The sequence below is a fragment of the Peromyscus maniculatus genome, chromosome 6 (assembly GCF_049852395.1).
Source record: "Peromyscus maniculatus bairdii isolate BWxNUB_F1_BW_parent chromosome 6, HU_Pman_BW_mat_3.1, whole genome shotgun sequence".
Classification (NCBI taxonomy): domain Eukaryota; kingdom Metazoa; phylum Chordata; class Mammalia; order Rodentia; family Cricetidae; genus Peromyscus; species Peromyscus maniculatus.
This window is the reverse complement of record NC_134857.1, coordinates 41,144,689-41,216,607: the sequence shown is the minus strand read 5'-3', so window position 1 is coordinate 41,216,607 and position 71,919 is coordinate 41,144,689. Positions and strand designations below refer to the sequence as shown.

The following is a 71,919-nucleotide window of genomic DNA, read 5'->3' as shown; positions in this document are numbered from 1 at the left end:
AATAAACATAAATACGTAAACCTTAGGATGTCTGCATTGGCGCTCTAGCCAGGATTGGCATCCATCCCTGCCCCTCTTCTCTCCAGTGACACTCCCGCCTTTATCAGGACCTGGCCTGACCCCTAGTGGCAGAACCGCCTTCGGTGGCACAGGATGAGTTTCTTTGCTCTATTGGCTTGTCAAGACACTGGGTGACTGAGGTGCATCGTACACTCTCACAGCAAAGAATGTGCCTCCACTTCCAGGGCAGCTGCAAAAGGATCAGCTTCAGGGAAAGGAACAGAAGAAAGTAAACACAGAGGACACAAGCAAGCCTTTGTCACATGACAGGGCACCAAGGCTTTTTGCCCAAATCGGTTTTCCCCTGTGATGGTAAACTCAGGTTCCAAAGCCTTGAGCTCTGCCTAAAAAGGGAGCCAAGGATTGGAGAGATGGCTTAGCAGTTAAGAGAGATTCCTTCTCTTCCAGGGGACTAGGGGTCAGTTCCCAGCATCCACATTGAGTGGCTTAAAACTGCCTCTTAACTACAGCTCCAGGGGATCCAACACCCTGTTCCAACCTCCTCCTCAGGTTCACACACACGCACACACACACTATGTACACAGAGAGACATACAAGCATACACATAAATAAAAGAGGAGTCAGACATCACTGCCAATGTAGGGTTGCTACAATCAAGGAACTGTCTACATGCTCACAACCCAAAGCCCTCCCTATTCCAGTTCTCATAAAATGGGATCAATCTTGAAACCAGAATGTGTTCACAAAGAACATGAGCCAGTGGCTGGTGCCATCTAAATGAACCCGGCAATTAGAAAACACAGCTCTCGATATTTTGGTCCCCACTTTATTTCATGAAGCATTAGGCAAGAGATGGAAAGGTGTTGAAAGTGAGACAAATGGTTCAGACTGAGTCACACCTCAGTCTACTCGGTCTGCCTCCTGACCCCACCCTGCCCCAGTCAGAGGTGACTCAGGAACTGGGTGGACAGAGCTCCCCAGGGAAGGACTCCTAAAAGGAGTCGGCACTGGGTGTTCCAGGTTCCCCATTCCATACACATACACCCAAAACTGACCTGAAGTCCCAGATTTATCTCAAAAGCAGGGTGACTCCTGGTTTTCAAAGGGGGACAATACAGAGGAAACATGCAGAGGGCAATTACCCATTGTCGAGAGTGGGCTCTGTCAGACATGCAGTTGTAAGGTTCAGAATGGCTGAAAAGGGTTAACAAGACTGCAGCAGAATTCCAGAGCATCCTAGTGGGTAAGCAGAAACTGGATAGAATTTCAAAGGTCATCTCTGCAGGAGCTGGATAATGAACCCGTTGGAGGTCTGCTGCAGGCCCAGTGCAGAACCAGAGTTGAGCAGAGCCACAGGGTTGAGTCAGCTGTAGACGTGAAATACCACGCTATGAAGGCTGTCGATGTGAAGGGCAAGATCAGGTCTGCAGATGGTTGGTAGGTAAATGGGCAGCAATTCAAGTTGGCCACATCAAGAGTGGAGACGACGCCAACCCAAAACCCTTGGGATAGTTGGGAGCTCTCTGTCTGCTGGTACATTGATGCATACACTGGGTCAAGAGATGCATAGAGATCATCAGCACTCAGTATTAGGTGTCCTCCTCTTAAGGAATCCAGGTGGACCTGTGGTACCCTTTCCTCAGTCTGGTGTAGTCACTAAGTCCAAGGGCTTTGTTTTCCTGATATGATTTTAAAACACTGGTAAATGTCACAGTGTTCACTTTAGGTGTATAGGACGGCATCTTTTCTACCTTTAAGAATAAATCTTTTCAGTCTATGCTGTGTGGGAGGTGCTGAGCAGATGACATTGTTTGTGTGTCCAACAATGGAACGGACAGAGTCATCAGACCTCTGTGTTTGCACTCAAAACAGTCAAAAGCTGTTTGTACAATGGAGTCTCTCAGGTCAAGTCACAGCCTGAAAAACCACTCTTTCATACTGTGTGTGTGTGTCTGTCTGTCTGTGTGTCTGTCTGTGTGTCTGTGTGTCTGTGTGTTGTGTGTGTTGTGCATTTATGTGTGTGTGTTGTGCATGTGCGTTGTGTGTGTGTTGTGTGTATATGAAAAGATCTTATACATAATTTGTCACAGGGAATTGTGGCACAAGAAAATAATAAAGCAGACTTTGACTACAATAAATCAGTAAGCATCTGTGAGTCCACATGGATATAAATAAATAATTGAATAAATAACTCAGAGTTAAGAGGAGCTGTCTCCATGTGACCCAGTTTAGGAGAAAAATGGTGTAAGAAGGAATAGACTCTATTCCAAAGAGAGAAAGGGTGTAGGCTTTGAAAATTCACAAAGCTAGTGAGAGAACACCTGAAAAATACCAAGAAAACTCTGGAAACATGTTGTAAGCTGAGCACAGCTCAGCCTTGCATCTCCTGATGGCAGGTGAGCAAAGCCTCATCTAAAAATGCAAGGCAGGTGGCCCTGCTGAAACAGTCTGGCAATCCTATCCTGGGCCAGAGCCAGGGCCCTCCCAAGCCTCAGAGCCAGGTGCAGGTTTAGATAACACAGGGAATCTTCTGATGGATGGGTCAACAGTGGAGAGAGATTCCATGCGTCGCTCCATATGACTGGAGGGCATGGGCTGGCACCATCTTGAGAGAAGCTATAATTTAAACCTGAGCTGCCCTGGGTCTTGAGAATAGCAAGCATGACTCTGGGAGCTTGGACTTAGCCTGCTGTAGCCCCAGGTTGAGAGATATCTCTGGGCAGCAGTTATAGAGAGCAGGGAGGCTGGATGCAAGTTACAAGGAGGCTCTGTTTCATCAGCAAAACGCACAGAAAAGATGGCCCCACCCTTGGTGTCCAGGAGCAGATGCATCGGCTGAGAATAATTCTGGGATCTGATATGCCTTGACAGGAGGCCAGTGTGTGAATCAACCGCTGAAGCCATCCATCCAACTACCTTTCACTGCTGAGGAGTCTGAGAACTGTGAAGCTGTACTGGCCGTCCACCGCTACTTCCCTCCAGCAGAGTGATTAATCCCTAGAGGGTCTAAAAGGACAAGGACAGCTTTCCAGAAGTCAGCCCTGCCACTGCATCCGGTCCCAACACAACTGTCCCAGAGAGAGCACATATTCTGGAGAGTTCCGTCCAGCCCACAGACAGCAATGCTGAGTGTGACCATCAGGGGCCCCTGTTCCACAGGTGAACGCTTCTAAAGTGGCCACAGCTCAGGTAGAATGGGACAAGGGATCTGAAGCAATGGAAGCCCCAGCTTTAACAACTGGAAAGACCAGATCACAGGCTCAGCTGACCCTCCCCCACCCCTGGTAGTCTCTAGTTCTCAACATCCCAGAAGGAAACTGCTCCAAAACTTCATCTTTTTTCTTGCTTCCTCCCCCCCCCCCATTTTACTCTTTTCTCATTTTACCATCTTTTTAGTAATTCGTTTGTCATCATGTTCTAAAATCACCTACCTATTTCTATTTTTTAATTAATTCCCATTCATACGCTCATCTAATTTTGCTAACATATTTTCGGTATTTCCCATGATAAAAGCCCTGAGGTTCGACAAACCATGAGTCATTCATAGAAGTGCGATTATGGAAGCTTTGATGGCTCCTTGGCCAGTAAGGCATCACACAGTTTTAGCAATGACTCACCCACATTCATAAAACAAGTCAGGTGTATCGTTTGAGACCTATGGGAAACGCAGACACTATATGACCAGACCTGACATGGGGGTGATTCAGCCAGACAACTACTCAGGACACTCATCTGTGAAGCTAAACTATCACAGAGGCACTAAAACTTATAAGGAAGCATAGCAGAGAAAAAAAAAAAACTGACTTTCTATAACTGCCCTAGGAGGTTGCTGTAAAGTTTCTGGGTAGACAGCAAATGCTACTCACCTCTGAATATTCCTGAAACACAGAAAAGCACACCTCAGATGAAGTCTAGTGGTGGCTTTCCAATGAGTGTCTGGTTGGATGTTGTTTGAATCTTGAAATTGAATTGAAACCATCTGTCTTTTAATTTAAAAACAGAGGCAGATAGCAGGGTGAAAGCTGAAAGGTCAGAGAAGCAGAACAGCCAGCCCCCAGTTCTTACTCCCTGAAATCCTCAGCCTAAAGAGAGTGAGTTCCTCTTTCCTCACACCTTATATACCTTTCTCTGCCCTGCCATATTACTTCCTGGGATTAAAGGTGTGTGTGTTTCCCAAGCAAAGGCATGAGATCTCAAGTGCTAGGATTAAAGGTCTGTGCCACACTGCCTGACCTTTTTGTCTAATCTAGTGACTGGCTCTGTCCTCTGATCCTCAGGCAAGTTTATTAGGTTACACAATATATCACCACTATGAGATTTATACATAAGTGGTTTTGAAGCTTCCTTTTAAACAAGGAAGCTTTGGAGATACCCCACCCTCTCCACCCACAGACTGGGGATTGCAGAGGTAATCATGCACCTGCTTCTCCAGAGGGAGGGGCCGTGAGCCTCAGGCTCTGGTTCTGTTTTGATGACTGCAGATTTTTTTTTCTCTTTCCCCTCCATACAGAGCTCAATCCCTTCTCCAAACAAACCAAAAATAAAATTTTCAAATCTATAGGTCCAAAGGATGGACAAATTATTAGCCTGCTTAAGGCATCTACTAGCTCAATCCGATCCAGGTCCAGAAGGGCATCGTGTTGGGGTGAAAGGGTTAACACTTGTAGTATTCTAGACTGAAATCTGGCCTGGGGCACTTTTAAGTTTTATAGCTTTGTGCTGAATCTTGACTGCTTCACAGTCCCTAGATTCCTCTGCTGTATAAACAAGACCATTTTAATCATCAGATTTTCAGTTGTACAAGGGTGCGGCTCGTGACAGGGTCTGCATTCCTCCCACAGAAATGCAGTGCTTAGGGAGACAGACTGCACTCTTTAAATCTGCGGTAGGACATCCCTCCCATAGATCCACTTAATAGGAAGAAAAGGAGATACTAGAGTATTCTCTATCTACTCTTCTCCAAGATGCCTCCTCATGCTGTCTGTCATGAGTGTGTTGTGTCAGAAACATAGACAACATGTGTATATCTTCCTACAGCATTAGAATTTATTGAATAACAATAAATTCACAAGGTACAGGGGTTTCACTAGTAGCAGTCATAGCTCTGACAAAGGCAAACTCTGTTCCTTTTATTCCAATCTTAATTACTAATACCACCAACTCAGTCTCCCAGAGAAGCTGCTGTTGCAAGTCAGCTGCAGGTCAGAGTTGGGCTGCAGGAGCAAGGTCTGGTGAAGGCCACAGAAGCCAGGGGCAGGCTACATAGTAACTTAATACAGAGCCCAGGCTGATCCCAACACACATTAAAAAGGGAAAACCCTGAGGGGGCTCCTGGCTCTACCATCCCAGTGCCCACACCCCTCAATGAGGACCTGGTCTCAGCTCAGTCTCCTCTTGAACTAGGACCATTTATGACCAGTGCAGATGGCATTTCCTAGTGCTGGGGACATACCCTTCTGAAATTTTCAAGCCTAAACTCCACAATTGTTCCCTCACTTGAACGGTCAATCTGTTCCTAATCTAGAATGGATTTGAGGCTTGCTTGAGGGTCTCAGTTTTTAGGATGGATGGATAGATAGATAGATAGATAGATAGATAGATAGATAGATAGATAGATAGATAGACAGACAGATGATAGATAGGTAGATAGATAGATAGATAGATAGATAGATAGATAGATAGATAGATTGATAGATAGATAGATAGACCGACAGATAGATTCCCCCTTCTGCCTCACTGTGAGCTCTCATCACTGAACCACAGCTACCCCAGCAGTACTGGCTTCTCCCATCCCATTTTTCCACCTACCAGTTGGTTCCCGTCCCACACCACCTCTAAGAGTGTGCTCCAAGGTAACGGGCTGCCTTAGTCAGCTCAGGATGCTGCAGGAGAAGACCACAGATGGGTTGGCTTCAGCAACAGCTGCTGATTCACTATGCAGAAAGCCACTGCCTGAGATTGGGACAGGGGCCTGCGTAGTATGAAGAGAGGCCTTATATGAGGAGTGCAGACTGTTTACACATGGGAGAGAACTCTCTCACATATCTTTTTCTTCATGTACTGCTGTTGGATGGTCTATATGTCAAATTGCTCTGATTGGTCAATAAATAAAACACTGATTGGCCAGTGGCCAGGCAGGAAGTAGGTGGGACAAGGAGACAGGAGAATTCTGGGAAGCAGAAGGCTGAGGCAGAGAGACACTGCAGCCACCGCCAGGACAAGCAGCATGTAAAGATGCCAGTAAGCCACCAGCCATGTGGCAAGGTATAGATTTATAAAAAAAATGGGTTAATTTAAGACACGGCCATACAGTTTGTAAGTAATATAAGTCTCTGTGTTTACTTGGTTGGGTCTGAGCGGCTGTGGGACTGGCGGGTGACAAAGATTTGTCCTGACTGTGGGCAAGGCAGGAAAACTCTAGCTACAATGTACAGATACCACACCCATCATGATGACTCCAGCCTCATGTTACCTCCCATATTCCCTGTCTCCACCTCATGCTGGGAGTTAAGTCTTCAACATGTGATTGGATAAGAGAAGGCATAGCATGGCCTAACTTTTCCTGGACACTCAGCTTCTGACTCCACGATTGTTCCCTTCTTTAGGGTCCCCTGATACAGAATTTAACCTCTCTGACTCTCCCCACCACCCTCTGTCCCCCCCCCCGCGCCCCGCCCCAGGCACTGCAAGTAACCTCAACCTCTTAGAGATTCAGTTCTATCTATACAATAAGAGTTTCCTCTCTGTAGACCCGAGTCTATGTGACTGAATAGCTCCCATACATCAGAATTAGTTAGGCAGGGTCTGAATGTGTTAAAAGGATATGAAAGGTGTATTTAGACTCTGTGTAGACTTTTAGAGAGGCACCTTTGAAGAAATAAAAAGCTCTGGTAAGGGCAATTAGCTCTGCCTATTGATTGGGGGTATAAGGAGGAGGGGCTACCTCAATGACAGCGTCGTCAGGGATGACAGCATAACCAGCAGTGTGATGGCCTTGTGAAAGGAAAGAGCTGCCATCTGCATGAGAGGTCTGGGGCAGGTAGCAGGCCTTCTTGTATATGTGATGGGTGTGCGAAGAGTTCCTTGAGGGTCTCAGTGCAGGACTGGCAGGGACTGGAGGGGAGCTGTGGGAAAGGGAGGAGGGTGGCAACATTGCAGAATATTATGCAACTGTGTAAAGGTGGGTTGCATTTGTTTCTGCTGCATTTGTTTAACTATGTAAAGGTGGGTTGCATTTGTTTCTGCTGCATTTGTTTAACTATGTAAAGGTGTGTTACATTTGTTTATGCTGCATTTGTTTAACTATGTAAAGGTATGTTGCATTTGTTTCTGCTGCATTTGTTTAACTATGTAAACATGTGTTGCTTTGCCTGCCTAAGGCACCTGATCAGCCTAATAAAAAGCTGAACAGCCAATAGCTAGGAAGTAGAGGGATAGGCAGGGCTGGTGGGCAGAGATAATAAGCAGGAGGGAGAAGAGAATGAAGGAGAAAAAGAGGGAGACACTCGGAGCCAGCCAGCCAGGCAGCCACCAGCCAGCCAGACACAGAGGAAGCAGGAAAGTAGGACATACAGAATGAAAGAAAGGTAAAAAGGCCCAAGGCTAAATGTAGATGAAGAGAAACAGGTTGAATTAATTTATAAGAGCTAGTTGGACAGGCATAAGGTAAGGCCAAGGACTCACAACTAATAATGAGTCTCCATGTCATCGTGTGGGGGCTGGCGGTCAAAGATAACCTACTACATGGCAAGGTTTGGGAGGAAGTAGGTTTAAAAAAAGAGAAGCATTCAATGTGGGAAGTTTGAAGGGACAGATGCCCCTGTGGGAGGGGCAGACAATGGAATCCTTTATAGGTTAGGAGTTGTGAATGGAGGTGATGAGCTGTGAGCTCCTAAGGTTAGTTTATTGGATTCGGTGATGATAGGGAAGCAGCAGCCAGGATACAAAGATGTGAGACCAATCATTGGTGGTGTTGTCCATGGATTTGGAAAAATAGGCAACTGCAGTGAAGGGGGGTCCCCCAAAATGGCCCAGAATACTGAGAGCAAAGTCCTGGCTTTCTGTAATATAGAGAGAAAAGGGCCTAAGGAGATCGGGGAGGTGCAGAGCAGGGGCAGAAAGGAGACCCTGTTTAAGTTCTTTAAAGGGGTTTTGGATAAGGAGAAGAGGCTCACTAGGGCATCTGAGGAGTCTTGATAAAGAGGGTATGCAAGAAAGGAATAATATCCCAGAATCCAGGAATGAGAAAATTGCCTAGCCCCAAGATGGAGAAAAGTTCCAACTTGGTGGAGGGCAAGGGGATGGAGCAGAGATGAGAGAGATGATCCATGGTGAGGCATTTGTGAGGAGGAAGTCAGACAGGACCCCAGAGAGATAACTCGGGTACAGGAAAGTTGAACCTTCAAGATGGAGATGGGGGATCCTCGGCAGCCTGGGAAATTGAGGAGTATCACTGTGTCGTCTATTGGAGAGGGAGGGCCTGCAGAGGAGGTCATCCGTGTACTGGAGGAGGTCAGTGGAGAGTGCCTGGTTGAACAGATGAGGGCTGTCCCTGAAGCCCTAGGGGAGGACAGTCCAGGTGAGTTGTTGGAACTGTTGGGTGTCTGGATCTGTTCATGTGAAGGCAGGAGGTCTTGAGAGTCGGGGTCTACCAAGATGGAAAAAAGAAGGCATCCTCAAGGTCCAGGATGCAGAAGTACGTAGTGGTTCTAGGGATGGTAGAGAGGACTGTATAAGAGTTAGGAACAATGGGGTACAGAGGGACAATGGTAGAATTAATAAGGCATAGGTCTTAGACCAGGTAGGCAGAATAATTGGGTCTTTTACACCAAGGATGGGGGTGTTGAAGGAGGAGGAAGTGGGTCTGAGAAGGCCCTCTGAGAGGCAGGTCTTGATGGGTTTGGGGCCATGGAGGCTGGATAGGGGTCGGGGGTATTGTGGTCTGAAAATGTAGACAGACAGGCTTTGGAGTTTGGTGGTAATTGGCTTGTGGTGGGAAGCAGTGTGCCATACCTTGGTCCTGATGGCAGGGAGATAAGGGAAAAGGGGAAATTGAGGGTAAGGAAGAACGGGAACAAACGGAAGCAGCATAGTGGATGGGGGGGGAGAGGGGGAGGGACACAGAGGTGTGTGACGATGGCAAAGTCCCTAGGATAAAAGGCAAAAGTCACGCCTACCTTGGAGAGTATGCCGTGGTCCAAGGAGGGGAACTGCCCACGAGGAGATAACAAGGAAAGAACGGGAGAAGGTGAGGCCTTTAAAAGAACAGCTTAAGGGGCGGGTCTAGAGAGGTTTGGAGGATGGGCCATGGACCCCCCAATCACACAGGAGAGGGATGGAAGGGAAGGACCTCAATACTCCAGCAGGACTGAAAAAGTGGCTCCTATTCCAGAAGGAAGGATCTGAGGTGACCTGACACCAAAAGTGAGACCCTAGGCTCTAGGCTGGTTATCAGTGTAGGCGTGGTCAGGTCAGGAGAGGAGCCTGGGGCCCATCCATCCTCAGCCACAAAGCCCAGCAGATCCAGGGAGGGGCTAGAAGTGGGATCGGATGAGCTCAGAGAGGAATGCCCAGGGGCAGTCTGAAGCCCAGGGGTCCTCCTGACTGCATCTGGAGCAGGGCAGACTAGGTGAAGGTTTGGGCAAGCATAGGCGCAGTGAGATCCTCTTTACCACACTGAAAGCAGGGGCCTGGCAGCCCTCCTTTTTGCCGGTGTGACCCCAACACCCTTTTGTGGGTGCGCCCCAACACCAGAAGGTACTTGTGTCTTGGTTGTGCTCATCCCAACTCTGGAATGCCTTAAAGGCCAGGGCCAAGACGTCATCCTGAGGCGCGCTCCATCCAGGCATTTGAGCTTGGCTCTTAAGTCTGGATAGGACTGGGCAAAAAAGTAAGTCATGAGGAGTTGCCGGCCCTCAGGGATGTCAGGGTCAAGATTTGTGTATTGTAATGGGGGTCTGAGTGAGGCGCTGGAGACATTGGGAAGGATTTTCCGACTTAGCCTGGATTTTTTGAAAATTAATGGCCTTAAGGGTGGCCTCCCTGAGTCCAGAAAGAAGACAAGTGATAAAGCGACCCTTAGCCTTGTGTGTTGGTCCTTATCCTTGTAGTCCCATTCAGGGTCTGTGTCAGGGGCTGCTGCAGCCTCAGTAGGGTAGAGGTGTTATCAGCCTGGCGTGGATCTGGTCTGCACAGTCATGGACCTTATCCCAGACAAGTTCTCTGCACTCCTTAGGCGGGTGTGGGTGTGACCATTTCCATGGGAAAAGAGAGCGGAGGCGAGAAGGGGGAGGAGTAAAAACCAGGCAGTGGGACCTTATACCCAGGTGCACTTTGGGGAAAGGTGGGGAAGCAGACTCATGACGGTGGAAAGCGTCATGCAGGTTCATTCTAGGATGGATGAAAGAGTACTCAGGTGCATTCTGGGAAAGAGGAAACGTCTGCTGCCACTTTAGTGGCCTGTCACTAAAGGGCAGGGGAGGGCGGGGCCAGGACCAAGGCTGGGTTTCTGGCTTTGAACTGCACTATTGCTTGAATGGCCTGCCTTCCACTACGTATCCTAAGAACAGGCTTTGTGACTGTGTTGTTCTTCCTCAAGTGCCCTGCTATGTGTCTAATAAGTCCTGGCAGGGTTAAGGGAGGATACAACCGTAAAACACCGCACAGTGATGCACTCTTGTGAGCTCTCATCCCTGCCTCTATATCACAGTCTCTAGGCCAAGACAGAAATCAGATGGAGCTAGAATCCCATCTCTCAATTCTATACCACTATAACTTTTCATCTGTGAGCCCAGGGAGACGATCTTCGGCTTGCACGTCGAAGGGAGAGCCCTCCTGCTATTGATTCAGACAGAATGCCAATAGCTTGATGGAGATGGAAGGGGCCCAGGAAAGGCCATTAGAAGACAAATAATAAAAGATCACTGGCCGACACTAAAAGTCTTCTAAATCAAGATGATTATATAAATCGTTCTTGGCAGAACTCAAGAGGAAGCCAAGACTGAATGAATGCCATGACTCTTAGCCTCCCTCTCCACTTCTTCCTCTTTCTCCCTCTGTTGCCTCTCTACCCACACTGAGAGATCCGTAATTCTTTTTGGGAAATGAAAACCTGTGTCTTCGTGTGAGTTCTTTGACGTCAGTTTACCTCTGTGTGTGTTTATGTGGTGTGCCTCCCCCATTCCACTGCAGGATTTGTGTAAGCTCGTCCACGTGAAAGGACTTCACACTTTAACACTCATAAGGCATCCTCGAGTGAAACAAAAAACCACAAATACAATAGCAGCCATTTGTTTTCTGTCACCTGATGCCATCACTAGACTCGCAAGCTGAAATCACCCCTCCCTTCTGGTAGAATTTGTTAGCATCGTTACTGTAACATGAACGCTGTATCACTGGCATACAGAGACTCAAGGTGTAACTAACGGTGGTTGCTTAGCACACACGAGACTCTGAGTTCCATACTCGGTGCTACACAAATAAGACTATAAACAACAACAACAAAACAAAATAAAAATTGCAAAATAAATAAAACAAAAGCTGTGTTTATCCCAAAATTTAAAAAGTGATCCCAGATGCACCTGCCACTCTGTAGACCTTGGCCCTAAAAAGGGAGGCTGTGACGGAATCATCTCCCAGGTCCCTTCATGCCCAGCACACACTGCGCATGGCATGGATGGTTGCTAAATCCAGCGGAATTGCATTATTTAACAGCAAATAAACCTGGTGTGTTCAGCATGTTACACACAATGTGTTCCTGTCACCAGGAGTTTCACTTACGCCAAAGACAAGCTTTATTTTCACAGATAATAAGATGCATATTCCCAAAACAGGAACAGTGCCCCAGACACAAAGAGATACTATGATGTGTACAAAGGATCAAAGCCCAAACAAAAGGCCACTGTTCCTGACTCCCAAGCTATTCAATGCAACTCTTTTACTTTGGGGCTGATGCTGGCGCCCTTATGGTAAACCCAGAGGGCTGGACAAGATTAGCCTGAGATAACAGTGCACTTTAATGTAATGTATATATACTTTTATTTTTCTTGAGCTGTTATGGAGACATAAAGCAATGAGCTGGGCCAGGCTTCCAACATACACAATCAACCAACATTGAGATGGATGGGGGAGACAATACCCACAACTACTCCCCACTATTTTATTTATCCCTTTCCTAATCAGTACACTGGTTCAGATGTGTAAGTGGCTCAGAAAGAACTAACCTTGAGGTGATGAAAACAGTTTCGGTAGAGTCTCATTTGGCATTTATAAACTTCGGCCAGGAAAATGAATTTGGAATGAAATGGCCACTTTTGACTGCCTGCCAGCAGTAGACCCTCTCAGGCCTCATTGTAGTCTCACAACTGTTCAGCCCCAAATAATAGAAAAACTGCTAAAGTGGGCAAAAAAATAAATTAACTGGAAGCTGCTAGGACTCATTCTAGGACTCTTTTGACCGTCTTTTTGTCTACCTTTTAGTCACAAGATGGGAGTTCTAGCTTCAGATATCACAGCCATGTGTAACGGAAGAACGGTGGTAGGAAAGATGCCACCGGGTCTTTCCCATCACCTCCTCTTTTAACTGGACAGCCCACAGAGAGTGAGAGACTTTGGAGAGCTCAGCCCTGAGTGGGCTGTCTTTGTCCAGCTCCTCCTCTCGGGGCTCAGGAATCTGTGTGGAAGGGAAGGCAAACAGAGTTTAAAACCAGAGGTGGTGGACGACTCCAAGAGAACAGCATCTTCCAGACACAACAGGACAGAGGACGAGCTTATGAACCGGAAGACCACAGCAACACGTTGCACAAGACCTGCCCAGCTCTGAGTCCCAGCACTGAGAGGGGAAGTAGATTCCCATCCCTAACCAGGAAGCTATTTGCAATTCATGCCTGCTAGGAAAGGGGAAATCAGTTTTCTCCAAAGATGGGCATGGGAACCACGAGGGCTGATCCCACGTCCAGGAGACCCATGTCCAAGGACTGACTCTGTGGGTTTACGTGTGCTTTTGGTTTCATTTTGGTACTATTTGTCATTAATTTTCTTTCTCTTCTTTTTGTTTTGTTTGTTTTTTATTTTTTGTCTGGGGGTGGGCTCTCTTTTTTTTGGAGACAGAAAACAAACATGAAGTTGAGTGGGCAGGGAGGTGGGAAGGAGCTGGAGAGGGAAAAGAATATGGTCAAAATATCAAATATAATAAAAAAGAATATGATCAAAATATATTGTATGAAAATTTTTTAATTAAAAACTTTTATAAGTGTTTTATGTGTTTGCTTGGAAGTACATGTGTCTAAGCATGCAGTGGCCAAAAGATGGCGTCAGATCCCCTAAAACTGGAGTTGTGAGCTACCATGCTGGTCCTGGGGACAAAATCTGGGCCCTCTACAAGAGCAGCAAGTGCCCTTAACCACTGAGCCTGTTTTTTGTTGTTGTTATTGTTATTGTTGTTTTGTTTTGTTTTTGAGACAGAGTCTTGCTATGTAGCACAGGCTAGCCTCAAACTGGAGATCTTCCTACCCCGACCTCCTAAATGTTGGACTTATAAGGCTGTGCCTCCACATCTACCTTCTCACTTCCCTGTGTTCAAAAAAAAGGGGAAGGTGTTTCTCAGAAGGGAGACTCCTGTGCAAGTGATGTGTCGAAGGCTGGCAAACACACAGGATCTGCTGAAATCTCCCCTCAGCTTGACCCGTAAGGCCAATTTCTACTGTGGCCAGCAGATTTGCCAGTCAGCCATTGGCTGTAGGGGATCCTGGGAATGGAATCGCTGATCAGTCATTTCAAAGAAGGGAAGCTCCCTTTGGCTTATGTCAAGTCACAGAGGCTGGGAGATGAGTTAGTTAACCCTATACTGGACAGGTGGGCTGGCCACCAAAAATGTCACATGGCTTCCTCCTACAGACATGTCCAGAATGAAAACATTTGCTTTTTCAACCTCCCCGGTAGGTGTGGCTGTCTCCCGCTGTCACTCAGTGTTATCTTCCAGAACAGATCCTAAGATAAGCTTGTTTGTTATATATAGAGAGAAATCTATTTTCCTCATCTGCCAATTTTCTCTTTATATTAAAGAATTTTTCTAGACAGCAATTGTCAAACGTTTTGGTGGCAGGACACCTTTAAACTATTAAAAAATATATTGAGGCTCCTGTTGGGCAGGGTGAGACATTCTTGGAATACATGGTGAAACATACAGTACTCAGGAAGCTGGAGCAGGAGGACTGCAAGGTTGAAACTAACCAGGGATACATGGTGAGTTTGAGACCAGCCTGGGTTGTATCATGAGACCCTGTCTCAACAATAAACAAACAACCTGAAGGATCAAAGGTGAGTATTCATCAGAGACCAATTCATTTCCTGATACTTATGTACTGATATACTTAAAAATAACAATAAATCATTAAGTATTAACATAATGGTATATAGCTATCAAAATGTAAATGATAGTCTCCAAATTTTGAAAGGGTATGGTTGTTTTATATTTTTATATACTTACTGTCTGATTTAATCAGTTTATTTGATGGCATGTTGTTATTTTGGTTGAAGTGGATAAAAGAAACCCAGCCCATGACAAACACAAACTGGAACGGAGTATAGTATTTCAATATTGACAGATAACTGTAGATATTTTACTAACAAAATGCACCCAAACTCAAACTACTGGTAGTTTCTTAAATGCTACTTTCACTATATTGGTGGATTTTTAACTCGGGAGGCAAAGCCAGGTGGATCTCTGTGAGTTCGAGGCCAGCTTGGTCTACAGAGCAAGATCCAGGGACAGGCACCAAAACTATACAGAGAAACCCTGTCTTGAAACCACCACCCCGCAAATTTTTAGGTTTGTGTTTAAAGCAAACCAACTTAAGCAGACCTTCCAAATATTAACACACTTCATTATGCAGTTACCCTACAAATGCATTCTTCAATAGCACCATCAATATGGTCAGAAAAGTATGTATTGGAAAGCTGTCTAGACTGTGAGATGAACATATGCTTTCCAAAATTCTGAATTTTGCTTATGAGCGTGAATTTTGTTATTAGCAACAAATGTCAGTTGGTTCCCCTGATGTGGCAATTACTTCCTTAAATAAAACATCTACGGAATGCTCACATCTCAATAACCATAGTTTGCCAGTCATTATGTCAAATAAAATGGTGTTCTGAAGAGATAACAGACTGCTAAAAAGAGAGTCCCCTGGAGTAAGAGGGGACACACACCTGCCCAATCTTAAGAGTCCCTGGAGTAAGAGGGGACACACACCTGCCCAATCTTAAGAGTCCCCTGGAGTAAGAGGGGACACAGCCCTGCCCAATCTTAAGAGTCCCTGGAGTAAGAGGGGACACACACGCCCAATCTTAAGCACACACTTTTCCCTAGCAATCTGACACCTCTGGTTGAGTCCTATTACTAAGGGTATTAACACTTCTGGAGTAGTAGGAAAGCCTGCCTGCCCCAAAGCAGATGTCTTCATGGCTAGGTCCTCCATCTTTTGAAACATGCATCAGAATTTACTCTGGACTCCCATGGCAGGCAGTCATAGAAAACTGTAACTCAAAATGAACTTCCCTCCTTAGAATTCAAAAGACAACTTGAATGTTCTACTGTAAGATTACACAAGCTGCCTCTAACTCTCCAGATAACAGTCTCCCAGGCTTGCAGGTATTAAGGTCCACCAAGTACCCATTATATTTCTGTGGAACCCATGATCTGGAATTTGTGCACGGCCTCATAGCTATTTAATCCATTTCTACACTGCCTACCAACAGGCCACAGTAAGAAGTCTTCCCACAGCTATTTCTTGATGAAATATTCTTTAGCCACAAGACACAGCTTTTTCATTGTTATGTGATACAGGGAACATTGTTTGCTGGATTTTTTGCATCACAATTTTAGCACAGGGTACAATGGGAAAGCGAGAATTTATAAACCCGTGAAACAGAAGCCTGGGGACAAGCAAGCCCAGAAGGTTATTTAAGTAGTGAGCAAAGCACCAGCCAGAGATGCACGAGGCACAGTGTCCTGCTGTCTGACTGCATCCCTGGATATAAACCTATGTATTCATGGACTCTCCAGACTCAGCATTGTCGAGCTCTCCTCACAGAACAGAGTCCGATACATAAAGACTGGAAAGACCTGGGGTCAGCTGAATTGACTGTATCCTGCCCTCATAAATGTAGATGGCTCAGGAGTCAGGCAGAAAGTGAGACGGAAAATAGCAGATAGGTAGGACAGGGACAAGATGAGCAACTCAGGCCACAGCTCTCAAGGGTGAATGCTGACACTCTACACAATTACAGGCTGACCCCTAAAAAGGAGGGTGATTGTGGGCTGGATTTGACCTGTGGAGATCCAGTTTATCGCCAGTGGTTAGAAGGCTGTCTGGAAAGAATACACATAAAGATTGCACTTATTTAATTAAATGCCAAGTGTATTTGCACACCTTGAAAAAATACTTTTTTTTTCTCACTTGATACAATACTCCTATGGAATGGATGAAAATATCCTCATTTATAAGGGAAATAATGTCCAAAAATCTTAAATACCTATGTCATCTTGTACACCTGCAAGTGGTTTTGCTTGGAGCTAAGTGAAGGAAGAACAGTGAACTCCTTTCTTAATGATGCTTCAAGGTGTCCTTTCCTTTAGATTCAGGTAAACTTTCTGGGGCAAAGATAACCATGTCCATCAAATATTCTTGCTTCCACATTTCTAACTCAAACAAAACATGAACAGAAGTGTTTCTGTTCATCATTTTAACCTTTTAAACTTGTGCTGTGTTGTGTGTGACTTTGCCTGAGGAGACATGACCAAAAACATATTCACACCAGACAGGGCAATGACAACAGACCAGTGAAATAATCCCACTGAAGTCTAGCTTAGTGAACCAGCGAATATTAAAGCTACTTACACACGTATGGGTGAGGGGTTACTTAGGAACAGGGGTGACTCAGGCAGCTGCATCATCAAAACCTACTCCTCCAGCATGGGGGATGACTCACCAAAGTTCCATCCCGGGAACCACCTGCACGCCTTGCAGGCAGCTCCACCAGTCAGAGAGTCTCTTCTCCCAAGTGGTCATTGCTGATTACAAAACACTGGGGAGGAGCCTTGTGACTGTTGTTTCAGCTTCCTGAGTCTTGTACATTTTGTTTACTTCCTAAGTCTTACAAGTATTCCTTCGTTGTGGACTATTTAACTATGTAAAGGTATGTTACATTTGTTTCCGCTTCCATCCTTACTGATGTAAAAGTGTGTTACATTTGTTTTGCTGCATCTGTTTAATTTTGTAAAGATGTGCTGTATTTGTTTCCCCTTGCTTGCCTAAGGCATCTGACTGATCTAATAAAAAGCTGAATGACCGATTGCTAGGCGGTAGAGGGATAGTTGGGGCTGGTGGGCAGAATAAGTAGGAGGAGAAATCTAGGCTCAAGAGAAGAAGGAGGAGGAGAACAAAGGAGAAAGAGAGGGACAGGCCTGGGGCCAGAAGCCAGGCAGCTGCCAGACAGACAGACAGACAGACAGACAGACAGGAGAAGCAGTGAAAGTAAGATATACAGAAGGAAAGAAAGGCAAAAAGCCTTGAGGCAAAACATAGATGAAGAGAAACAGTTTAAATTAAGCTATATGAGCTAATGGGACAAATATAAGATAAGGCCAAGCATTCATAACTAATAAGAAGTCTCCGTGTCATGATTTGGGAGCTGGTCAGAGGCCCAAAAGAAAGCCTGTTACATTCCTTTTTCTAGGAGGAAATATTTCCATCTGCAGGAAATCATGACATACAACATGCTCTATGACCTTGAACTAATCATCTCTAGAAATGTGTCCGCCATCTTTCTTTTTAAAACTATTCACATGACCTTACTGAGCATGCTCTGTAATGTACACCTTAAACTGAGCATACTTGGGAACATGCCTAGGCCCAAAGTACTTTCCAATATGAATTTGTATAGCCTTCTCAGATAAAATCCCTGGCTTGCTTTTTTTGGTGGTGGTGGAGTGGGGGGGGGGTTACTAGTTTTAGAATGACTTCAAGAGATTCCTTACATTCTGTGTTTGTGGTGGGTGCTAGTTTTAGAATAACTTCAGGGAACTCCTTACATGCTATGGGAAATAAACCTTCCTCCACTCACTCATCTTCTGGTTGTACCTAATGATACTGTACTCACTAGAACCCTCTGTGTTTGCTTACAGTTGTCCTGGCTTTCATTCTCAGATGTGCATAATGTCCTTGTTTTTAATAATAATAATTAATACATAATAATAATGTGGTCAAAATGCACACACTGAACAGATTGATTTGCTCATTCTATAATCAAGTTCTAATTAATCACATATATTCATTATGAATTGATACATAATCCCGGATGTCCAGCTTTAGAAGAAAACAATTAGATTCAGTGAATGCCTGCTGTTGGCACAGGAGACAGGGACGGGCTGATGTTTCTAATGGCTCCAGGCTTTCCTGCTCATGTCTGGTGGACTCATATCAATGGCTTCACTGGCTGACCTCACTTGCTTAGCACTTAGTGACATTTCAGTTGTTTCCACTACCTCTTCTTTCCAGCATACCCTGTCATTCCAGACAAAAGAAAGTGATTACATTCTTTTCTATCAGAAATGACATTCTTTTCTATCAGAAACTATTGCAAAGCATATACCATCAAATGAAGTACAGAAAGTTTGCCTCGAACTCATCTGAATAGTATATTAGGCAGTGTTTAGGATTTGAATGCTACTTCAAAGTGTCTTAATTTTATCTTTATACTGCTTGACAAAGGCAACTTAAAGGATAATGTTGCAGGATATTTGATCACACTGTGAACCCCAAGATTGCATTATTTACTGGAAAAAAACCTTCTAGCTGTGGTGTGGCTCAGCCCTAGCATACACCTCTAATCTAAGAGTTTTCTGCTTGAATATTGTCATCAGGGTTAAATAAAATCAACTTTAGGTCAAAAGGTAGAGCAAGTAGCCAGTTGATAGGAAAAAGAAAACAGAGAAAGAAGAAATGAGGAGGGTGGAGAGAGAGAGACGCACAGGAAGTAGAAGTGAGGAACATCTAACTGGAGGAGTTTTTGATTTAAGACAGTGTAGGAGAAAGCTCTCTTTCTAGGACATGGGCAGAAGAGGAAAGTCAGCTGGGTGCTTTTTCTGCCTCTCTGTGCTAGCAGGTTTTCACTCCAGCATCTGGCTTCCAAGTCTTTATTGGTAAAATAGAATGATAGAGACTGATAAAAACAACATTTGGTGCCCAATGTGGGGCATGATCACATGGAGAGAGAAATCACACCAGCAGCGGACAAACTGAGAAGTCTTCAGCTTTGATAAGACACCTGGGAAGTCTTTAAAGAGAGAGTTCACCGATATTAAAAAGAAAAATCTTTCCCACATTAAGGATGGGAAATAGCATAATGCAGGGTGTTAGGACCCTTTATAGTGCTACTTTAGTTGGCTTGAAAATAGAAGCAGAAAATAAAAAGATAAATGACTTAACCAGATTGGCATAATACCAATTGTAGTTACTATCAGTTTGGTAATTCATATTTTATCCTTAGTAGACAGTGGGGTTTTTTTTGTGCCAAATATGAAAAGTGGACTGATAAGATACAAGCCTTAGAAAGACTTATAAATAAAAATAAGAGAAATACTCAGACACAGACTGAGGAATTTAGACAAGAACCTATAGCACTACTGCATGAGGAAACTGAAGAAGGGCAGCCCAAGGTGGTTAAAAAACAATCTTAGTTTATCTAGTTACTAAACAAGGGTTTGTGTTAGCTTACAGTTCCAGGAGGACAGAGACCATTGTGGTAAGAAAGATATGGGAGAATGCAGGAGAGGCATGAAGACAAGAGCAAAAGACTGGCTGGTCACATTGCATCTGCACTCAGGAAGCTGAGTACAAACGGAAAGTGGGAGTGACCTATTAAGTCTCAAAGCCCACCCCCAGTGTCCTCTTCCTGAAGCAATGCTCCACCTCCTAATGGTTCCACAATCTTCCCAAACAGCACCACCAGCTGGGGAACAAGTGTTCAAATGCATGAGCCCCTGGGGACCTTTCACATCCAAACCACCACACACACCATTGGAAGCATGTGTTCTTCTCTTTGCCTCTAAATGTAACTGAGTGTGCTGCCTTTATTCAGAGTTTACTGTGGGGAAAGAGCCATTTAAAAAAAAAAAAATTTCCTCTGGAAAAAGAGACAAGGCTAAACTAGTAGGACACTTGAACTTGAAGCCAACACATAGATCTACATTGTAACACTTGTCAACTTCAAGCAAGCAAAACCAACATTCCACCTCCTTGCCAGTCATAAATTCTAAAAGACGATAAAATCACCCAAAACCAAGGTACAAGGGATCATTTTGATCTACACAAGTCAATGGCTTATTGGCAAAAAGAAATTACTCATTTTGCCTCATCTTCTCAGAATGTCTTTCTAGACAACCCAATTTTACCCTCACACCACTTCTTTATGCAATCATGGATTGGCTTGAATTTATGATATACTAGGCCCTGGAATTGAATTCCGTAAGTGATGAAAAGAGCTTAAAGAGGGTCTAACCAAGGACTTTTATTTTATAGACAGCAAAACCGAAAGCCAGAAAACGTAAATGATTTGCTCAAGGTCACAAAATGGCAGATAAAGGACACCCACCCCCATTCATGATCTTTATCTAGTTACTACATATTCTTCCAAGTACTCTCTGAAAATGTGTGACTTGGTTGCAACATCTGCAACTTACTTTTAAATACTTCAGCTCTGATACAAATATGTGAGCTTGTTAAGTCTTAATCTACACTCTAGGGAGAGTAAGTCACCCTAATCAAGAATTCAAAGCTAACGTCTAATCACAACGCCACACACCACAGAAGAGTACCACAGGCTTCAGCAACTTTCAATCAACACTGCGAGCACCGCTAATCATAATAAACATTATTAATAGGCCTTCATCGGTAATTACTTAAAACTTACTTTAAAAATTAATGAGTAGTTACTTAAAATAATGGACACTATAAATGGACTGCCATTGGTGAAGCCAGTGATGTTCTGTTTTAGAAATACCTCACCTCTTCACCATCGTGATGAACTGTTGGGAGCCAGCCTGATCCAAGGTTTTCTATGAACCCCAGAGGAAAGGACAAAGGGAATGCTAGTTCTGTGTCTTTGCCCAGGGACAGACTTGGCAAGGTCTGGTCTGGGAATGGAGCCTGGACCAGAAAAGAGTCAAGGCTGCAGTTTCTGGGGATCCTACCCTTCCTCGGGGCTGTGGTTATCAGTCTTATGGCAGCTGTGTCTGGGATATCTTATGTTATTGTCTTTACCAACATTGTCTGATTTAGCTCTCTGCTGACCCTGGCCATTTTCCCCCTATAAATAGTATGTAAGAACCTGAGCTGGTTAATAAACTTGCTTGGCATAAGTCACCATCTTATGCAAGACCTCCTGGTCCCAGCTACCTGTCTTTTTATCATCCTTGGTCCTTCTCCTTGACACCTCACTGCTCGGGGCCCCTTATGCCTACAGGTTCCTATGAAGATTTATGGATACCTCATAAAGATGGCAAGCAGGGTTTGGCTGGAAAAGAGTCTTGATCCAGCCTCATTTCTAAGGATTCTGGTTGGTTGATATTACTGCAGAGTTAACTGAATTCTGTACTCTATCCAAAACATCCAACTCAGATGAACCCTTTACTCAAGGTAGAGTGAGATGTCTACAGAGAAGGAAGCTGGAATTTCTTCCTAAAATTTTGCATTGTCCTTATGAAGTGTCCCTGAGTCCATTTGTCAATACACATGTATTTAAGAAGCTGTGTGTTTCTGTCCTCCTCCAAGCGTGACAGTCATTGTCATCTCAAAGAGCAGCTATAATTACCTGCAGGAAATCCCCAAAAAGAGGCCAGTTGACATTCACTCCCAAAAGGAGGTGTCGGGAAAGTTCATTAGACACCCCCACTTGAGATCCCGGCTGTTACCTTCTATACCTCCCTTCCTTCTGTATTCTACCCCAGCTGTATGTGGTCTTGAGAGGTGTTAGAATATATAGGGGGCACAGGGTAAACCTGAAGACAGGACCCCATCTATGCAACTCTGGGGAAGTCATCATCTAGACTGGGGTGGGACTTTCTAGTGATGCATCTGTTTTGTTCCTGTGAGCAACCCCTTATCTATATTCCTGTAAGTAATCCCAATAAGTCCATTGGTTCACCAAGCTAGACTTGCACAGAATCATTACTTTGTCTGTCATTGGTATTCTATAATGAGAAAAGACATTTGTTCATATCTCCCTAGGAAATGTTCACACACCAGAAGTATTTATATGTGTAGGAAATTGACTGAATGTTGCAGAATATTTGTGAACACTGTAAAGATGTGTCTCTGCCTAAGGTGCGTTCTGACTGGTTTAATAAAAAGCTGAATGGCCAATTGCTAGGCAGGAGAGGAGAGGCAAGATTTCTGGGGAGAGAGAGGAAGTGGAGGGAGAATCTAGGTATGTAGATTTTGCTAGAGACTGAAGAAGTTTGACATATGGTACAGAACAGAGGTAACCGAGCCACATGGCAGAATGAAGATTAATAGAGACAGGTTAATTTAAGTTATAAGAGGTCACTGGAAAAAGCTAAGGTCAAACTTTCATAACTAATATTAAGTCTCCATATCATTATTGGGGAGCTGGCAGTCCCACAAAAGAAAATCTGACTACATTTGAGAAAGCTTGTTACTGAAGACTCATTTTAAATGTAAAATAGCCATTGAAAGATTGTTAGGAAATATCACTTATCTCTGAGAGTGGTGGCCAGTGACATCAACTACAAAGATTCTAATAGTGATGAATCAGGGGTTGAATTATGTCCACCATAAAGGCATTTGCTGAAGTATTAACAACCAATACTTCAGAATATGGCTTCATTTGAATATAGGATCTTTACAGAGGTAATCCAGTTCTGATATGGCCATTGGAGGGGACTTAACACAGTATGACTGGTGTTCTTATAAAAGGGGAAACTTAGAGACAGCAGATACTGAATGGAAAAGGGAATAAAGTAGTTATTGACTTCAAGCTAACTATCAGAAGCTGATGGGGAGGGTACTTCGCAGGAAAAATGTCTTATAACTTGGGCTTCTAGCATCTAGTACTATGGGACACTAAGAAACTAGTGTTTAAACCTCCCAGTCTGTAGCATATTTTTCTCTTCAGAGCACACTTCAAAAACTGATACAGTAAACTAATGGGCTTAGGTCTGTTGTAAAGAGGCTTCAGTAACTGTTTCATAAGGGTCAGAAATAGCTACCAACTATGTATTTCTCCCTCCACCTAATTGCACTGAGTTGAATTCCTATTTAAAACTTGGAACAATGGTTTCAGTGGGTGCTCAGCATTACTGTGTCTGTATCTTGCTCCATCATACATACAAAGTAACCTTGCATGATGGTGGGTTTCTTTGAAGACAGAGCTACTCAGTGGAGAAACATCAATATTTTGGCAGGAGTGCCAGGCCAGTCCCCAGAAGGCCCTGCCTTACTCATCCTCACCAGTGAGCAATCTTAGCATCACAACCAGGGGGCCGGTGGGTACTATACACCTCCAGATAAGATGCAAGAAGTCCATATCACCCCAGAAGAGTTCTGGCCCAGAAGAAACCCAGTGAGCACGGCACAGAGGAAGGAACTGTAACACAAGTCACATATGTAATTTTTAATTAATCAGTGTCCACATCACAAAAGCAAAAATGAAGAAGCAAATTTAATTTTAAAATATATTTGATTTAGCTAGTATATCTGAGGTATCATTTCACATATAATCTATACCTAAAATAGTAATAAAATAGTCTACATTCTTTTTCATAACACATCTTTAGTATGTAGCATTTTTTTTAACCTATAGCACATTTTAGTTAGACCATCCATATTTAAAATGCTGGTGGGCTCCCATGGCCAGCAGCTGCCATGCAGACAGCACTGTTGATGACTTGAATCTTGGTTTAGTGGAAGCATCAGAAATAAGAACTGCCTCTCTCCGTCTTCTTAGTTAGGGTTCTATTGCCGTGAATAGACGCCATGACCACTGAAACTCTTGTAAAGGAAAAACATTCAGTCGGGACTGGCTCTCTGTTCAGAGGTTCAGTCCATCATCAGCATGGCAGGAAGCATGGTGGCCACAGAGGCAGATGGTACTGGAGAAGGATCTGGGGGCTCTACATGCAGTTCAGCAGGCAGCAGAAGGAGAATGCCATACTGGACCTGGCTTAAGCATCTGAGACCCCTCATTCCATTACATCTTCACCGGTTTTCTGTTTTGCGTGTTTTCCTTCACTGCCTAAGCTTGGCTGCACTGAAATTTGCTCTGTAGACCAGGCTGGCCTTGAACTCAGAGATCCACCAGCCACTGCCTTCCAAGTGCTGAGATTAAAGGCAGTCAGCACCACACCTGGCCCTAAGCTTTTCTTTAATTCCTTTTCACAAGTTGGAAGCTCAGCTGGGTGAAGTCTCGCTCTAAGGTCACCACCCCCTTTATTCCACTTAGCACAAGGCTTTTCTTTAATCTGTTTACACTTCCTGGTGCTCCTTTTCTCCTCAAACTGTATTGTACTTTTCTTTGCTCAGCTTGTTCCTTTTTACTACAGATCTGCATAAGACTGGCAACTAACAGCCATGTTAGGTTGTTTGGAAATGTCCTCTGCTAAAGCTACTAATCCATAATTCTTTACTTTAGCCTCAGACAGACTCTTCAGACAAGGGCAGCAGGCAGCCACATTAGCCAAAATATTACAAGAACAGTCTCTAGGCAACATACCAAAATTCTTGTCCTCTGAAACTTCTTGAGCCAGGCCCCCACAGTTCAAATCATCCTTAGCACCATTGTCTTCCCTGCTCTTACAAGTATGACCCTATTAAGCCACACTTAAAGCATTATACTGCTCTCCTAACCTAAAGTACCAAAGTCCACATTCCTCCAAATAAAAACATGGTCTGGTCTATCACAGCAATACCCCAATCCTTGGTACCAACTTCTGTCATAGGGTTTTATCGCTGTGAATAGACACCATGACCCACCAACCCTTACAAAGGAAAACACTTGTTTGGGGCTGGCTTACAGTTTCAGAGGTTTAGTCCATTGTCATCATGGTGGGGAGCATGGTGATGTGCAGGTAGACAAGATGCTGGAGAAATAGACATTGTGCTGAGAGTTTTACATCTGGATCCACAGGCAGCAGGAAGAGATAGTGAGCCACTAGGCCTGGCTTGAGCTTCTGAAACTTCAAAGCCTACCCACTCCTCCAGTGACATGCTTCCTCCAACAAGGCCACACCTCCTAATAGTGCCACTCCCTATGAGTCTATGGGGGCCATTTTCATTCAAACCACCACTTAATCCAAAGACACAATTCATCTAATCTAGAATTTGTGAATTCTACACAAAGGATTCAGTACCTTCAACAGATAAATAGTAAGGAGGGCTGGGAAATGGTGATGAACATTTATAATCCAAGGACATAGGAGTCTAAAACAAGAGGATTGTGAGTTTGAAGTCATTTTGGGTAACATAGAAATATTCTATCTAAAGTAATAGTTAATTAAAAGGGGTGGGGATATAGCTTACAGGTGGAATGCATGCCTGGCAGACTCAAGGCCTTGAGTTCAACCCCTAGTACCACAAGGGGAAATGGTAAGAAAGAGTTAAAGGGAGGAAATGTTTGTAAATTAAAAGATTCTCTCTTGAAGATCTACTGTGCATATGTGGATGTATGTGTGGCATGTGTACATTTGGTGCCCCCAGAAGCCAGAAAAGGGTACTGGACCCCCAAAACTGGAATTATTAATGATTATGAGCCACCATGTGGATGTTAGGAAGCAAACCTGAGTCCTCTGTAATAGCAGCAAATACTCTTAACCAATGAACTTCCTCTTCAGCAGCTGATTCTTAAGGGGCTTATCGATCAGGTGCATCCCTCGGACTTTGCCTGAACCTTGACTTGCTGTAAAAAATGGAAGACATTTTTGTAGCCAATTGCAGAGACTGCCTTTTTTAAAAAAAATGATATTTTAATGTCATTATTGTGTATTTTGGAGCTGATGATGCTACTGTGGTTACATTGCAAAAAAAATAAGTCTTTATCTATTAAATATATAGGTTGAAGTCTTTATGTGTAAAACAGTGTCATTTCTGGAATTTAAAATATTTCAGCAAAATTAAAATGTAAGAAAGTGGTAAATGAAAGAAAAAATGGCTGGCTGTTGATGTGGTGGTAGAGGGCCCATCTGCTACTATATTTGCTTGAGTAGTCTCATGATAAAAGATTAAAAATGTCAGGTGTAATGGCACATGCCTTTAATGTGCACCCAGGAGACAGAAGCAGATTCTGTCTCTCAGTTTGAGGCCAGCCTGGTCTACATAATGAGACCCTGTCTCTAAATAAATAAATAAATAAATAAATAAATAAATAAATAAATAAATAAATAAATAAAATAGTTGATTAAAATGCGATTCATTTATCATCTGGAGTGTGTCACTGATATCAAAATGAACAAATTGTACACTTTAAATATGACTGGGGAATTGTGTGTTAATTAAATCTCAATACAGCTGTTTAATAAAACAATCCATTATGGTATCACATGTACTTGAGAACCTGGTATGGATTTTCTTTACATGCACTAGGTGGATATGGGAGATAATCTGTTAGAATATCTCTGTTGTAAGAAAAAAAATCGCAATTCTTCATTGCCTAAGAAACAAAAATGAAAGCTAGAAAGTTGGCTCAGCAGTGAAGAGCCCTGACTGCCCTTGCAAAGGACCCCATTTCAGTTCCCAGTATTCACGGGGTGTCTCACAACCATCCATAACTCGAGTTCCAGCAATCTGACAAATAATTCTAACTTTCCTAGGCACCAAGCATGCACGTAGTGCACATGCATACATGCAGGCAAAACACTCATACACATAAAATAAAATACATCTTAAAAAAAAAAAAGAAAACTGGGTCAAAGGTTGCCAGATCTGGCATTTAATTACACCATATTCATGAGCTAATGAGTGAGTGTGTAACTACTTTAATGGTGCTGGTAGAAGATACCGATCAATGGCCAATGACCTTGCTACTCGTGGCACAAGCAGCCTGGCATCAGCATGCTTTCATTTCAGGAATCCCTGAGTGTTGCTGGTTGTTTTTGGCTCTTTTTGAGGGGCCCACCACCCAGCTCTCAAATAAATCCTATATGTTGGCTTATTTTAGCTTATGAATGCCTGGCCTTAGCTTGGCTTAATTTCTTGCCAGCTGTCCTTAACTTAAATTATCCCACCTACCTTTTGCCTCTGGGCTTTTCCCATTTTGTTAGTTTTGTATCTTATCCTTACTTTGTGGCTTGCTGTGTGTGTAGCTGGGTAGCTGGCCCCTGGAGGCCTCCTCCTTCTCTGGCTGCTAGATAGTTCTCTCCTCCCAGTTTTCTTTTATATATACTCTCTGCCTGTCAGCCCCACCTGTCCTTTCTCCTGCCTTGCTATTGGCTGTTCAGTTCTTTATTAGACCATCAGATGTTTTACACAGGCACAGTAACACAGCTTCACAGAGTTAAACAAATGCAACATAAACCAAAGTAACACACCCTCAAATAATATTCTACTACATTTCACCCTTTTTGTCCAAATAAAAATAAATGTTTTAACTTTAACAAAGTATAACTTTATACAACAAAAACAGTTATCAGGTAAGAATTAATTTATAATATTTAGTTCATTTGTACTTAGCATATTTAAAGAAAATAATGCATTATCTATCCTATCTTAGTGAATCTCAAGTTTTATATCTAATTTATAATCTATCATAACTAAGAAAAACTGCAACTATAACTATTTAATCTTCAATTCCATCAAAGACCCAGAAGGATATAATATTACCTAACAACAGAGACATTTGGTTGCCTGGACAGTCACCCAGAGTTCCTCTGCAATGTTGGAGCATCCATCTTCAGCCTACAGGCCTAGAGTATCTGGCAGACTTTTCAGGAAAGCAGGAAATTTGAAAGACTGTCCTACCTTGTATTGGCAAAGTTTGTCAGTCTCTTTCCTCTGTGTCTTTTCTTAAAATACATAGGACAACTTTTGGAGCATCAGGACAGCCCTAAATTTCCCTCATTAGAATTTTTTTCATCTACCAACAAGAAACCAATATCCATATTTTCACAGAAAGTCTGTCTGCCTAGCATTAGCTGACTGTACTGGGAATAGTCATCTGGTCTAGGCTGGCCAAGCAAATGGTCTCTCCTGAGATTTGAACCTGCATCTAAGATCTAAGATACTTTGTACTTCCACAGCTAGAATAGAAAGCTGTCACTCACAATCTGCAGGCTACCTGCTTTTGACTCTATGTTCTGGGAACCAGCAAGAACCAGTGTGCAGAAAGAGAAAGTATCCAGTAAATTATTCATGAGAAAGAGTTGTAAAGCATAAGCTGCCTGCTTACTGGAGCTTCTGAGCACCTGGTTCTAGGTTCATAGGCCTGATGGCACTGCCTTCCCTAGTTTTCCAGACAAGACATTCCAAAATCTGCCTGAAACAAGTTCCATCTTGTACAAACAAAAGAAGATACAGCAGACCTAAACCAAGACCAGCACAAAGAAAACATTGACTTTTACACATGGTGAACGCTCCAATATGGCCAATGCTTGTGTCTCACTACTCTGGGTTGCAGAGTTCATCACACATTACTATAATAGAATGCAGTTGGTCTTCAACACTCACAAGTTCTGGTTCTGTGGGTTCAACTAACTGTGAATGGAAAATACTTGAGAGGTAAAGCATCTATACTGAACATGCATAGACCTTTCCATTGGTTTCTTTGGACATTACTCCCTGCGTGATACAGTATAACACCACACTGTCAGAACAGCACAGCATCTGCACTGTATTCAGCATTTTAAGAACCCCACAGACCTGATATCATAGAGATGTGTGGATTATATTAAAAAAAAAAAACACTGCTCAAGTTTATATGTGAGGCTTGAGCACGGGTTTGGGGGCATATCTTCAAATCAATTTCCCATAGTTGCCAAAGGATGACTATTCCTGAGAGTAGGTGATTTATAAAGAATGTAAGTCTATTTTGGCTCATAAGCCTAGGAACTAGGGGATCTCAGAGCCTGGTACCAGAATCTGCTCAGGGTCTGTGGAAGGCTTCATGTACAGAAAAGCAGAAAGGCAGCAGACTCTGTGGAAGAGGAAACACACAAGGGTCAGGCTTTACAGAAACTGCCCCTAGCTCCCTGAGAAGAATATCAGTCCCTTCTAATAACCCAATCACCTCCTGAAGCACACACACACACACACACACACACACACACACACACCTAACACTGCCACAGCGACAGTGACAATCAATCTTCAAACGGGGTTTCGAATAGGACAAATTGTAATCTGCCATAACACACACCACCTAGTTACTCATTTGCTGGGGTTACGTGTGTGTTCTGGAACTGGTGAAAAAAGCTAGTGAGGGTGGTGGGAAGTAGAGCACAGGTCACTTGTGCAGGCAGGGCCTGGTAAAGGCAGACAGTCAGGATGGTGGACAGTGCCACATGTTCAGGAAGGTACAGAGGCAGGGCTATCCTGGGGGGAGAGTCCTAGCAGGAATATAGGGGCAAAACCTCAGTCATCCACTAAAATCCAAGAATATGGAGAAAACCGGTGTGTCCGTGGGGACCTAGAAACTCTGTGAGAAGGAAATATGCACAGGTTTCTCTATCTTTTATGAATTTCTCCAATAAGGATACCCAAAGGAACTACCTTTCAAAATCACCTCCTATCTAGTATGGAGTCAGAGACTCCCTTTTAGTACCCTCTTTCCTTCCAACTCAATGACAGCCTGTAATTGGGCTTTTAATGTGACGAAACTGACACCAAAGGAAAAGAAAAGTATTATTGGAGACCTCGAGGTCATGTCAATTTTTTGATAGCTCTCAGTGATCCACATCCAACATGAATGAGTCCTCATGGGAACCCTACATCAAACATAGGCATGGGTTTCTTCTTCTCTGCCTTCCTTCACTTCTCAAACTATCCAAGGATAGGAATCTAAGACCAGTCCCGAATCAGGTGCCTGGCATGCAACTCAATCTCAAGAGTAAGTGTTGGGGCAGTTGACTTAGTAGGTAAAAGAATTTGTTGTGCAAGGACAAGAACATGTGGTTGAATCCCCAGCAACCACGTCAGAAGCCAGGCATGGCTGAGAGCGTATGTAACCCCAGCATTAGGTGGGGGTGATGAAGACAGGCAGATCTCAGGAGCTCACCGACAACGTAGGCTAACCAACCGGTTCAGTTTAAGACCCTGTCTCAAGGGAGTAAGGCAGAGAGCAATAAAAGGAGAGGTCCGATGTCCTCCTCTGGCCTACATACATGCACAGATGGGCATGTGCTCCCATGGGAATGCACACACTCACACAGCACATGCAATGGGGATGCCCACGGAAGAACACAAGGCAAGTCAGCTTTCGGAGCCCTGTGCTCCAGGTGGTGTCCCCTCTTGTCACAGCGCCTCTGCTCCCTTCTCCGCCATCACATTCCTCTCGGCTGTGTTCCTCATGCTTATCCAGGAAGTGCTGTTTCAGCCTCCTGTCTTCCCCAACTCTATGAGGGTATTCATTACACTGTATTAGACTTTCCAAAGCGTCCCCAGCAAGAGAGCCGAATAGATAAAGTACAGACTGGCATTGAAACACCCTCCATCCAGATCAGGACTCTGCCTTCCCCAGCTGGATGACCTGCTATAAGTGCTAAACTCAGACCCTTGCTTCACTCATTTAGAAAATGAGTGATAATAGCAAATGCAGTTCTCAGAAGGGTTAAATGTGATGTGCATTGATGAGTGCACTGTGTAAGAATTGGCCATCCTTAATAGCATTGCCTCTCTAAGCAGTTATCTCCTTAAGAAGTCAAGCTTTGACACTGACTAAATAATTTTTGCATTTCTACAGCTGACCCAATGACCACAACTTGGCTCACAGTTCCACCCTCACCACTGCCTGGGGCTGAATTTCTGCTTACCCAGGAAGCCTTTCCAAAGCCCTCCATCTTATCCAGTTCTCTCTCTCTCTCTCTCTCTCTCTCTCTCTCTCTCTCTCTCTCTCTCTCTCTCTCTCTCTCTCATTCTAAGTTCTACTATCATTCTGTTTTTTTGAATTTTAACTTTGATGATGATGATGGGGGGGGGGAGTATTTCAAGGTCAGAGAAGAATTTAGTGAAGTCCTCTCCTTTAAGTGGGTTTTGGATATAGAGCTCTGGTTTTTACATTTGTTCAGCAAGTATTTTTCCTACTGAGCCATCTCAACCCAAATTACTTTTGTTAAATCACCAATTTCAGGTACTGGAGAGATGGCTGAGCAGCTAAGAGCACTTGCTGCTCTTCCAGAAGATCCTAGTTCACTTCCTAGCATCCACATTAGGCAGTACACAAGCACATGGAATTCTAGTTCCATGGCATCTGGTACCCTCTCCTGACCTCTGTGGGTCTCTGCCTACACACACACACACACATACACACACACTCTAAAGATTTCAGCAAGTTACCTCCCAGACCCAAAGACTATGACAGTGCAAGCTCTCCCTCTTCTGGATAGCTGATCTTGTTTGTATCACCATTTTTGGTACCAACCCATGACTAAATAAATCCTACATTAAATGATTCCAGAAAAACAAGGTCATTTTTTTGTAGGAACACCCCCCCAAAAAATATACATAAATTCTCATTGCATAAAAAGAAAAGAGAAAACCCAGAACCACAGAAACAGAAAGGGAAAGTCCCCTGTGTTTATTTGTGCCCTGTGTCAGCCATCTCTCACTGTCTTCCAGACCTTTCCATGTTTTCCTGATACGACAGTAGTTTGGTTTTGTGTGGCTATTTCAAACAATTGGGGTTATTTGGGGTTTGGGGCTTTCCCTGCATGTAACAATTAGTTTTGGAAACCTTCTTCAAATTGCATAAGATTTTGTAGGATGGCTTTCTTTTGCTTTTTACAGTTCATTTTTCTGTTGATAGACATTGAAGTTGTTTCCAATATAAATGACGACTGCATTCAATCACATCTTCCACCACATTTAATTACCATTTTAAAAATATGAATTTTAGGAGCTAGAGAGATGGCTCAATGCTTATGAGTACTTGCTGCTCTTGCAGAGGACCTGGGTTCAGTTCCTAGCACCCACATGATGGTTATCAACAACCTAGCTTCAGTTCCAAGAAATTTGATGTCCTCCTCAAAATTCTCCAGGCAGTAAGCACAGAAGTAATATACATAATTTAAATCACTCACACATCTAAAAGAAAAATAAATCTCCAAAAATGATAGTGGTTTTTTTTTTGTTGTTGTTGTTGTTGTTTGTTTGTTTTTCAGGGTTTCTCTGTGTAGCTTTGTGCCTTTCCTGGAACTCGCTTTGTAGACCAGGCTGGCCTCGAACTCACAGAGACCTGCCTGCCTCTGCCTCCCGAGTACTGGGACTAAAGGCGTGTGCCACCACCGCCTGGCTCCAAAAATTATTATAGTTTAGTAAAAGTAAGAATTCTAGTGTTGCTGGTAATCAATTTTTGCTTTTATAACTATATACAATATTCATCAAATTGTAATCATAGACTTACTCCTACATAATTATATACCTAATAAAAAATCACTGTGGGGACAAGGCAGAAGTTTTGCATTTTGCATTTATTTTTACACACACATTCTGTGCATTTGGACAGGTATATTAGTTACACACTTCTGTGTAACAATTTATCTGGGAACAGTGGTTGAAAATGGTAAGTAGGTTTTCCTTGTTTCTGAGGTTCAGCTCAGCTGGGCTCTCGGCTCCTGGTCTCACAAGTGTGATCAATTGTCAGCCAGAGCTCTAGTAACTGCAAGGCTCAGCTAGAGTATCCACTCCCAGACTCGCTCACCGTTGGCAGGGTTGCTCAATGGCTGGTGATCAGAGACGTCAGTTCCTGGCCGTGAGGCTCTCTGGGTAGCTATGTACAAGATGATACCTGGTTGTACCTACAGAGAAGGCTCAGAGAAGAGTGGGGACCTAATACATATACCCCTCAAAGCACACTGAAGCTCTACCCCCTAATATGATGGCACATTAGGATTAGATGAGGTCATGGCAGAGATTAGTTAATGAAGAATGCCAAGACAGCATGCTTCCTACTCACAGCATAAAGACAGGGAGAACTGGCAACCCTCACTGGCCCCTTAACCTGCATGCCTTGATCTTGAACTTCCCTGTCCTACACAACTGTGAGAAATAAATGCTTTTGTTTGGTGCCACCCAGTTTATAGTATTTTGAAACAGCAGCCAGGCTGGCTTTGAGAGACAAGGACAGACACCAAGAACTCAGTGTTGTTTTGTAACATTGTCTCAGAAAGTGACATTTTATTGCTATTCTAGTCATTTAAGGCAAAGTCTGTCCTCACTAAAGGGGAAAAGATTACGAAGGGACAACCCCAGGAAGAGTGACTACGGAGAACCAATAGGAATCATCTCCACGGCCACTTCCTGTAAGTAAACTGGCGTCTCTGTGCCCCATTGTAAACCTCTCACTTACAATAGACAGCATGAGGAACCAAAGAATTAAAATATGTAAGTCCTTGGAGAAGCACTAGAGAAACGTAAGCTAACCATGGGAATGAAACACACGCAAAGAGAGCCAGACTTGATATCTGTAGAGTAAAAGGTCTGAGCTCACTTCCAGATTTGAAAACCCACCAGTCCCTGAGCTTGAAAACCCACCAATCCCCAGGCTTTCCCCAAGCTCGGGACTTGAAATCCCACCAATCTCCACCCTGGAAAACTCAGCCTCCCCCCACCCACCCACCCAAGAAACTCTATATAAAGCGTGCCTCCGGGCTGGGGAGATGGCTCAGCCGTCAAAGGCTAGGCTCACAACCAAAAATATAAAGCCTGTCTCCTGCTCGGTTCTTTGCTGCTTCTCCAGTACAGGCAGCCACCCTCTTGTGTCTTTCCCAACAACTTTCTTGTGTGAGGTCTGTTGTTTAGTGTGACTTTGTGGTATTCCTTGGCTCCCAACTGCCAGGATACCTTTCCCCTCCGAGCTGCAACACTTCAGAGCTGCAACACTTACAGTGCCCACACCGTAATCCCAATTCTTGAGGCACAGGGAGGAAGCCTGCCAGCTCCAGGGTAGCCTGTGCTACCTAGGCAGGCCCCAGCAAACTAAGCAAGCAAACAGACAAAGAATATTCTGTCTATTTCAAAGAAGTAAGTCCCCATGGATTGTTTAAGATGCATTGTAGACGACCCAAGATCATTCAGAAGAAGTTGGAGTATTTTGAGCATGGAGGAATTACCCTCAGAAACGGGGCTACTTTATAAAGCCAACATTGTGACCAGGAGGCCTCATAATCATCACCGAATTTCCAATAAACTTTCCCCTGATCAGAAATTTTCAAGCTCTAAAACAAACCCTAGTCATTTCTAGCCCTAAACAGGAAAGACCTCCCAGGTTCTGCTCTGCAAATGCAAACTATGTGTCTAACTGCAGAAAGTTGCCCAGTCTGCAAAACCACACCATTTGTAAGTTGCAGAAATAAGGGCCCACTTGTCTGCCTACTGCAGCATTTCTCATTGTGTTCCCCAGTCAAGGGAAGGTTAGGGGCTCACCCAGGAAGGTGTTAGGTCTTTGTTGTTGTTTTTTCAAGTAAAATTTGTTAGCAGAGTTATTAGTGTCAATGCTTGGGGCTCTGGCATTCCCAGCAAGTCAGACTCTTGACCACTTATCCTCTGTAAGCCAATTCAAAAAAACAAATAGCGAAAAGCAGAAAACAGAGATTTACTCCGTCACCACATTAGAGATCCAGTGATCCACAACCGCCAAGTCCATCTTGGGGTCCTGACAGAGGTATGCTTGACTAAGTAGTTGCCATTCAGGTGTGATCCTGCCTGTCACCGACCCATGACTGTCTCCATTCCAGTCTCTCCTGAAAGGTGGTCTGACAAGTTTTCAGAACTGAGTGAGATTTCACGGTCCTACTCTGGCTAGCACCAGGCTTCAGCCTTCTTTTTACAGTATGAGGCTCCCAGGAAAATTCTGATTTCTTGGAGGCCATAGTCTGATTGCCAAGAGGAGAGACACAAGCCCAAGTGTCCTTATTCCTACCAGGCCAGTGACAGGCATGCTCTGAGAGTTTAAGGGAAGAAAGTATCCCCTAAGACACCCCCAGCTTTACAAGTACAGGGAGGCAGGAGGACTGGAGAGATGGCTCAGTGGTTAAGAACACTGACACTCTTCCAGAGAACCCGGGTTCAGCACCTCCACATGGCAGCTCCCAAGCCTCTGTAACCCCAGTTCCAGGGGGTCTATACCCTCCTCTTCTAGCACCAGGCACACACAGACATACATGCAGGCAAAACACCCAGACTCATAAGTTTTTTTAATCATAATAAAAAAGCACAGAGCAGGAGATGAATAAGAAGGGTCCTGTTTGACAGGCCGTCTAAAATTCATTGGGTGGGAGGAGGCTGACCTCTCATCCAGATGTGGAAAATGAGTCGTGACTCAAGAGATTACAAAAGGGTTCACCCCTCTTCCTAAAGCCAGAAAGTCACCCATTAAGCCCAGGCCCAGGAACACCAACGTTCCCCAGGGAAATACATCTCAATACAATTCCGCACACAGCACACATCTGAATACTCACTGAAGCTCTGAGCCTAAGAAGAGCTCAGGCTCCCAACGTGGAAAGGCCTCCTCTCTCTTCCAAGCCCCTTAGGGAGGAGGAAGGAGGCTGGAAAGTCCAGTCTAGCTGCATGGGCGGTCACTGAGATGACTGGGCCACCAGGCCTGTCTTCTTCTCTACTGTCAGCAACTGCCAAGAGACATCTCGCTTGGCTTCTGCTTTTTGTTTTTTAATTACCCTGGTTGACTTCATCAGGAGTGCCATTAAAAGAAAATGATTACCAGGTGATTCATCTGCCGGGGTAAGAGTTGATAGGTCAGTTGTTTTAGAAACCAAATTCTCTTAGCAGAGAATTGCTTTCCCTGTTTTTTGTTTGTTTTTTCAGCAGCCCCTGAAAGCACACTTTATTTTGAATTATCAGGGGCTGACAGCACTTGTTAAAAGAGCCAAGGTAAAGATCCCACCTCTGCAGTAAACTTTAACACAGTCTAAGAATGGGAAGTCTCTAACAGAGGCCAGAGGTCAGAGGCAAGGGAACGTAGTCAGTCATAAATTCCAACTGCTAGGGTTCTAACTTGAGTGGAATATATATATTCTCCAATAAAAGCGAGAGTGTGGGTGCTTTTATTTCCTACCACTACTTTTTTTTTTTTTTTTTTTTTTTTTTTTGTCCAACAAAGGTGAAAATCTAGTAAATAGAATATGCTCTCTCTACCTTTTCTTTGCAGACCAGCTAAGAATCAGTAATGATGGCCCACACAATTCATTATGGTCCTGGAGCTGCTTTCTGCTTCTGGGGAGTGAGCTAATCACCTCATCTCAGCAGCGTAGGCATCAGATAAGGGCTCTGGAGCAGGTTCCAGCCTTCTCAGCTGTGTGACCCTGAGCAAACTAAACTCCGTATGCCCTGTTTCTTCATCTGCAACCACAGTGTCCATCCTATAAGGTGCCTGCAGAACCTAAAAACCCATCGTTGCCGCATAGTGGCTGCTCAATAAATATTATTTTATAGACTTCAGGGCACCAATCTAGACGTTCAATATACTACAGAGCTTAAAAAAAAAAAATCCACGGTGATTCCTGAATCCCTAGGCAAATGCCTTATTCATTCTGTTGCTGTTCCTACGCTAGCCTCACATGACAACACTCCCATTACACACACCCAGACCCAGTCCATCTGTAATCCAGCCCCTCTGTGCATTCCCTTCGCACAGTCTTTCTACCCCCGTACCCACTCTGGATTTTTTAAAACCGTTCCTTTTGCATTACTAGCAATTGAACTTAAGACCTTGTATAAGCCAGACAAGCACCACAGCACCAAGCTACCTCCCTAGCCTTTCTTTTCAATTGAGGACAGTATTGCTAAGTTATTCATGCAGGCCTTGACATCACTCTGTAACTCGATTAGGTCTGGAATGCCACATCCTCCTCAGCCTCCCCAAAAGCTGAGATTATGGTCTTGGAACCACTGTGCCCAAGTACTATCTAAACTTCTGAAGTTCTTTCCCCCGAGTGGTTCAGTGGCCTTGCTTCCTTCCTACACTGTAAACTGAGTAAGGACCATTTTCAGGGCCTGACCAGTAGTTGGCACACACAAATGCTAAGGAATATTTTCTGAGTGACTGACATTTATACCTAATAAGCTTCTCTACAGCTTTAGATAACACAGTCACCCATGAAGTCTTTCTAGGTTCTTTATAAAATTTTTGTTTTTCTTTTGAGCGACATGTTTCTATTCACTGTATTTTAACTGCAGCTAACATTTACAAGGTGCTTTTGATAGATGAGGGTCTACAAGAATAGAGCACGTGAAACTCCCTTAAACCTCACTTAAATCGATTAAATTCAAATTGGGGCCAGGAAGATGGCTCAGCACGGTAGTGGTGCCCACCATCAAGCCTGACAACTTGAGAAAACTGACTCCCACAAAACTGTCCTCTGACATCCACATGTGCACACAGTCACGTCCAAAATAAACCAGGCAATTAAAAGAATTTGCTCCATGTCACGGAGGGCACTATTTTCACCACGTCGGGACGAATCTCTGTTTCTTCTACAAAGAATATCCTGCTAACTTTACCAATTCCAATGTCATCGGTTCACGCATAAAGCTTTTTTGCCCAAGCAGTTATGAGCAGGCTGTGTCCATTATATTAAGATATGGTTCACTCCAGGCTCTCAGGCTTCTGAAGGGTGTGTCTGGAAACAAGCTTTATTGAGACTACGAGAACCCTTGCAGATTCTCTTATTACTAGAGGAGGAAGTCTGGCTTAGATGCCCTGTGCCCCCCCACACACAAGGTTTATTTTTATTTTATGGGCATGTGTGTCTTTGTGCACGTGTATTGGAGCCAGATGGCGTAGGATCACCCAAACTGGGATTACAGGCAGTTGCAGGTGCTGGAAATCAAAGTCTGGTCCCCTAAGAGCAGCAAGTTGCGGTAGCTCTTCAGCCCCCGCAGGCGCTCTTTATTTAAGCTACATCTCTGAAACTTCCCACATGTCGGGGTGCACAGAGAGTACCGAGGAGGAATCCAGCACCAGCCCTGCCAAGCTGAGGATTGGTAACAGGTGCGCTGCGCTCATCCATTCCCTTCCTCCTCAAGCCCCAGTAAGCTTCAAAGCCTAAGGCTTGGATCAGGACTAGGCTTTGAGGACAGAAAGGTCTTCTACTGTCCTCCTGGGCATTAAAACACCCAACCCACGTTTCTAGTATTCTTCGGTGATTTTTAATTCTCCATCCCGTCAGAGATGTCCAAGAGGTCGGGGTTCTTTCTCTACGTCGCAGGCGCTCCATTCCAAGATGCTTTCGCCCGTGGACTTTCCTCCTACCCGGCGGGGCAGGACCACTGAGGCGCCCACTCACTCTCCTAACCCAACCGCCGGGCCCCGCCCGAGACCTTCGCGCCGCTCCCGCCAGACTCGGGGTCCCGCCCCCGCGTGGCAGGCAGGCTACCGGCCCAGCCGCCGGGGTCGCACGCTTCTCCCGCGCACCAATGACTCAACCAGAAGAGAAACGTGGGGGTTCCACGCCCCGCCCCCGGCGCCCTAGCGCCCCGCCCCCGCCCCGCCCCCGCCCCGCCCCCGGCGCCCTAGCGCGCCGTCCACGCCCCCGTCCGGCCATCAGTTGCCCTGTGGCTGGAGACGGGCGTGTGTCGGCGTGGCTCCCCCGGGACGGGTCAAAGGACTACGGCAACGTCCTTCCCCACCCCCAGGGCCGCCGGCTTCCGCCACCGCCCAGAGAGCGTCCCCGCGCAGCGGCGGCGGCGGCCGGCCGACTCAGGCGCCCCAGCAGGAAACGGCTCCGGCGCTGCCAGCTGGGCCGGGCGGAGCTCCGCGGGCCTCCCAGGGTGGCTCTGCCAGTCCCAGCGCGCCGGGTCGGCCGCACACGTGTCTTAGCGTCACGTCCGCGCGCGCCCCCGGGGCTTGCGTCAGCTGCCGCTCCTGAAGCGGGTGGGCCGGGACTCCGCGCACCCAGAGCGCCGCCGCCGGAGGAGGGAACACCGCACGGCCGCGAACCCGGAGAGCGTCGGCCACTCCGGGCGCCACCGCGGAGAGGATCAGCGCGGGTCCTGTCTCCCCGCCCCCCCCCCACCGCCCTCCTCCCGGTGCCGGTCGGGTCCGCGCCCCGTCCCCGGGGGACTGGGCGCCGTGGCGTTGCCCCGGAGCCCGCCACCCGCGGGGCGCGCACCGCCTTGACCCGGGCGGCCCCGCGGCAGGCAGACGCCCGCAGGTCCATGGTGGGCTCGGAGCGCGATGAGCCGCCCGTCCTCCACCGGCCCCAGCGCTAACAAACCTTGCAGCAAGCAGCCGCCGCCGCCTCAGACCCCGCACGCTCCGTCCCCAGCTGCGCCCCCGGCCGCCGCCACCATCTCGGCTGCGGGCCCCGGCTCGTCCGCGGTGCCCGCCGCGGCAGCGGTGATCTCAGGCCCCGGCGCCGGCGGCGGGGCCGGCCCGGTGTCCCCGCAGCACCACGAGTTGACCTCGCTCTTCGAGTGCCCGGTCTGCTTTGACTATGTCCTGCCCCCCATTCTGCAGTGCCAGGCCGGGCACCTGGTGTGTAACCAATGCCGCCAGAAGTTGAGCTGCTGCCCGACGTGCAGGGGCGCCCTAACGCCCAGCATCAGGAACCTGGCTATGGAGAAGGTGGCCTCGGCAGTTCTGTTTCCCTGTAAGGTGAGTCAAACGACCACCCGCCGATCTGCCAAGCGACCTTCCAGAGTTCCCGTGTCCTCTGGCGTGCTCGCAGGCCCTAGGAGGCGAATGGCATCTCTCATATTCTCTCTCTCTCCCCTTCTCCCTCTCTCTCCCCCCCCTTCTTCCCCCTCCTCTTTCTCCTCCGTGTGTGTATGTGTGCGCGCGGGCGCGGGCGCGTGTGCACACCTTGTCTACCGTTTCCGTGCCCACCTGTCCACTTTGGGAACAAGGGTTGATGTTTGTCAGAGCACTGACCCCAAATAAGTTGGCACCTGCTGACGGTTAGGAGCATCCTGGCTCTCCCAACCCAGAGCCGCCTAGTCCCCGGCAGGCGTGGACTCTGTAGGGCTGGGCAGCTCTGCCCAACTCAAACTTGGACAGGGAAGCTGGCGGTGGATGGAGATTGTGGAGGTAGGAAACGGGCGGTTTCCAGTAGTAAGCTTGGCAGGAATGGTCCTGAATTCCTCCTGGATCCTGCGCCTCCGATCTGGGAGCCCTTGGGAGTGCAGCTACCGAGAAGGGGTGAGTGGATACAACCTGCTCCGCGGGTACTGAGAAAATCCTGCAGCCACGCCTTCTCTCAGCTTCTCGGAGCTGGGAAGGACTCGGAAGTTGCGGCTGCTTCAGGAGTTATGGCTGCTGTTTGTTACTAAGTGCGATGAACTCGAGTCCAACAGGACTTAACATGGACACCCAAGACTTTATTAGTTTTCTTCACTGCCAGCACTTTATTTGAATAGTTACCTCTGCTCTTGGAGAAAAAAGCAAACGACAAGCGAAAGTTCAAACTCTTACTGCCTTGTCCCCACCGGTTTGTGTTTAGGGCCTGTTTACACCCTCACAACCAAGTATAGAACCATTAATGTCTGTCTCTGAAAGCTTTTTAAAATGCCCACATGGAGATTTGCTTTTTTTTTTTCTCTAACAACCAGCTTTTCAAATTAATATCCTCATCTATTTCATATCTGAAACTTGATTTGACCACCTATATTTTAAATGACTGATAGGGTTGTGTGGTCATACTGAAACATCCTTTTGCCTACACTAAACCCCTTAGAGAAAATCCCCACAGTCCCATTTATAAACCTCTTTATAATCAAGACCTCTACCAGAGTTCATTTTCTGATCTTACAGGTGGAAGTAATATTAATACTGACGGGTTTTTATATGAAAGTAATTGTGCTACCTGAGGCTGTTTAAATTGTCTTTCATATCTCCTCACTGTTGATTAGTTTTTAGGGCAAGAGCTGTTTTAAATTAAAAATAGTTCATTGGAGATTTTAATTTTAGGCTTGAGAGTCATGTCAGTAAAACTAGTGACTTAATTTGGTCTTCTGCCCAGCTACAAACCCAGCTAAAATAGCATATTCAAATAAGGGTTTGAGGGCTTAGCCAAGGGGTCACCTTGTTAAATGGCTTGCTTTAGCCCACCCCTGTGATGTTGCAATTCACGCATCTCAGGTGCTGCATCTCTGCCATTTGGATAAAGTATTTCCACTAGTCCTCAACCCCCTTTATTGAAAACAGACTTTTTTCCTTCCCATAATGTTTCCCCTCCCTCGACTCCTCCCGGTTCCTCACCACTTCCCCTTCTATCCAGATCTACTCTTTCTCTCATTAACAAGCTTCTAAGGGATGATAATAATAAGAAAAAACTAGCTCATCAGAATTGGTCAAAACAAACAGGGAAAAGAGCCCAAGAGATGGGACAAGAATCAGAGACCCACTAACCTGGAAGCCTTGACTTAATATATACACAGAGGACCCATCGCGGATACCTACAGGCCCAGTGCATGATGCTTCAGTCTCTTGAGTTCTTATAGGCTTTCCTTGTGTTGACTTAGAGGTTGTTTGTGTGTATGGGGGTGTGTGTGTGTGTGTGTGTGTGTGTGTGTGTGTGTGTATCCTCTATCTCCTGTGGGTTACTCAAGATTATTTCTTTCTAGTTCCATCCATTTACCTGCAAATTTCATTCTTTTTAATGGCTAAGTAGTACTCCATTGTGTAAATGTACTACATTTTCTTTATCCATTCTTCTGTTGAGGGACATCTAGGTTGTTTCCAGTTTCTAGCTATTATGAATAGAAGAACAATCAACATGGTTGAGCAAGTGTTTCTGTGGTAGGAGGAAGCATCTTTTGGGTAAATACCAAGAGTGGTATAGCTGGATCTTGGGGTAGATCAAGTCCCATCTTCCCAAGGAACCCCCACACTGATTTCCATAGTGGCTGTACAAGTTTGCACTCCCACCAGCAATGGACAAGTGTTCCCCTTATTCCATATCCTCGACAGCATGAGCTGTCACTTGTGTTTTTTATCTTAGCCATTCTGACAAGTAGAAGATGAACTGTCGTATTAGTTTTGATTTTCATTTCTCTATGACTAAGGATGTTGAACATTTCATTAAGTGTTTCTCGGCCAATTGAGTTTGGTATGTTGAGAGTTCTGTTTAGATCTGTACCTCATTTTTTAATTGGATTATTTGTTTTCTTGATATCTGGTTTCTTGAGTTCTTTATATATTTTGGATATTAGTCATCTAAAGATGTAGAGTTGGGAAAAATCTTTTCCATTCAGGAAAAGTTCTTTTCCTGTGTCAATGTGTTCAAGTCTATTCCCCAATTTCTTTTCTGTCAGGTTCAGTGTATCTGGTTTTATGGTGAGGTATTTGAACCATCTGGAGTTGAGTTTTGTGCAGGATGATAAGTATGGGTTTATTTGCATCTTCTAGGTGCAGACATCCAGTTTGACCAGTACCATTTGTTGAAGATGCTGTCTTTTTTTCTTGTGGGCATTTCTGGCTTCTTTATCAAATGTCCATAGATGTGTGGTTGCTGTCTGGATATTCAGTTCAGTTCTTTTGATAGGCATGTCTGGTTTTGCGCCAGTGCTGTATTAATTAGCTCTGCAGTACAACTTGAAATTGGGAGTGGTTACAACTCAACATTCCTGTACCTCTCTATCTGACACCCCCCAGTCCTCCAAAATATCTATGGCTAATTCTGGTCAGCCAATCGCTGACTCTGCCTGCTAATTCAAGGTTTAACTTTATTGGAAGTTCTGGAGTGTCAGTATGAACAGATATCCCACAACATTTCCCTCTTTTTGTCTAAATAAAAAGGAAAGGTTTTTAACTCTTAACACAGTAAAACTATATACAATAAAAAACAATTATCAGGTATTGTCTAAATAGAAAGGGAAGGTTTTAAATTTAACAAAGTAAAACTATGTACAAATAAGAACAATTATCAGGTAAGAATTACAGTAACAACGTCCAGTCCATTTGCATTTGGCAAATTCAAAGAAAATACTCCATTATCTAGCCTATCTGATGAATTCAAAGTTTTGTGCTGAATTCACTTTCTATCCTAACTTGTATTACCAACCCAAAGCTATCTTTTAGAACTCCAAACATTTTCTTAGATAAACCACTTACGCTTTTATGTTTCTTAGTCTTACATTCTTTACACCTCCTTTGTGAGTTTCTTTTATGAATTTGGTGTCAAGGAAAACTGTAACTACAACTAGTCATCAACCGCATCAGAGATCCCAGAAGGGTATAGTATTACCTGAGTGAACAGGAAGTACAGAGCAAACAACTTCCAAAACTAATACGAAACAGAGACATCTGACTGCCTGGATAAGTCACATAAGGTTCCTCTGCAACATTGAGGCATCCATCTTTGGCCTACAAGTCTAAAATATTTTACAGGCGTTTTTTGTGAAGCAGGAATTTTTAAAGGAATCTTTGTTAATTATTAGAGGTCTTTTTATTGGAGAATTTAGACCATTGATGTTGAGAGATATCAATGAGTAGTGTTTGTTGATTCCTGTTATTTTGTTGGTGGTGGTAGAGTGTGTGTGTGTTACTCCTATTAAGTTGTTTGTCTGGTATTATTTATTTCATGTATTTTTTAACCTCTTTATGTTGGAATTTTCCTTCTAGCACCTTCTTTAGGGCTGGATTTGTAGGTAGAAAATGCTTAAATTTGGTTTTATCATGGAATGTCTTATTTTCTCCATCTATGTTGATTGAAAGTTTTGCTGAGTATAGTAGTCTGGGTGGCATCTGTGGTCTCTTAGAGTCTGTAGAACATGTGTCCAGACTCTTCTGGCTTTAAGAAGTCAGGTGTTATTCTACCAGGTCTGTTTTTATAATTAGTTGGTGTTTTTCCTTGAAGCTTTTAATATTCTTTATTCTGTAGGTTTAATATTTTTATTATTATGTGCCAAGGGACTTTCTTTTCTGGTCCGGTGTATTTCATGTTTTGTGTTCTTCTTATACTTTAGGTTAGGGAAATTTTCTTCTATGATTTTGTTGAAAATATTTTCTGTGACTTTGACCTGGGTTTCTTCTCCTTCCTCTATTCCTATTCTTAGATTTGGTGTTTTCATAGTTTTCCCAGATTTCTTGGATGTTTTGTGTTAGGACTTTTTTAGATTTAACATTTTCTTTGATCAGTGTATCCATTTCTTCTTTCTTATCCTTAATGCCTGGGATTTTCTCTTCCATCTCTCATATTCTGTTAATGAGGTTTGCCTCTGTTAAAGTTCTTAAACTTTTCATTTCCCAATGTCCCTTAGTTTGGGTTTTCTCTATTGATTCTATTTCCACTTTGGGTCTTGAACTGTTTTATTCATTCCTTTTCACTGTTCTGTTTTTCTGGATTTCTTTAAGAGACTTATCCATTTCCTCTTTACGGACCTCTATCATATTCATAAAGGCTATTTCAAGGTCTTTTCCTTGTGCTTCAGCTTTGTTGCAATACTTAGGACCTGCTGTAGTAGGGTTGCTGGACTCCAGTGGAGACATGCTGTCATGGCTGTTACTGTGTTTTTACGCTGGTATCTAGTCACCTGAGTTTGGGATGATTGTAATTCTAAGTGCTGATACCTGGGTTTGTCTTTGTTGAGTGGATGTTTTGTTGCTTGCTTTCTGTTTGCCTCTCTGATTTTTAAGAGGCTAGAGTGGCTGTGCATTACCTGGTAGGGAATTCTTCTAGGGTCTGGATAGGTGTAGGCACTGGGGGTTCCAGGTAAAATGTGTTCATAGGTATTGGGAACTGACACTTAGGAATCGGGATGGTCTGGGGTGATTGGGAGTCCTCGGGAGGGAAGAAAGGAGGATGTTCTACCAGCATCTGCTTAGTCCTCAAGAATGGGGCATTGAGTGAGGAGAGGCCATAGCAGAAGGTCTGCTGCAGACCTGAGCTTGAGACTGGGGGATTGGACTTGGAGGGAATGGAGGGAGAGAGGTGAAGATTTGCAGTTAGCCTGGCTGCTTCCCCTGCCAGAGTGGCCTCTAGGTTCCCAGGACATGCCTGCCCATGTCGGAAGCTGGAATAAAGCAATACGTGGGAAATAGGGGAATTTGGAGGAGAAAATTTGTGTGATCCACATGAGATGAGTGCAGGATGGGGGAGTACAGCAGGTGGACAGATGCAGAGCTAGGGATAAGAAGGAGGGATTGGATTCAGAGAAGAGGGGGAATAGGTGAAGATCTGCAGCTAGCCTACTTGCTTCCCTAGTCAGAGTGGCCTACCATGGCTTTCTTGAGTGATGACGAAGGCTGCTTCCTTGTGACCAGGGAAAAGAAGATGATGGTTGACGGAGTGGGTAATTGACATTTGAGAAAATTGAGGCGGTAGGAGATACCCCTCCAGATTCTAGCAGAGCTGTTCTCCCTTTGCTTTCCTCCACACCTTCAGTGGCTACAGAAGAAATGGCTTCTTGATAGTATTTAGTAGTGTTAGTGGAGTATGGCATTTTACTCTGGTTCCTAAGAACATGTATTCTTTCCTAACATCTAAACAGGCTCGTGAAGTCTTTCTTGAACCTTAGGAACACTAGTACATATGTGAGTGCTTTTCTCATTCTATTCTACAAGAATGCAGTTGGACTCAGCCATCACATAGACCAGGAACCAAGCTTATAATAGGTGTTAGAGTTACTTTTGTATGTGCCTATGTATGAGGTTTATAAAACTGGAGTGTGCATCCCATACATTTGGTTAAGCAGTAGTCCAAACTATTGAGCGGGGCAGCACAGCCACTTGGTATGGATAAGCCAAATTTGGGTGTGTACTTACTGCAGCAACCAAAACTATTCATTGGAGATGAGAAACATTAAGTAAGGAATAAGGGCTATGTCAGACAAGGGGGGAGGAGGTCTGTGTCCCTAGCTTTTATTTTATTTTAGTTTGAGGCTCATGAAATTCCTGGGGACTACCTCATCCCTGCCCCCCTGCTCTTTCTATAAGCTAGTTCATGCAAGAATACAGTGTTAACTATTCCATGCCCAGAGTCTCAAGAGTTGTCTGCCTCTCTCCATTTACCTAGAGTGGGCAGTCGGGCAGAGGAAGCCTTGGACTGTTGGGTTAAAAAGAATGGATGTGTAGCCAAATAACTGACTTATGTAAAGTGTGAATCCATATAATTAAATATCCAAGTGTTACCACACCTTTGATGTAGACGACGTGAATTAACTCAAATCTCCCTTTTATGGATCTTCATCAAAATATTGCTTACTTAGGGTAAGTCCACTCTTTTTTCAGTCCACTCTTTATCTATAGCTGAGAATTTTTGACAGTCTGTTCTATGTCAGTGGAAAGTGGGTATACGGAACAATGTGAAGTTGACATGTCAACAGCACAGTAAATTTCACCACTTAGTAGTGTATTTTAATGTAGTTTATTTGTTTGTTGGATATGTGTGTGGGCACACTGTAGAAGTCATAGGACAGCTTGTGGGAGTCCGTTCTCTCCTTCCATCACCTGGGTCAGTCTTGGTGGCAGGGGATCGAACTCGGGGCATTGGCTTTGTGGCAGGTGCCTTTATTGCCCTCTCCCTGGCCCTCAGTAGTGTTTTTGTATCTTCCAGGAATTTCTCTCTACAACTGTAGGAAATACTAAACCTCTCTAGTCTACTTATATTGTGATATTACATATTTTCCACTTTTACATGTCTTCTTTGGAAGTTCCTGTAATATGACTGCATATCATCACTGAATTTGAAAGCCTCAGCTAGATAAGTCTTTTCTGTGGTTAGATTGTGACAATGTTGCTTTTTAAAAAAATAATGTCAGATAACCTAGTTGACTCTTGAAAGGAGTGGCCATGTGTAGTCCATATCCCAGGGACTAGGAGTACAAGGAAGAAAGGTTACGAACACATGTAGCCTCGGGTTGGGGAAGCCTCGAGAGCAGTGGTCCTCAACCTTCCTGATGCTGGGACCCTTCAGTACAGTTCCTCGTGCTGTGGTGACCCCAACCATTAAATTATTTTCACTGCTCCTTCATAACTGTAATTTTGTTACTGTTATGAATTGGAATGTAAATATCTGTGTTCTCCCATGTTCTCAGTGACCCCAAAGGGGTAGCAACCCACAGGTTGAGAACTACTGCTCTAGACAGAGAGGCTGAGGAGCTCAGGCCCCTCCAAAGAGGGCATCCTAAACTGAGCTGGACCTCTTGAGCCCAGTTGGAGCAGCACAGGGTTCTACATCACAAAACGAACCAGATGGCAAGCTTCCCTCTTCCCTAAGAGCTGGGAGTGTGGACACAGCCTGCCAGGCATTCATAGGAGAAGGAAAAGGAAAGCTAGAAACTGGACTTTGATGTCCAATCTCAACCCCTGCCCCCTCTCGCTTTCTCTCACCTTTGGCCAAACTCAGACATAAAGCCAGCACTGACAGGCCAGACTACCCGTATCTACAGGCCAAATTCCTGCTGCTCAGGAACAGCCTTTGACTGGTTCTGTTTTAGGCCATGTTCACTAAGCCTAGGCTCGCTCTTAATTTTCTGCGTGCCTGGCTTGGAACTCTGACTGGCCCTAGCACGATTTTGTGACTTCCTTTTCATCTTTATTTTCTAAGGGGTATTCATTCTGGCCATCCATAGACTGTAACTGTAACTGTTGTCCTAGTAATTTGATAACTGACTCTGTACAAGGCAATTTATTTTTTGCACTTGTGGGTCTTTAGAAGCAGGGCTGGGACTAAGTGATTACACCAGAGATTTGTCCCTACCCTGAAATTCTAGATTCTGGTTAAAAGCAGTAGAGAGAAGGCGGAAGGGGTTCTCAGAAGTCCTGGCTGTGATCTAGCCTTGACCCTCCCTGGGCTCATCTGTTATCATGAGTAAAGGGACTTCCTACATGGTGGCTCCCTTGAGATCAGATTAAAAGGCCATCAAGGGCCGTTCCTCACCATCGAAAATGGAGGCCAGGTGGTTTTGTGCTGGGATGGGGAAGCCCATTAGCAAAAATATTTTCATAGATTTCTTTGCAATCTCAAAAATTCTCCTGTGACAGTTGTTTTCTTTGGAAGCCGTCTCTGCACTTTTTATGACTGCCTGAAATTGACCAGGTTGGCCCAGAGACTTAGAATAGTACATGAAGAATCAGAACTCAACTCCATTACTCCAAGGTTCAGGACTTAAAGAACAAGATTGACAACACAGCTTTTGAATATCAAATAAAACTGAAGGGTGATAATATCACATAGCAATGCTAAAGTTTAATGTTGAGTCTAATGTAATTGAGCCAAGACTGTCCCCTGGCCACCACGATTCGGAGCTGGAGTAAATTAAAGTTGATCCTTCCTACAGCCAAACTAGAGGCCATCCAAAAAGTATGGCACATCTGGCCCATAAAGTGCCAGCCAGAGATTCGATTGTAGTCTCTCATTGTTCCTTACAGCTCTTTCTTGTAAGCCCCTTACAAATTATTGTATTGGTGTGACTGCATGAAGGCCAGGCTAAGTAGCACTTCTTATTCAAACATACAAGGCCTCCACTTAATAGAGGCACAAGATGGGTATACATTTTGCTCACCTGAGTTCCAGCACTCAGCACCACCAAGTACTGCTGGGAAATAGATTATACAGTGGGGTATTAGAACGAGGATCCATTCTGCACATCCAGAAAAGGAAACTAAGAACATTTTTTTTCTGGTTAAATGTGTCTTCATACGTCATGTACTTCTAAGGTTTAGTTGGAGCGCCTGAAAATTATCTAGTGGTACTTACTCTATTAACTTTGCATCAGTAACCCATCCTTTTCTGTTAGTTCCTTGGTAACTAGCCAACTCTCCTTCTTCACTCCCAGTTTGGTAAAGATTTCATGTAATGACTTTTTAAGACTATGGCTTCTGTGGGATAAAAAGTTACCACAGAGATAGAATGGACAGTATTCCTGTGGTAAAGATGTGGGTTTGTGCACTGTTTCACAACTTTGAGGGAACAAGTGGGGTCTTTGGTCCCCCCTACTACTAGTTTCCCTGCTCGGGCAGTTTTAAGAGCAGGCCCTAGTCAAACCTGGGTTCCATCTTCACTCCGTTCCCACTGTGGCTGGCGGCTATCTCCCCTAAGCCAGAGGCTCATTGTCCACTAGGGTCGTGTTGGGGTTGGTGGTGGTGATTCATGCAGAGTACCTAGCACTGCCCTCACACAGATGAGGCACAGTTAGAAACTAGAGGAAGCGAATGATGAGTGCGGTGTCACTTCAGGCAGGCATAAACTTGAAAAAGAAGGGTTCTTTCTGCCCCCCCTCCCCCCCCCCCCCCCCGCGTCTGTCACTGGACTTCTCTGCCCAACTCCTGATGGTGTAAGCCCATCTTAGGGTTTTCTAGAGCCCGGTGACATGGCCCTGACATTGGTTCATTGGTGTTTCAGGATTAGACTTTTTTCATTCTTCCCATTTCTGTAATCTAATTTGCTTTCTCTCCTTCCCTCCTTCCTCCCTCCCTTTCTTAATTGAGGCCTTGTTAAGTAGCTCAAGCTGGTCTCATACCCATGATCTTCTTGCCTCAGTCTCCTGAGGTGGTAAGCATGTGCCCCTGTTCACAGGATCTGTAACCTTTTAAATCCTGGTTTCGTTAGGCATCACCTTTATGTATATATATTTTATTTTATATATCTTACTTTACACATTTTAAGTTATAACTTCTATTTACATTTTTATTCAGAGAGAAACATGGTGATCATTCTTTTCAAATGTACAACTGAACAGAAAGTGATATTAAATCAAAATTCCCTATAATTTCCTGCTAAAAATAACCATGATACCATTCTGTAGATTTCCTTGAAAATATACCCGTAACATAATAGTTTCTTCACTTAAACCTTGCCCACCAAGAAAAGCAAGAAAAATGAGAAGTGATGTTTTTCCATGCTGTTTTCTGGCTTTGCACACTGTGGAGGCTTCTCTACACTGATAAACATGCTTTGAGGTCATGGTCAATGCTGCCCCGTGCTGCAGTTCTCAGACAGCACCAGAACTATTCAGTCAGGGTCCTGTGAGTAGTCACTTTTAATTTTGTTTTCCTGTGTGATTATTTTAAATTACTACTAACCTGAATCCTTGGGCATAAGTTGACCATTTTCTAAGGATACTGTTTCTAGGGTTTCTGTAGTACATAAGAAGGGGACAGATCCGCCGGGCGGTGGTGGCGCACGCCTTTAATCCCGGCACTCAGAAGGCAGAGGCAGGCGGATCTCTTTGAGTTCAAGGCCAGCCTGGTCTACAGAACGAGTTCCAGGACAGGACTGACATCCTCATACATACAGCCCCAGGTCCCCTCCTTTCAGTGACCCACCTATCTGCCTCACCTTCTACTGTCCCCTTCGCCACCCTTGAGTCTAATAGTAGAGACAGATAGGCCAGCCGAGCAGCAATGCGCTGAAACAGAGGAGCAGACAGGAGTCACTGTGGGTGTGGGCTGCACTTTGCTCCTGAGGAAGGGGTGAAAGGTCATCATGTGGACCTCAGTGAAGCCAGCTGGAGAATACTGCTCCCTTCCTTTGAGGAGCCCAACAGGTTGTCACTGTTATCCTCCCAGCCTCTTTGTGAAGGAGATGGGATACAATTAGCATGCCCCATAAGAAATGAACCTTTCTCTTCCAACCACCTGGCTTTTCCGCCGTCTACTTGGCTGAGAAGCCATCATCCCCTTCCTACAGCAGCCTCAGAGCACTGGCTTTGGGAGGAATGGCTGTGATGAGAGAGGTCCTCTTACCAAAGTTGCCAGATGGAGTTCAGAATGCTTCAATTAAGCAACAGATAATTTTGGAAGGAGGTATAAGTATATAAAACAACAACAAAAACCTGCTGGGGGGCGGGGTTGGAGAGACAGCCCGGTGGTTAAGAGCTCTGGCTGCTCTTCCAGAGGATCTGGGTTCAATTCCTAGCACCCACATGACAGCTCACAACTGTCTGTTAGCTCCCATTCCAGGGCATCCTCACACACACATACTTGCATATAAAATTAAAAAAAAAAAAAAGAACCCACCTGGAAGATATACTGCGCACCTTGTATTTGAGTTGTTAATCTAACCACCCTACCAATTCCTCTGGTGAATCTGATTGTTTTAGGTGATAAAAGGCTTGGTAGGGAGAAGCACTGTTTAAGGCTCGTCAGTGTAGTCAGTACGGTTGTGCAGGTGGGAACCTGGCATGGAAGAGTGAGAGAATATTGGGTGGGCTAGGTGCAAGTGACCAAAAGCCTTTACCTCTGGTAGTTTGTTCAAGTGCTGCTGTTTGCACTAAAAGGACCTCACAAAACTGGTTCCCAGTCACAGTGTATACTTGCTAACTCTGGCTGTGGATAGATGAGAAACACGTGGTCAAAAAATCAACCTTTGCTCAAAGTGTCTAAGATGAAAAATAAACTATTGCTGGTCCACAGAGTCTTTGAAGGCCCTTTCTCCATCAAAGAACGTTCACAGATCTCAGAGATAGCAATTACCCCCAAAATCTTGCACCAACACACCGTTTAGTAAAGAAACTATCTACAGTATGTGATCTATTTTGTCTTAGGGATAAAGGATGGATTTGTGAACCCAAGATTTTAATTAGAATGGCCTTTCTCTAAACAAAGTGTGCCCAGTAACTAGTCTCTCCAGTGTTTGAAGACTGCTTGACAGTTGGGCCTCAGGAAGAGTGTCTTCTCATTTATCAGCTGTAAAACTGTCACCGCCCTACTGGTTGATAACTTATGTCTTCAAGCTGCCTCTGGAGTGGAAGTGAGGAATTTAGCATTGGAGTTACAGGAAAGGCTGCCAGGCTGTGTAGAGGAAGAGCTAAGCTAATACAAGCTAGGCGGCTTCGCTTTGTCTAGTTTAACCCTGCTGTTGAAGGGTTAACCTGAAGAGTACACATTCTTTTCTTGTTAAGCTCTAACAGGCTCAAGGGCAAACAGGCTGGAGCACTGGCTTTCTAAACACAGATCCTCCACCAGTGGTTGTAAATGTATTTCAAGAGAAGCATACATTTCAGAAGAGTTAGAAAGACCACACTCTAGTTGTTTATATAAATAAAATATGTGAAACATCTTTACCAAAAATGATAGGAGAAACCTATAATTTTAAAAATACGAACATCTTTCCTACATGATTTGAAATTACTGAATCCTCTTTTAACACTAAAATGTACAGTAAGATGTCCAGTTGAAGTAAAATCAACATGGTGGGAGACTGTCCATCATCTGCAGATAAACCTAATATTTATTCATTTGTCAGTAAGTACAGGTAGACAGGGAGCAGTAAATCAGAACATAAAATTATTAGGAGGCCTATAAAAAATTGGGAAATAATCTATGATCGCTTGATGATACTTGGGGATCAGATAAACATTTTAATCACAAAGCTAGTCTGAATTGCTAGAAGGCTGTTTTTTGTTTTGTCTTGTTTTTTTGTTTGTTTGTTTGTTTTTGCCTGCATCTATGTCTGTGTGGGGTGTGAGATCCCCTGAAACTGGAGTTACAGTTGTAAGCTACCATATGGGTGGGTCCTCTGGAAGAGCAGCCAGTACTCTTAACCACTGAGTCATCTCTTCAGCCCCTAAAAGTCTGTTTTTAAATAATGGTTATTTTGAGGCTGGACATGTATTTCAAGAGTATATCATTTGCCTCATATGCACATGACCCTAGGTCCTGTCCCCAGTACTAGTTAATGGTTAATTATGATAAATCTAAGTGTTGCCATACTGAGTTTACCATACTATAGTAGGTTCACCTGAAATCCCCGTTTGAACAAGTGTGAAGAATGTTGAGAAGATAGCTAGCAGCTAGTTAGTTCCCTGGTTATCTGCTAGTCATGAAGATAAATTATGCCTCCCTCCTCTTAAACTCCCACACTGCATTCCATTTCTAGAACCCATGTAAGAAAATGGTGGATTGGGCTAATTCCATCCTCACAGTTTAGATGGAGTCTTAGAATGGAATGGACCTGTCTACCGGGTGGATAAGGTCACTGAAGTGGCCAGAAGTAGCAGAGCACGCCTCAGAGCAGTCTAGTGACTGCTAACCTGGCAGGATCAGTAGGTGATGGTGAACACTGTCTTCTGTGAGGACCAAAAGAAGCGTTGCTTTTTGTAACAGTTTGTCTCTTCATTGTAAAACTGTGTTGAATCACTAAAAATGAGTCCCACAGAACCTTGAGAAAAAGGAAAGTGAGTAACTTTGGTTCATTTCCATGTAGATGTTTTATGCTAGAAGGGTATTGACTCCAGGAAAACACTAGGAGAAGGCTCAATTCATTCAACCAACATCCTTAAGAAACCTTCATCCTTACTATGTAAACATGCTAACATCTCTCCTGGATTCCTTCATACATTTTTACTTTTGAGATAATTTAAAGCCTAGACAACAGTTGCATTATTAGTGTAAACAGCAAAAACAGTGGTCTTTATCCATATTCTCTAGTTCCTTCTTCCCCGTGTGTGTGTGTGTGTGTGTGTGTGTGTGTGTGTGTGTTTTCATTTTGCTCTTTCAACTCAGACCTGTATTGAATGTAAGCTGCAGGCACTCTGCCTGACCCCTGTGTTTCTCTTCAAAACCAGGACATCATCTGTGTATCAGGAAATAAGACTCAGTACAGACACTGTGCTCTCTAATCTGCATGTGACTGCAGAGCTCACTGGTTGTCCTAGAAATGCCCTTTGCAAGGTTGAAGGTTGGTTCCCAGGCAAGAGCCACGAATTGTATTTAGCCATCAGTGTGCAGTTTATGATCATTAGAGCTTATTTAGATTGGAGCAAAGTGCTGTTTGCTTGTGCTTACTTGGGGAAAGGTCATTTCTTAGATTTGATTCACATCCAGCAGCAGAATATCAGTTGTGTTTTATTTTTTATTTTTTTGAGACATTCTCATTTGAGACACTGGCAGATATCCTGCTAATGAGTCTGAGCTGTTTCCTTGGAGTTAAGCAGATGGAGGCAGGGCATTTACCTCACAGTGCCCCAGAGGAACCAGCTTCTGCCACAGAGCTCCTGGCACCTCCGTTGTAGTGGAAGACTGATTTTCCGTGTTCAGTGCATCATTCTGGAATTACACAGAATCAAGTGCAATGAAACAGATTAAATGACTCCGTCCAAACCTTCTACAGAACACACAACCTTCATTAGCAATCTGGATGAGAGAGCGTATTTAGCTTAGAACCTCCTTTTATAAACAAATGGTGTTACTGTTTACTAGGTAAATAAATGATGTCGTGTTCTGTATGCCCTGGTGTCTCATTATACCAACTTGTGTATGAATAGGTTTTGTATTTGTATATGAAAGGGTTTCTGTGCCAAAAAGGGAAACCCTGCCTAAATTCCACCTTAAATACAGTCTTTAAACCTCTTGCTAAGGAGAGAATGGGAACTATTTACCGCTTTCTACAAAGACTTAAACACAAAGCAGCAGGTTACACGCAGCCTTTCCATGGCAGGACGTGTTTGCACAAGACCTTCCCATGGCAGCCCCTGACAGGCTGCTACACAGCCAGGTCCTAGGTATGATGGCCACACTTTGTTTCTCCTTCTGCTCCTCCCCAAGTCTTTAACTTTGAGTTGGAGTTGGTCCTCCCCCACCTCCGTTATTTTTCTGTGCACCTTGCTTTCTTCCTTCTTCAGAGAGGGTTACTTAAAAATAACCCCGCCCTTTGGGGAAACGAGCACATCTTTCCCAAAGGAGAACCCTCATTTATAGCTATGGGTGTATCCCAGGACACACAGGCCTCTCTGCGAAGGAGCCCAGGGACTCCGCTCAGAAGCGCTTGCATACAGGAAAAAACCAGACCTGTAAATGGAAAGCCCTCTCACCTCAAATGTCAGGGAGAGAATCATTTGCTTCAAATGGCCCTAGATTATTGAGCCACAATGTTGTCGAGGGGGTAGCATATATAGCATGGATGAGCAGGCACCACACACACACAAAGTTTTTCCCTTGGAGATCGTCTTTAATTCAGTTACCATAAAAATGGCCTCATGAAATGAGAGGTAGATTGGTCTTGAAGTTCAGCTGGTTTAGAAGAAACAGAGTAAAACTCCAAAGGCTTTCAAACATGTCTAAGTAAAACCTGTAGCAGGATCTTTTCAGAGGTCCCTTGCCCACAAGGTACAATGAAATGCCTCTTCTTTCTGTGTGACTGGGGAGTTACCCTGAAGAAGAGCTGGATGTGTGACAACCAAGTAATAGAGCAGGGCACATTCCCAAGCTCCATTGGTGATAGGACACTTGCTGCAGATGTTGGCTGTGGGGCTGCAGTAGCCTGAGACTGTGGGAAGAAGCTGGGAACATGCTGTCTGTCCTAGATGCTATCCTTTGGCCAGACTTTGCCTTGTTCCTGGGCTTCATCCTGGGCAGCTGAGGGCAGCAGCCCATCCTAAGACATCTTTGGATCCAAAAACTGAGCCAGGCTTTGAGAAGTTCTTGCTATTTTTGTTGTGTTTATGTGTGTTTTTCAAACTCTGACTGAAATCCTTTACCCACTGTCCACAGGAGGCTCTGTGTCCTGCCCACACCCCAGATTTAAAACAGTTCATGGGGACAACTTCTTACTATTTAAAAAGCTGAGAACAGAGTGTAAATAGAAAAGGATAAATCTTTCTCCTGCTGACCAAGAAGTTCCTTTATGTGAACTTTTAAAATTAGTCTCTGACTCAGAAATAAGAACAAGCGATTCCTGTCAGCAGAGCAGAAAACATAGAAATCCTTCTGCCAAGGTGGTAGAAGCATGCGCTGATTTTTTGTTTGTTTTGTTTTTGTTTTTTGAAATAGAGTTCTTTGTAATTCGGGAGAGCCCAAATGTACAATCCTCTTGTCTCAACCACCAGAGCAATAGCATACAGACACACCCCCTCATACACCCCCATGCATTGTATTTTTCAAATGTCTTTTTTTTTTTTTTTTTTAGTTTCCTGTGGGGAGAGGCTGTTGTCTTGGCTTCTGTATTCTCTCAGAGACTTCAGCTTGGTGTCCTGTGTGGAGAAAGTGTAGATGGAAGTTTTCTAGTATCTCGCCCAGCCTGCAGTAGCTTATAAAATCACTCAGAGGCTTAATATTAATTACAAACTGTTTGGTCTATGGTTCAGGCTTCTTGCTAGCTAACTAGCTAGCTCTTACAACTTAACTCAACCCATTCCTATTAATCTGTGTTTTGCCACGTGGCTTCGTGGCATTACCTGTTCTCTCACATCTTGCTTCTCCTGGAGGTAGCTTGGAGTGTCTCCCCGACTCTGCCTTTCTTCTCTCTGTCTCTCTTGGATTTCCCACCTGGCTCCATCTTGCCCTGCCATAGGCCAATGCAGCTTTATTTATTAACCAATGGGAGCAACACATTCACAGCATACAGAAAGACATCCCACAGCAGAGAAGGCACTCGGGCCCTCCTAGCTGCTAGAAAGACATTCGTTAAGGATTGGAACTTGACTTGTGTTAAGTTTATAAGGGAGTTATTTCATAAGTCAGGGTAGGGAGAAGCAAAATCAGCTGTGAGTTTATGGGTTGGTTTGTTTTTTTATCTTAGTATTTTAGAAGGATGGCCTGTCATTTCTTTGGTACCTGCTTGCTTCTGTGGAAGGCTGAGACTAATGCAGTAAGCCAGACAGTTTTTCTGCCACCTGTGCTCCAAAGATAGGTGGTAACTCCTCATTTTCTTGCCGTTTCTTAATTCTTTCTGTGACCACAGCACAAAGTACTGGGTAGGTATCTGTTTGTGGATTGAGCTTCCCTCTGGTCACTAGAACTACCACTGTCATTCTTGCAAAGGTTGGGAGCAGAAATCTACTTCAGTTCCTTTTAGTGTGGCCTCCTGTCATGATAGACATGACATATCTACTGGCAATGTCCTGAGAATGGGAAGGGAAAGAAAGATTATGTTCCTATCCTAGTAAGGCAGTGAAGGGCAGACTGTTAGAAGTTCATCCAGCTCCCCCTTTCCCAGCCTGCAATAAGGACCTGACCAACCTCATCAGGAAGAGATGGGTGAGATGGGTGTTTGAACATGAGGATGAAGTGTTTAACTAATTATTCTTTATCAATAAAAAATTGAGAGTCAGATATTAGGATAAGAACCTGAATCAGTCACCTCCTACCTCTTCAGTTCCTTCCTCCAAAAAGGCTGAGATCCTCTTTCAGGCCCACCTTACTACTCCCTGTCTCCCCTCTGTTCACAGTCCTCCAAATGTCTATGGTTCATTTTGGTCAGCTAGTGGCTAGCTCTGCCCTCTGACTCAAAGCAAGCTTTATTTTCAGAATGAAAATATAACACATTTCCCCCTTTTTGTCTAAATAAAAAGGGAAGGTTTTAACTAACAACATACTATATACAATATATACAGAATTACATTAACAATGTCCAGACCATTTGCATTTGGCAGATTCAGAGAAAATACTCCATTATCTATCCTATCTTGGTGAGTCCAAAGTGTTGTGCCTAATTCACTTTCTATTTTAACTTGCACTACCAACCCAAAACTATCTTTTTATGTCTCTCAATCTTATACACATTATACCTCTTTTGTGAGTTTCTTTCTGAATTTGGTAACAAGAAAAACCTATAACTATATCTGTCTAGTCTTTAACTCCATCAGAGACCTTAAAGGATATAATATTATCTGAGTAAACAGGAAGTGCAGAGCAAACAATTTCTAAAACTAAGAAATGACAGAAATAGCTGGCTGCCTGGACAGTCACCCCAGGTTCCTCTGTAACGTTGGGGCATCTGTCTTCAGCCTATAGGCTTAGAATATCTGACAGACTCTTTTGAGAAGCAGGGAATTTTGAAGGACTGTCCTACCTTGTCTTGGCAAAGTTTTGCAGTCAATTTTTTTTTCTCCGTTTGTCCAATTTGGACAGTAACTGTCAGCAATTGAGGCAAGGGCAGTTTCTTTGCCCACATGGCTAGCTTTTGCCATAAAGAAAACAAACTCCATACGGGGTTCTTTTGATGCCCATCATCTATCTTCATTGAAGTAAATTGGTGATGCTAGGAGCAGACATGTCTCACTGTCATGAAAAGCCTTAGGTTATTAAACATATTAAATGCCATGTTCTGTAGGTCTTTGAAGTGTTTGAAGACCATCTATCTAACTATATCACCTTGAAAACATACCTAACATGACTATAAGTTTGATTATTACAGATGACTATTAATCTGTATTTCTTAATTATATATTGCATTTTTAAATGAGCTGCATAAGCACAATACCCTAAATAAGAATAGAAACATATAGTATAACAGAAATAACTTTAAATTTGTATCAATAAACTAAAATCCATACCAATGTAAAATGTTTTGAGATTAATAGCTATTTTTTTTTTGGATTAAAGTAAATTCAATAATCTACCCTTTTCCCTCTCTTATTCCTATATCATACCTCCCCCCCCTTTTCAGGAAAACTCAGTAGGCTTTAAGAAGAGATATGATCCATTTCACCCTAACCTCTGCTAAGATAATAGCCAAGATGCCAGTTTTGAATGCGATTCCTTTAAAAACAAAATGAAGACTTGTAGGCATAGCACTTGTAGTGCAGCAAGTACAAAGGAGACAGCAAGATGTGACAGGATCCCAGCCTCCTCCTCCTGCACCTGGGCTTGGCCACACTGGCAGTCAAGAACAGGGGACCACAAGGGAGCCTTTTCCCACTGACTAGATGACCTGTCATCGCTCAAAGTCGGGAAGGAGTAGAATGAGACTAGACTATCTTCAGAGTCGTCTATTTGCAGGAAAAGCCTAGAGATGATCCATGAGTCCTTGCCCACCCCACTCTCAATTCTTAAAAAGAGTCAGGGGCTACAGGAAATGAGAAAAGGGCCAAGTTATCTCAATAGTTTTGCTTCTTTGATGTACTTACAGGAAATTTAATTCTCATCTTTCACTGTTGTTGGGATGGGAGTGTCTAGAAAGCAGTGCCCTGACTTCATGCATGATGCTATTGACAGTGAGTAGAAACTGGGACTTGTCTTAAACACTTGACTCTCCTTGAACAAAAGTAGTTGAGCTAAAGATAGAATTTGAGCCCAGGAAACTTGTGTGGGTAGGTATGCAAAGATATTGGCACCAAGGAGGTTTTGAGAAGGAGCCATGATGCAGTATGTTTCTTTCTGTCTCTGCAGTATGCTACCACAGGCTGTTCCCTGACTCTCCACCATACAGAGAAACCAGAGCATGAAGACATCTGTGAATACCGTCCCTATTCCTGCCCCTGTCCTGGTGCCTCCTGCAAGTGGCAGGGGTCCCTGGAAGCTGTGATGTCCCATCTCATGCATGCCCACAAGAGTATCACCACCCTTCAGGGAGAGGACATAGTCTTTCTAGCTACAGACATTAACCTGCCAGGGGCTGTGGACTGGGTGATGATGCAGTCTTGCTTTGGTCACCACTTCATGCTGGTACTTGAGAAACAAGAGAAGTACGAAGGTCACCAGCAGTTCTTTGCCATCGTCCTGCTCATCGGCACCCGCAAGCAAGCTGAGAACTTTGCATACAGACTGGAGTTGAATGGGAACCGGCGGAGACTGACCTGGGAAGCCACACCCCGGTCCATTCACGATGGTGTGGCCGCAGCCATCATGAACAGCGACTGCCTCGTTTTTGACACAGCCATAGCACATCTCTTTGCAGATAATGGGAACCTTGGGATCAATGTAACAATTTCTACATGCTGTCAGTGAGGTTCCAGGAGGCTTTCATAAACCTGAGAAGTTACTTGGGCATAGCGCTCTGTTTAATAAAGTTTTTTTTAATAGATGTTTTATTCAGTATGTCTTCCCAAGTCAAGACCCACAACTGTCCTATGTTTTGTCTATCCGGCAGCTTCCTGTCTGGCACTGATGAAACAAAGTTCACTGGACTGTGATAATGGGGTTGGCCTGTTAGCGATTTGGAGGCTGTTCTTTGATCTCCAATCCACTCTGTTCTATTTACTTCCTGAACAGCTCTTGACAGATTGCTCAGGGCTGCTCCCACCAACTCATCCTGAGCTGACAGAAGCACGGGGCCTTTCGTGAGATTCCTTTTCTTTCGGGGAGGTAGGATTTGCTTTGCTGTCTTTCAGACTGGGTGGCTGACCAGTTTTCACAGAATCACCTGTGGCACTCATCTCCAGCACAGATTTAGAGAATCCATGAAGGTGGCTCTCATCTTGTCAGAGTTTGAGGATTGCCTACGTGAATTGTGGGGAAGGGCCCGGGATCTGAAGGTGCTTACGTAAAGCTGATACTCTACTGATATGTTGGTCTCTACTGTTTGTTCCCACAGCCTCTGCACACACCACATTGAAACCAGAACTCGAGATCCCTGTGGACGCACGTCTGAAGCTTGGTTGCTCTCATGCCTTGAGTTGAGAGTTCTCACATAGTTAGTTCTAGCTCACCATAGTGTGGATGACCTGTTTACACATGGCTTCCCCTGGAAGCCCTCCTTGACGGTAGCTGATGTGAAAGACTAGAGCCGTAGTTGGGAAAGCTTTATAACCAGTCTCACGCGCTTGCTGTTTAAAGGCATGTGTCAGTTGTGTGGGTTTGGGTTTTTTTGTTGTTGTTTTATTTTTGCCTTTTTTTTCCACACTCTAATTTTTTAATAAAATTTTTTCAAAAAATGAATGCTGTGCTTCGTTTTCCTGCTTGAGTCAGAGGCATTTATTGAGCATCTACTGTGTACAGATGCGAACAAGCCTCCACCACTACCTCTCGAGCTGGTGCTGCCTGCAGCATGCCCCCCGTGAGCAAAGTCTCTTGTCCGAGGCTGGGGACAGCCCTTGTGTCTAAACCCCTGCCTGTGCTGTCGATTGTCAGTAGTAGTGCAGGTCACAGTCCCAGGCCTGTGTTTGCTGTCCCACTGCCAGCTGCAATGTGAGAAGACACTCCCCCCATTTTCCAAAATCAGAGAGAAGAGGCGTGGTTGGTGTTGCCCAAAACCTCGAGGTCCATCCATGGTGCCACACTCTCGCCTTCCAAGCCCTAAGTCACAAAAGAGTTCAAATTAGCCGTGAACTTGGTTACAGAATTTAGTGTCACCTCAATAACATGATTCAGCTAACATAGCAGGCGGCATTTGGAAGTGATAGCTTTGTTCTCTAAGAAAGACACAGTGTTAAGCTTGTATGTAACCATTCTGGCAGGTAAGAAGCGCTGTGCCAGCTTTGTGCCAGCTTGACACAAGCTGTAGTCATTTTAAGAGCGGGAACTTCAGTTGTGAAAATGCACCCACCACATTTGCCTGTGGGCAATTTTCTTTATTGATTGGGATTGATAGGGGAGGGTCCAGCTCACTGTACAGTTCCACCCCTGGGCCAGTGCTCCGGGGTGGTATAACAGGAGGCTGAGCAAGCCAGTGAGCGGTACTCCTTCACGACCTCGTTATCAGCTCCATCTCCAGGTTTCTTCCGTGCTTGCATTCCTGCCCTGACTTCCTTCCGTGATGGACTCTGACGTGGAAGTATAAGCAAGATAAACCCCTTACTCCGCAAGACGCTTCTGGGTGTGGTGTTTAGCAGAACCATAGAAACCCTAACTGAGCAATTGCTAAGGTAAACTCTAGGCGATTTTTCAAATGAAGAGAAAGAACTGTCATGTGCAAAAGTAGGTACTCACAATATATTTTTCAAGTGAAGAAAAAAACTGTTGCACTAACAGCATCCCTTCTCCCACTGGTGGAAGTGAGCCAGCGTCCAGGAGCAGAGGGGGACCCATGCACTCCTGTCCTCTCCCGTTGTACCCAGGCAGCATGAGTACAAATGGGCTGAACCTGTCAGCTTTGCATCTTGTCTAACCCATCTTGTTATGCCTGAAATCAGGCCTCAGTGGCCAACAATGCAGGAAAAGAGAAAGCTACCAGCCAGACCTGGAAGGAAGAGCCGGAAGAAACACAGCATTTTAGAAGCCCTGACTCAGGTTTGCAAAGGGGGGGAGGGGTGGCCAGTGGAGTGGCTAGTGACAGGGTGGCCCTGGAGTTCAGGTGCCTTACTCCCCAAGCTCCCTCGGGTAGGATTTAAAGGACAAACCTGCAGACAGCCAAACTGAGCTCTTCCAGTTAGAAGGCCCCATAACCTGGCTAGAGATCACCAGTCATGACCTTTACTCTCTGGCTTTTCTGAAACTGTTATTTTATGACAGGGGAGAAAAAAAAAACTGAGAAGCCCCAGATTGTAGAATTCAAGAGGAAGTGAAATCAGCAAAAAGACATAAGCCAAAATTGGTTCTTAAGTAATTTCAGCTGCCGGTGCAGTTTAAACAGCATAACGAATAATTGTCATCCAGTGATCTGTTTGTCATATTTTTAATGTAAGATTTGTTTGTCCTGTTTCTTGACTACACTCTGTCAGATTGGACAATGGTGGAGTGAGCCTGTGCATATGCCGCTCTAATCCATTTATAGAAAGTTTCTCAAAGGACTATGGAAGAACATAGTCATTCTTTGAAGGAAAAAACAAACAAAAAAAAAAAAACAGCCCCGAGAACAGGAGTTCCTTATCATCAGCATCATTGGTCTGTGTCTCTAAAATGTGAAGGTTTTAAGATTTAGAAGCTAGTTGCCCAGTAGGAATGACAGAAAACTGTAGAGAAACTCTGAGGCATCAGCTGTCTTAGATTCTCAAATACAACCTCAGGCTCAGCCATTATGTCCAGACTAAGGGCCAGGATTGTGTGAGCACCACGCCACTCCCTTTCAATAGCAGGCTCAGAGAATCACCCCGAGGATATCGTCTCTGTACTAACTGCTTTCAGGTTCTTGGAACTTGCCATGTGACCCTAAATCAGCCTCTCAGTCCCAAGATTCCTAGCCAGCAATATTAAAAAGTGGTTTTGTCTTAAGTAGTACTAACTTCTGTGAGGATATTCAACTTCAGAGGTAAAGCAGACAAGCCACGCAGGCAGCCTCGGCTGGTGGTGCCTGAGGTACCTGGGAGCCAGCTTTTGTCTGTGACAGGTGAGTCACATTCCAGCTCCCTCTTGATTCCCATGAGTCAGAGCTGCAGGTGGTGCCTGGGCACAGAGACCAGCTTTGCTTTGTAGTGTTGCTCTTAGATCCTGTGGCCTTGACCCCTGCTTGAACCATGAAGCCACCCATTGGCACTATCTTTAAGCCACACCACCTGCTGCTGCTACTCACTTGAGGCTTAAAATGTACTTTCTGTGGATACTGTCCATTTGCCTTAAAAGTCTCCACCTGACAAAAAAGAGCTGGGAGCCTGGGTCTCCCTGCAAAGGGGAAGGGGAAGCGATTTCGTGAGTGGACTATGGACAAGTGGAGATGGGAGCACAAGAGGTCAGGTGGGGGGGGGATGGTAGAGGAGAGTACTGAGACGACTGGGGCGGGGCATATCAGGGTCAGGTAAAAACCTGGAATTCTCCCAGGAATCTACAAGGGTGACCCCAGCTAAGACTCCTAGCAAGAGCAGATACATAGCCTGAACTCTCCTGTGACCAGGCAAGACTTCCAGTGCAGGGTGTAACCTTCCAACCAGGCCATGTAACCTTTGACCTACAGTCTGTCCAGACTATGGGATGTGCTGGGGTAAGAGTGGCCTAGAGATTAAGGGAGTGGCCAACCAATGACTGGGCTAGTCTAAAACCTATGCCAGGAGAGTAAGCCCACCCCTGCCACTGCCTGGAGCACCAGGATCCACAGGCTGGATCACCCAGAGACATAGGATAGAACCAAACAAGACTGGACAAAAAAAAAAGTCAATGTAATTGGCCCCCATAATCTCATAGGGAGTAGCACTATTAGGAGGTATGGCCTTGTTGGAGTAGATGTGGAGATGTGGTCTTGTTGGAGAAAATGTGTCACTGTGGGGGTGGGCTTTGAGGTCTTATTTGCTCTACCTTCACTCAGTATGACACTCAGTTGACTTCCTGTTGCCTGCAAGATGTAGCACTCTCAACACCAGCATTATGTCTGCCTGGAAGCCTCTATGTCCTGCCATGATGATAATGGATTGAACCTCTGCAACTGCAAGCCACCACCTCAATTAAATGTTTTCTTTATAAGAGTTGCCCTGGTCATAGTGTCTCTTCACAGCAATAGAAATCCTAACTTAGATGGTGATGATGCCTAACGATATTCTGCTATACTCACAGATTGGTGCCTAGCCCATTTGTCATCGGAGAGGCTTCATCCAGCAACTGATGGGAGCAGATGCAAAGACATGCAGTCAAACATTAGGCAGAGTTCAGTGAATCCTGCAGAAGAGGGAGAGAAAAGATTGTAGGATCCATAGGGGTTAAGGACACCACAAAAGAACAAATACACAGAATAAACTAACCTGGTCTCATAGGAAGTCACAGAGACTGAACCAACAACCAGCCTAACAGTGGGAGCATGGGCTATCTCTGACTCTTACTGGCTTTGGAGACCCTACTCCTCATACTGGGTTACCTTGCCCAGCCTTAACACATGGAGAGGTGCTTAATCTTGCAGCTACTTGATACATCACGTTTTGTTGACATCCATGGGAGACCTGCCCTTTCCTGAACAGAAATGGAGGAGGAGTGGATTGGGGGGTGGGAATAGAGGGGGTGTGTAGGAAAAGAGGACTAGATGGATAAGAGGGAGGGGAAACTACAGCTTGGATGTAAAATAAGTAAAGAAAAAAAAAACTTGGAGCCCATGGACACGGATGCCATCACCATTACTATTTCAAGAATGATTGAATTAAACATAATGTGTGGTGCTTCTTCCAGCCTCAAAGATTAGACATTAGACCCTCTGAATAAGGTGGCTGGCCAAATGGAAGCCATGTGAGCCAGGGAAGGTAGCTGGCTGATGGAAGCCAGGGAAGGAGAGAACAGACTATCCCAAAGAGAGAAACAGAAAAAAGGCTTCCAAATTCTAAAAAGGAAGTAAAAGATACAAGCCAATTTCAGGCGTGGGTGGGGCATGACAGAGGAATTGGAACAGCTATAATTCCCCCAGGGTGGGGGTAGGGGACAGAAGCCACTTTTTGTTTGTTTGTTTGTTTGATTGTTTGTTTGTTTTTGTGGTTTTTTGTTTTGTTTTGTTTTGTTTTTGTTTTTGTTTTTTTGGTTTTTCGAGACAGGGTTTCTCTGTGTAGCTTTGTGCCTTTCCTGGATCTTGCTCTGTAGACTAGGCTGGCCTTGAACTCACAAAGATCCACCTGCCTCTGCCTCCCAAGTGCTGGGATTAAAGGCGTGCACCACCACCACCGCCCAGCTCAGAAGCCACTTCCAAGAACTAAGCCACGGGAAAGTGACTGCTGCACTCCAGACAAACCCGTGCCCATGACCCTCACCAGTCTAGAGAGGCCAGCTGTGAGTTTTGGAAAGACTGATTCCTCAACAGGTTGGGGAAAGAGGAATCTCATTTTGTCATACTATGTGACTCTAAAGATGGGTTTGTGAGTCTTGAGAAAATTTGTTCTTGAGAACTAAGCTACCCAGGGGGCCTAAGATCTGGACACATCAAGTTAGGGAGCTGCGCTTTGGCCTGCCACAGCTCTGAGCGGTGCAGCTGTAGGAGGCAGGAAGGGCAGCCACTGACCAGACACAAGGTGCAGGCAGCCTGAGACTAGCTTACACCAAAAAGGGTAAAGACCCCTGCCCTTGGTGGCCATCTGGGAACAGAGCTCAACTGATGCTCTGGAACTGGGTAGCTTTGAACCTGAGACCAGCTGGGAGACCAAACTGGATTCTGGGGATTGGATTCAGGTCATCAAGCTTTTCTGGCTCATGCTTTTACCCAGCGAGCTGTCTCTTGTCCCTCTTTTTTTTTAAACTTTGTAGTTTTCTTAATCTCTGATCTTTTCCTTTCCATAATATTTTTCCTATGCCTGTTTCTCCTTTTACTTATCGAATCTTGCCTTGCTTTCCACTCCATCCCCCTCCTCTCCTTGTCTCATTCATGCTGTCTGCACATTTGCATAAATAATTGTCAACTTCACATCGCACTGTGCAGCCATTTAGTCATTTTCCAGTGCACGGTCATTTTGTTACATGTTGCTGGGCTGATTGATGTTAAATGTGCTTTTACATTGTCTATGGTTTTATGCCACTTATACCAGTTTGTCATCCTTGATGAGTAGTACTTGGGATTGAGCCTTACTTGCTGTGGGATAATCCTTCTGTACACTGTGAATATGTATTACTCTCATTGGTTAATTTAAAAAAAACTGATTGGCCTATAGCAAGGTAGAATAAAGATAGGTGGGAAAGCCAAACTGAAATTGCTAAATGCTGGGGGGAAGAAGGGTAGAGTCAGGGAGATGCCAGCCAGCCACCAGGGAAGCAAGATGCTAGAGGACAGGTAAAGCCACAAGCCACCTGACAATACATAGATTAATATAATTAGATTGATTTAAATGTAAGAGGTAGCCGGGCAGTGGTGGTGCACACCTTTAATCCCAGCACTCGGGAGGCAGAGGCAGGATCTCTGTGAGTTCGAGGCCAGCCTGGGCTGCAGAGTGAGTTCCAAAACAGGCTCCAAAGCTGCACAGAGAAACCCTGTCTCAAAAATAATAATAATAATAATAATAAATGTAAGAGTTAGTTAGTAATTTGCCGGCGCTATTGGCCAAGTGTAGTAGTCAGGTCCTGCAGTTGGGACGAATCTCTCCCACCTGGTCCTGCAGCTACTCAGACCCAAATAAACATACAGAGGCTTAATATTAATTACAAACTGTATGGCCATTAGCTCAGGCTTATTATTAACTAGCTCTTACACTTAAATTAACCCATAATTCTTATCTATGTTTAGCCACATGGCTTGGTACTTTTTCTCAGTTCTGCCTTATCATCTTGCTTCCTCTGTGTCTGGCTGGTGACTCCTGACTCAGCCTTTCTTACCCAGAATTCTCCTTGTCTGCTTATCTCACCTATACTTCCTGCCTGGCTACTGGCCAACCAGCATTTTATTTATCAACCAATCAGAGCAGCACACATCCACAGCATACAGAATGCCAAGCATTTATAATTAATATAAAGCTCTATGTGTTTATTTGGGACTGGGCAGTCAGGATGGAAAAACCCCATTTATACTTAGTGGGCTGCTCAAAGTTGGGGCACATGGCTGTAATCGGAAGTTTTAGGAGAAATGGACAGGAGGATCGAATTCAGGGTCATACAGGTTACATGAGATCCTGTCTCAACAACAAGAAAAAATAGTCTGCTCAAAAAAATTACCCACCTGCCTTGTCTTCTAGACACAACAGGACTGATGCACATATGAACTCACAGAGGCTGGCAGCACACAACACCTACAGAGAGGTTTAAGCTAGACAGGCTCCCAGCATTGATAAGGGGAAGTGGACAAGGTGTCTCGCCTCTAACCAAGAAGCTCTTTACAATTGACACCCTCTGGCTAAGGAAAGTCAGTTCCCTCCAATATCTAGAGGGTCACTGGATATATCAGCCACATTTCAGGGTAGCTCCCATGCTCAGTAGTTGGCCAACACAAAATGAACTCAAATGTTTTGTTGGTTTGGTTTCTTTTGGGGCAGGAGACTCTTACTTTGTTTTGGTGTCTTTGTCATATTGGTTGTGGTGGTTTGAATGAAAACGGCCTCCATAGGCCCATAGGGAGTGGTATGATGAGGAGGTGTGGCCTTGTTAGAGGAAGTGTGTCCCTAGGGATGGGCTTTGGGGTTTCAGAAGCTCAAGACAAGCTCAGTCTCTTCCTGCTGCCTGCGGATCCAGATGTAGAACTCTCAGCCACCTCTCCAGCACCATGTCTGTCTGCACACTGCCATGCTTTCCACCATGACAATAACAGACTAAACCTCTGAACTGTAAGCCAACCCCAAATGAATATTTCCCTATGTAAGAGTTGCTGTGTCAAGATTGTAAAACATTGGTAGCGAACTTCTGCCCTCTGGGGTTTTCCCATTGTGCTGTAAGCCTGTATTTAAAACCTCCTCCCTGCCTTCAATAAACGGCATTCAGAAATAAAAATAAAAAAGATATTTTTCTATTAAAAAAAAAAGAACTCAAAAAAAAAGTTGCTGTGCCATGGTGTCTCTTCATAGCAATAGAAACCCTAACTAAGACATTGGTCTTTTGATTGTTTTTGGTTTTCATTTTTATGTTTTTGTGGGGTGTTTTTGCATTTTGTTTTTATGAGAAAAAGAGAATAAAAGTTGGGTGGATGAGGGGAGGATCTTGGAGGAGTTGGGGAAGGAGAAAGTGATCAAATTATGAAAAAAAATTAATTTAAAAGATGAGCTGGGCAGTGGTGGTGCACGCCTTTAATCCCAGCACTCAGGAGGCAGATTCAGGTGTATCCCTGTGAATTCAAAGCCAGCCTGGTCTACAGAGTAAGTTCCAAGACAGCCAGGGCTATTACACAGAGAATTCCGGCCTCAGGGAGGAAGAAAAGAAAAGAAAAAGAGTGGACTCATGAAATTGGAAGGAAAGATGGCGGAGCATAGCTAGGGAGTGGAGGAGAGAAGAGGCTGAGGCAACAGGTGTGGGAGCATTATGGGAGCGTGGCCACAACTGACAAAGTATTGCTCTGAGTAGGTCCGGTCCTCTGTCTGCCAGGAGACTCGGTCCGGCTGGTCTGGCCCGCAGCACAGAGCTGCCCTTTGCAGAGAGGAGAGTTCAGGCTCACACTGGCTGTGGGCTGCAAGTACAATGGTCATACCGGTGAGCCAGCAGGGCAGTGGGCACTGAGGACAGAGAGGTGTGCAGCAGTGGCCCTGATCTCTCTAGGATGCTGCCCCAAGACGCACGGCCCAGCCGGCAAGATCAGCCTGACTCCGGCCACCATGATATCCTAGATGAGTCTCAGCGATAGTTCAGTGTTTATGGTGCTTCAGAAACCAGAAACCTTGAGTCAATGACTCATGGCAATTAGCATTTGCATGTAAAGCTGTTTGGGCAAAAACCTACAGTGTCACACTGAAGTTTGCAATGTCACTTTGATGAATAAATGTGGGATGGCGAAGTGGGAAAGATGGCAGAATTGAGCCGGAAGTGCGGTGGAGAGAGGTGGAACTGGAGATGTGCGGTAGTGTGACAGGTGTGGGAAACACGGCTGCCGTGGATGGAGGAGCACATCCCCGAGTGGGGCTGGCAGCGTGGTGGGCAGTGGCCTGGAGCTCACACAGCCTCTGCCCAATCCCACGATTGCCCTGGCTCTGAACAATGGCAGGATATCCAAGATGGAAAATGGTTCATTTTCTGGATTGGTCCTCCTCGAAAGATGGTCCGTGCTGCTGCCAGGGGCCAGGTTGATGTTTGTGGTCCTCGTTGCCCCCAGAGACAGTATTGAGGACTACGGCCTGTGCAATGTTGGTGTCCGTGGTCCATATTACCACTGGAGGACGTGTGGATGTCAGTGGCCTGGGTTGGTGCCTGTGGACCTCACCTGGTGGTTTGTGCTGCGCCAGAAACCACGTGGAAGTCCATGACCCATGCTGTTGCTGTCTGTGATGGGCAAGGAAGATTTTGCAGTGGTAGCCTCATAATTGAGAATGAGAGACATTGAAGGCTTCTGTGACGACCACCCCACCACCCCACCTCCACGGCTCAAGGTGCGGGGAACAGTCCAGACAGAAAAATCAATGAAGAGAGTTCTTCTTTTGTTTTGTTTTGTTTTGTTTTTGTTTTTTTGGTTTTTTTTTGTTTGTTTGTTTGTTTGTTTTGGTTTTTCGAGACAGGGTTTCTCTTGTGTAGCTTTGCGCCTTTCCTGGAACTCACTTGGTAGCCCAGGCTGGCCTCGAACTCACAGAGATCCGCCTGCCTCTGCCTCCCGAGTGCTGGGATTAAAGGCGTGTGCCACCATCGCCCGGCTTGTTTTTGTTTTTTGCTTTTTTTTTTTTTTTTTGGTTTTTCAAGACAGGGTTTTATAGATGTAACCATCTTGTTAAATAAGAAACAGAGCCAATGCAGAGATGAAAGCCCAAGAGGTCAGAGTAATAGCTAAGCGCTAAAAACCTTATCCTTCACTGCCGCTCCTGACCTTCCCTCCTCAAGAGACCTACTTCCTGTGTGTTTGTCCTTTTTATTGACTTTCTCATTGGTTGTAAACCCAACCACATGACCTCCTCGTCACTGCCCATCTATACAGACCTCCAGGTCTTCTATGATTGGTATTGAGATTAAAGGTGTGTGTCTCCATGCTGGTGGTGTCCTTGAACACACAGAGATCAGCCTGTCATGTGATTGGGATTAAAAGCATGTGCTACCACTGCCAGACTTCTGCTATGGCTTGCTATTAGCTCTGACCCCCAGACAACTTTATTTATTAACATACAAATAAAATCACATTTCAGTACAAATAAAATATCACCATAGGGTTTCTCTGTGTACCTTTGCGCCTTTCCTGGATCTTGCTCTGTACACCAGGCTGGCCTCGAACTCACAAAGATCCACCTGGCTCTGCCTCCTAAGTGCTGGGATTAAAGGCATTTCTTAAAAATTGTAATAAAGGTGCTGAAGTTAATGACTTCTGGCAGGGGTGGGGGGTGGGGGAGGACAGGACTCAGTTATCTTTAGGGGGATAGCCGCTGGGAATTTGTCCTTGACCCATGAGTATATGGGCAACACAAATCGGACTTGGTGTATTTTTTTCCTTTTTCTTTTTCTTTTTTCTTTTCCAAAAGATGCACAAATTACAGCACTGAAATAGAAGAAATACAAAAAGGCAAGGCAACATGATCCCTGTAAAGTTCATAACTCCTCCACTACTGTTCTCAAAGACACTGAAATAGATTATAAGTCACATGAACTTCAAAAGTTTTCTGGTAAGATGATTGGTGACCTCAAAGAGGATACAAACAAACAAAGTCAATCCAGGACCTGGATAGGAGGATCAGAAACACTGTGAAAAAAAGTCAGCAAAAATGGATGAGAAAATGAGCAATCTAGATGTAAACAGTCAGTTATGTGGAAGAAAATATCAGCAAGGAAACTGAGATTTTTGAAAAACAAATGTTGGAAATTAAAAACTCAATGAATCAAATATGCAAGAGATTTCACAGAGCCATTGCATCTGACTGAATTCCCGAGGACTAGTACCTAGGGTTTGAGTGAGCTTTCATTTAAAGTCAGTTGATTCTTACCAGAGTTCCTCTGGAAGGAGTCCAGAACCTTTGCAAAACTTAGTTTTGAGAGAACCTGGCAAGCTGGGAGGTCTCATGGCTGAGAATTACATAGGTAAATGGTTGCTCCAAACAACTCCAGATAAGAGCTTTTGGTGTGCAGAAATTGGTTTGCTAAAGGTGTTTTTTTGTGTAACAATAAAGGAGGCCTTTGCAAAGCCACGAGTGGTCAGTCCATTGAGACTGAGTCCCCTTGCTGCTTTCTGCTAAGCCTGAAATTACATTCTGGAGTGACCCTTTTTCTTCAATGGACCTGCAAAAAACAGAACACCAACACAAATAAAAACAACATAATGGGAAATATCATCAATAAGCTCAACCAAACAAGAAAAAAAAAAGAGTATTATAAATGGAAGACAAGGCCGGGCGGTGGTGACGCACGCCTTTAATCCCAGCACTCAGGAGACCAGCCTGGTCTACAAAGCAAGTTCCAGGAAAGGCACAAAGCTACACAGAGAAACCCTGTCTCAAAAAAAAAAAAAAAAAAAGAAAAAAAAGATAAATGGAAGACAAGGCTGATGAAATACTATGTTCAAACACCAATAAGGAAAAATAGTCAATAAGCACGACTATTGAAAGGACACATATTAGGATATTACACGAGGGGGCCAGGCAGGGTATCCCACGTGTGAGGGAAAACATGCCGGGCAGATGCAGCGCTGGGTTGTGGCACATGGATAGTCACTCATCCCCCAGGCACTGCATCCACGTGGAAATAAGTTTATTA

General features: G+C 44.5%; 1 protein-coding gene and 1 long non-coding RNA gene across 4 annotated transcripts in view; one reads left to right on the top strand and one right to left on the bottom strand.

Moving 5' to 3' along the window:
* The first annotated feature begins 39,116 nt into the window (after nt 1–39,116).
* On the top strand, nt 39,117–59,881 carry Siah2 (siah E3 ubiquitin protein ligase 2). The gene is made up of 2 exons (XM_015988154.2): nt 39,117–39,852; nt 59,248–59,881. Exons 1-2 carry the CDS (start codon nt 39,433–39,435, stop codon nt 59,803–59,805), a joined length of 978 nt encoding a protein of 325 aa, XP_015843640.2. The 5' UTR covers nt 39,117–39,432; the 3' UTR covers nt 59,806–59,881.
* A 10,165-nt stretch (nt 59,882–70,046) lies between these two features.
* The window catches only part of LOC121830150 (uncharacterized), a 21,588-nt gene continuing 19,715 nt past the window's right edge, over nt 70,047–71,919 (bottom strand). For 2 of the 3 annotated variants that reach the window (XR_013052072.1, XR_013052073.1), the window contains one exon: nt 71,712–71,919. This exon is cut by the window's right edge and continues 556 nt beyond it. This is a non-coding gene — a long non-coding RNA (uncharacterized LOC121830150). The other variant, XR_006073125.2, reaches the window with a different exon arrangement.

Excerpts from the sequence above, each read along its gene's own strand:
- Siah2 (XM_015988154.2), top strand. The coding sequence starts at position 39,433 with ATGAGCCGCCCGTCCTCCACCGGCCCCAGCGCTAACAAACCTTGCAGC. Across the intron at positions 39,853-59,247 it reads CAGTTCTGTTTCCCTGTAAG|TATGCTACCACAGGCTGTTC; the intron begins GTGAGTCAAACG and ends CTGTCTCTGCAG.